Genomic DNA, 62,630 nt, shown 5'->3' on the forward strand with positions numbered 1-62,630 from the left:
ACTTATAATGCTCATCATTGTAGGAATATGAACTGTAGCTCATCTGCAACACTTCGGAAATTCACCCTGCATATCCAGTTCAGAAAATTGATGTATGGAACTGAACTTGTGAAATCTTCAGCTAAGGAACCTGCTGTTCTGTATCTTAGGGTTCCTATGAATTAAAACAGCTGAGGTGAGATGAACCAACTTTTCCCCTTATATAGAATAGCATAGAATAGGATAGGATAGGATAGGATAGAACAGAACAGAACAGAACAGAATAATAGAATTTTATTGGTCAAGTGTGATTGGACACACATGGAATTTGTCTTGCTCTCAATGTACATAAAATAAAAGTTTGTCAAGAATCATAAGGTACAATAGTTAATGATAATCCTGGTACAAATAAGCAATCAATTCATATTAGGAACCAGTCAATATACATTGAAAGGATGCAAGCAACAAATTTAAAGTCATATAGTCATTTGTGGGAGGAGATGGGTGATAGGAATGATGAGAAGATTAAAAGTACAGTGTAGTTCAGACTTAGTAAATAGTTTGATAGTGTTGAGGAATTATTTATTTAGCAGGGTGATGGCGTTCAGGAAAAAACTGTTTTTATGTCTAGTTGTCTTGGTATGCAGTGCTCTTTAGCATCATTTTTAGGACAGGAGTCGAAACAGTTTGTGTCCAGGATCTGAGGTGTCCGTAAATATTTCCACACCCCTCTTTTTGACTCACGCAGCATACAGGTCCTCAATGAAAGGCAGGTTGGCAGCAATTGTTTTTACCTTATTTCAGTATCCCAGACTATGTAATAATATGTGGTAGGAAGCTATGTGACTGTCCAGCGTTTTCTCTTTTGGTTTTGTTTTGCAGATTCTGTAACTGATTCTATTTTTAAAATGTTTATATTTATTTGTAAATTTATATAAAAAATAAATGCAACCTGTATTTTATTTCTTTCAAATACATTTAAAAGAAAGGTGGCTAAAATGGATGAATCAAACTGAATAATGTCATCCCCACCATCAAAAATACAGACTATACCATTCTAGTGTTTCATGAGTGGCAGTCCCAGATTTGATCCTTGGCTCACAAACAAGCAGTTACAAATTGCTCTACTATCCTCAGGATATGACAAAATTACTCCCTTGTGGGTAATTGCATCCAATTTAAGAACCACTGCTATATAATAATTCTTCTATGGTGTGTATAAGGCATTATAATCAGTTTCTACATTCTGTTGCTGATGACTAGTTTCAGGGGGGGGAAACATAGTGTTTGATGGCTGATGTAATGAATGAATTCATCTTTAATGTAATTTGTGATTCTGTCATTTCTATGGTAATAAATTAATCCTGGCCAACAAATTTCCTTATCAATTGAGGAAGACCTGACTAAATACTAATAATTAGACATAAGTCTGTCCTTAATGATGTCTCATTCATTTTGATAGTTGAGTAAGTTTGGAGACTAATAACTATTGGATAAACATGGCATCATAGATGCAGGATATATCTCAATCCACCTCATATGCTCTGGTGCCTAAAATGTCCTTCAACATCTACAGAAGAAGACCTCATTCTGGCAAGAGAAAATGTTCTAGCCAGATATGGAAGAATGTCATTTACTTTTAATCCTATTTATGTTACATTCTTTTTAACATGTTATATTTCTATGACCTATTTTATACCTATTTTATTTGCTCGGCGTCGAATGTTACGTGTTTATAATTTGTAGGTGCTTCTGACACAAATAAGGAAGATTTAGAATGTTAAGTCCTCACAGCTATGACTTTACTGGCTGCTATTCAAGCATGATTGGCTCTGACGCAAGCAGCCGGCGAGCGGGAAATTGGAGCCTTGTTATTGGCTCAGAGTTTGACAGCTCCAGTATAAAAGGACCTGTCAAGCCACCTGTTCACTGTTCTGTTCTGTGGTGCTGAAATACAGATTGCTGTTTGCTGTTCATATCTGGGTCTGCCTTTGTTCCTGTCAGCCCTGACCCACTGATTTAATGCTGGTGACGAGGATGGGATGAAGCCTGAAGGAATGCACAGAATCAAGACCTTTTGAGAGCGAGTCACTAGAACTGAAGTACAAGCTGAACTGGTCACTAGCTGGGCAATGAGAGGTCACTGAATGCTGCCTGCTGAAAGCCCTACTTCTCAGGATGGCCACATTACCAGCCTTTGCTCTTTTTGAGCCTGCCACAGAAAACTGGGATGATTATCTAACTCAGGGGTAGGCAAAGTTGGCTCTTCTATAACATGTGGATTTCAACTCCCAGAATTCCTGAGCTAGCATGGTTGTCTCAGGAATTCTGGGAGTTGAAGTCCACAAGTCATAGAAGAGCCAACTTTGCCTACCCCTTATCTAACCCGATTCGAATGCATTCTGAGGGTGAACGACTTTACAGAGCTGTCTGATTCCCAGAAATTGGGATATTTCCTCAGCTCTTCTGGCTGTGAAATGTTCTTCACAGCTAGATCCCTGACAGCACTGCAGCCCATTTACATGGTCCTGTGGGAGACACTAGAAAAATTAAGGGACTACTACTCTCCAGCTCCTTAACTGCTGCCCCTTTACCCCTCAAGGACCCAGCTCTGGCATCTGTTGTCTTATTGGTAGATGAACTCCAAGGCCCAGTTACTGCTGCCCACATTGCTTCTCAATATGGCACAAACCCCCTAATCTTTCAGGTCTTAGACTGGGTACGCAGGGGCTGGCTCCTGATGCCCCCAATCCCAGTGTTTCAGCCCTATTTTAACCAACAACATGAGTTAATGGTCATGAATATTAAATCATTGGGTCAGAGCTGACAGGAAGGGAGGCAGACTCTGATGTGAACAGCAAACAGCAATCTTTATTTCGGCACCACAGAACAGAATAGAGAACAGGTGTCTTGACAGCTCCTTTAATACTGGAGCTGTCAAACTCTGAGCCAATAACAGTGCACCAATTGCCTCAGAGCCAATCAGGCCCGACTAGCAGCTGGCATGGTCGTAACTGTGAAGACTTAACACAGAATATACCTCCTATAGACTTCCAAGCAGAAAAAATTCATACAAAATTAATGAGTTTTGAGATGAAATCCAGAAGATGAGCTTTCAGTCAGAAAGAGCGATTGTGGATTACATGATGTTTTTATGATATGCTAAATCATACTCCAACCGCTGAGGATATTTTCCTATCTATGGGTGAAATGAGGTTGTTGGTTAATAAGTCAATGTGTATACAAACACATCACTTTTTATGTCATGCGTTAGGGCAAGAAAAACACCCATAACTGCATTGCTGACTTCTCTCTCGAAGGATTCATTGAATCTCCTCATTATGGAATCAGATGGAGTGGGAGATTGACGTAGCTGGTTCTGGCGATAGATATCTAATCACCTGAGCGTTCAGCCCAAAGGACTGTTCTTATCACCACGCTATTTCGGTATTTTTTCAGCCATCTCTCTCTCTCCAGTCACCATGGTAACCATTTATTAAAGAGGTCTGATGGGATGGGCCATAAATCCAATTAAACAGCTTGGTGGGTTCCAGTTGCACTTGTAACAAGGTTACATCACAGGGCTGAAGAAAGTGTGTGTATGTGTGAGTGTGTACGCTAAGCACCCAGGATGCTCATTCTCTCCCTCCCTCTCTTTCTCTCTCTCTTTTTTAGAAGTGCTAAGAAGGTCATGTATCAGGGAGATAATCATAAATGACGTGTCATTATTACATACCGTGGATCTATTATCTCCTGCTACAGCCATGTCAGAGGCGGCTACTGAGGGTTAGATAATTGGGTTCCTTCATGCAGATGGTTTATTATCAGTGTCTTCCAGGAGGACGTTTAAGACAGTTAGTGATGCTGTTTGCCGGTTAAAGATTAGAGACCCCAGAGAATAATTAACAATCCCCGACCCACTCTTTCTGCTAGATTCTTCTGCCTTCCCGCCCGCCCGTTGCCTTTTAATCTATTCATTCTAGCAGGTGTAATAAAGTGATAAGGGGAAGCTCGGGGTGGGTGGGTGTTTGTTTGAGTGCTTCTGGGTGTACAGACCACAAAGGATGGCATTTTTATTTCTTTCATTCGTGTGAACAAAGGCTAGGCAAACTTTTTGTGCTGTCTTGTATTGCCCCCCACACATGTGCTGTTATATGTTGACTTGCACACACTACTGTTGCCGCTGCTCAAATTTTTGCCCACATGAAGAGACTTCCAACAGGGGGGGGAAAAAGAGAGAACATTTTCTTACAGCTATTGCATTGAGATTTCTAGACAAATGGAAATCAAATGTGCATTCAACAGCTGTTTTGCTTTGAAAAAAAAGAATCTGAAGATTTAAAAAAACCGTACACTGATCTGTCCCATGGCTTCAGGCCTCCAAAGATGAGTGTGAATATCCTACTTATTCTAAGAGACCATCTGAATCGCTCTTTCATTCCCTCCAGATATATTCACGGAATTAAATTTCAGGGCTGGTATTTGCCAAACCAACAACATTAAAAATGATCTATTGCTTCCTAACACAGACTTTCTAAGTGAAGGCATGCTGAACCTGGAAGTATTAAAGCTTATCAATACACATTTATGTAAATTTGGAATGAATTTGGATTTAAGTTCACAGTCCTTGAATTTGGGAAATTTCTTAACTCTGTTCCTTAGTATTCTCTAACTGAAATAATATGGGCCAATATTTGAATCTATCATTTTAGCTCATAACTTGAAAACTGAGGAACAAAGCTCATTTAGTACTTCCATCTTTTAGGTAAACAGTGAGAAATAATCTATATTTCAATATACAGTAAAATATGTGTCACTTGTTATATGCTAAAATGGAAAAATAAACCTACAGTGGTTTAATTGCTTCTTGGTTTAAGTCATGTTTCATGCCTCGATTTTCCTAGGAATTAAGTTTTGGGTTTGTATGATTTATCAATACCACCTCCAGAAATAAGTTTATAAATAATTTTAAAGGCATCTTACAATTTGAAGGAAGTGAGTTGGAAAATGAAGATAAACCATGCCACTTACTAAAAAGCAGTCTTTCTGGTAATATAACATCTAAATTCTTTCCTCCTTTTTAACGACATCAAATTAAATAAAAACACACATATCAAGAGGCATTTGCAAAAGCACAACAAAGCAGGATCTTATTTATGTTAACAATGAACACAACTCTTACATCAAGATTTGTACACAAGATTGCCTTTTATGTTTCTTCCTGACTGCATCCTGCATTTTAGAGTGACTGCCTACCAGTGATAGGCTACCAAAATTTTCAGTACCACACTGTGGGCGTGGCTTATGCATTTTGTTTCAACATTTTTCAGTGCAAATTGGGTGCTCTGGGATGGATTTTGCTACCGGTGCTGCGTTCCTGACCGTACCCGTAGGAGCCCATCAATGCTGCCTATATAAAATTGTTATTTATCCCTTAGTTTGCTTTTTACAATGCATTGGCTAGCGGATATATCTATCATCTCATCTATCTATCTATCTATTATCTATCTATCTATCTATCTATCTATCTATCTATCATCTATCTATCTATCATCTATCTATCTATCATCTATCTATCTATCTATCTATCTATCTATTATCTATCTATCTATCTATCTATCATCTATCTATCATCTATCTATCTATTATCTATCTATCTATCTATCTATCTATCATCTATCTATCTATCATCTATCTATCTATCTATCTATCTATCTATTATCTATCTATCTATCTATCATCTATCTATCTATCTATCTATCTATCATCTATCTATCTATCTATCTATCTACAGTGGTACCTCGAGATACGAGTTTAATTCGTTCTGGACCTGGGCTCTTAAGTCGAGCAGCTCTTATCTCGAACGACTTTTCCCCATAGGAATTAATGTAAATAATTTTAATTGGTTCCAGCCCTCAAAAAACTCACAAAGTTAGTCTAAATTATGAAGAAAGACATGTTTTTAATGAAGAAATGTACATGTACATATACATGAATAATGAAGTTTCTTTCACTTAACTTGTAAACTTTCTTAAACTTTTAAATTTACATATGTTCAACTTCTCTGCCACCCAATCCTGTAGGACAGAGGTCCCCAACCCTTTTTGCAGCAGGGACCGGCTTTAAGCGATCAAGAGAGGAATGGGTGAATGAATGGACGGAGGGTGGGAAGGAAGGAAGGAAAGAGGGAAGGGACAGGAACAGAGGAAGGAAGCAAGGAAACTTATGAAAGGGGAGAGTAAGAGAGGAATGAGTGAAGGGAGGGAGGGAGGGAAGAAGGTGGGAAGGAGAAAGAAAAGAAGAAATAGAGGAAGGGAAGGTAAAAGAGAGAAAGAAAAAGAGCAAGCAAGCAAGCAAGAAAGAAAGAAAGAAAGAAAGAGAAAGAAAGAAAGAAAGAAAGAAAGAAAGAAAGAAAGGGGGAAGGGACAGGAACAGAGGAAGGAAGCAAGGAAACTTATGAAAGGGGAGAGTAAGAGAGGAATGAGTGAAGGGAGGGAGGGAGGGAAGAAGGTGGGAAGGAGAAAGAAAAGAAGAAATAGAGGAATGGAAGGTAAAAGAGAGAAAGAAAAAGAGCAAGAAAGAAAGAAAGAAAGAAAGAAAGAAAGAAAGAAAGGGGGAAGGGACAGGAACAGAGGAAGGAAGCAAGGAAACTTATGAAAGGGGAGAGTAAGAGAGGAATGAGTGAAGGGAGGGAGGGAAGAAGGTGGGAAGGAGAAAGAAAAGAAGAAATAGAGGAAGGGAAGGTAAAAGAGAGAAAGAAAAAGAGCAAGAAAGAAAGAAAGAAAGAAAGCGGGAAGGGACAGGAACAGAGGAAGGAAGCAAGGAAACTTATGAAAGGGGAGAGTAAGAGAGGAATGAGTGAAGGGAGGGAGGGAAGAAGGTGGGAAGGAGAAAGAAAAGAAGAAATAGAAGGGAAGGTAAAAGAGAGAAAGAAAAAGAGCAAGAAAGAAAGCTGCAAGCACCCCCCCCGAGCCCCCCAGGCCGGCTGCAACCTTTTAAAACACGCGCGCCGCTTCGCAGCTGTCTCCTGAAGCCGAACGCGGAAGTTAGCGTTTGGCTTCAGGAGACAGCTCCTTGGCGCTTGTATCTCGAATTTGGGCTTGTAAGTAGAACAAAAATATCTCTCCCCTCCCAGCTCTTATCTTGAGTTGCTCTTAAGTAGAGCAGCTCTTATGTCGGGGTTCCACTGTATTATCTATCTATCTATCTATCTATCTATCTATCTATCTATCTATCTATCTATCTATCTATCTATCTATTATCTATCTATCTATCTATCTATCTATTATCTATCTATCTATCTATCATCTATCTATCTATCATCTATCTATCTATCATCTATCTATCTATCTATCTATCTTTATCTTTTTATTTTTATCCTCCCTTTATTACTTTGTAAGAAAACTCAAGTAGCACACATTCCTAATACAGTATTCCTTCCTAACACTGAAAATGTTTGAACAATATTTGGAATGATATCCTTTATTTCACATTTGCTACAGTCATTATACAGATGGATACACTGCTTTTAGATCAAAGGTCCCCAACGTTTTGGACCTCAGGGACCACCAAGATCATTCTTTTAAATCCCACAGACCACCAAATTCACAATTTTAAGTTCCGCAGACCACTAAACTGATTTTTTTTATACATTTGTAAAATAATGATCAGAAAACTTCCATTTTATTAATATGAAATGCACCTATTTAACATAACAAAATCATAAATGCTTATTTAATCATAAAATCTTTAAAGGTTGTTTAAATTATTAAAGGTAGTGTAATTATTACAAAATAATTGAAGCTTATTTCATGGTGGCTTGCTGATGTTGTTGGAAAAGTTAGTCCCATATTCCAGAGCTGAAGCTGTAGTCCCGTCCTTCCCCTTCATTTCTTTTCCTTTCCTCCCTTCTTCCTGGACTGAATTAATTGCTCTTGACCATATCTGGCCCAGGGGCCAAGATTCCACTGCACAAGCACCACTACCACTACTCTGACAAACAGTGCACAGTTTCTTGCAGTGAAGGAAGATATACCCCAACTCCAAATTTTGATTGATCCTGTGGAATTTATTTTTTTCTCTGAGCAATAAACAGGTATAATAGCTAAAATATCTTTTCCAACATAAGAGAAGGGAAAGATATTTATTGACAGAAAGACATGGACAAGAAAATTAAGCTGTGGAAATATGTATTTGATTTTTAAAAACCCACGCACATTTGAAAAACAAACCTAGGCTCTCGCTGACTTCTTTGCATGCAAACGGTAATTGACACGGTCTGTACTTCAAATTAATGCCTTTATAAACTACCGGTATTTCTTCTTTTAAGCTATTGTGATTTCATACTCATTGCTGACCTCTAGGGGGAAGCACACCCAATCTTTTAAACATGCTGAATGCTATACTGTTGCAGTGAGAATAGTCTTATAGGGTAGCACTTAGATTTACAGTATACAGTGTTCCCTCGATTTTCGCGGGTTCGAACTTCGTGAAAAGTCTATACCACGGTTTTTCAAAAATATTAATTAAAAAATACTTTGCGGGTTTTTTCCCTATACCACGGTTTTTCCCATCCGATGACGTCATATGTCATCGCTAAACTTTCGTCTGCTTTTAATAAATATTTTTTAATAAACTTTAATAAATAAACATGGTGAGTAATAATCTAAATGGTTGCTAAGGGAATTGAAAATTGCAATTTAGGGGTTTAAAGTGTTAAGGGAAGGCTTGTAATACTGTTCATAGCCAAAAATAGTGTATTTACCTCCACATCTCTACTTCGCAGAAATTCGACTTTTGCGGGCGGTCTCGGAACGCATTCCCCACAAAAAGCAAGGAAACACTGTACAGTGATCCCTCGCCACTTCACGGTTCACCTTTCATGGCTTCAGTGCATCGCGGGTTGCTGAAAGACCTGAAAGTGAGTGCGGGTGGCGGTGGTTTTCCCAAGTCGGACCTTCTCCCCTAACCCGAGCAGTAACAAATGGAGAGGAGGCTGCTTTAAAGGCTTGCAGCTGAGTTAGCCGGCCCTAATGGTGGCGGGGGGTGGGGCTGGGGCTAACTCAGTGGGGCGCCTGCCTTGTGACGCTTTGCTGCTGGGTGCAGAGTGGAGCCTCCAGGAGCCCCTCGCGAGGATTCCCCAAGAGAGAAGAGAGAGAGATGGAGGCAGAGAGATGAAAGGTAAAGAGAGGGGTAAAGTGAGAGACAATGTGTGTGGGGGGGGAGAGAAAAATATCCTACTTCGCGGATTTTTGTTTATCGCGGATGGTCCTGGAACGTAACCCCCGCGATAAATGAGGGATCACTGTATACCACTTCACAGCATTTTACATCCCTCTCTAAGCTGTTTATAGAGTCAGCATATTATCCCCAACAATCTGGGTCCTCATTTTACTGACCTCATAGAAGGCAGAATCAACGTTGAGGTGGTGAGAATCAAACTGCCAAACTGCATCCAGCAGAAGTAGCCTGCAGTACTCCATTCTGACCACTGTGCCACCACAGCTCATACGTTCCTTGTACAGTCCTTGCTTACTAACTATCTTGTTTAGAGACCATTTGAAATGTACGACAGTGTAAAAGAAAAAAAAAGCTTTGTGGCCAATCCTCACATTTATGATCATCACATCCTAAGAGTCCTCCCCTCTTCTTTTGATTAATTTAGCATTGTTTTTATCATCCTTGTCGTACTGTATTATTTTTAACTTTTATATACAGTTTTTATACACTGCTCAAAAAAATAAAGGGAACACTCAAATAACACATCCTAGATCTTTATGAATGAAATATTCTCATTGAATACTTTGGTCTGTACAAAGTTGAATGTGCACAACAGCATGTGAAATTGATGGTCAATCAGTGTTGCTTCCTAAGTGGACAGTTTGATTTCACAGAAGTTTGATTTACTTGGAGTTATATTCTGTTGTTTAAGTGTTCCCTTTATTTTTTTTGAGCAGTATATTTTAATACTTCGGTGTACACAACCCAGAGTCCCTCTCTTGAGAGGAGGGGAGATGGGCAGTTCAAAGATGTGAAAAATAACTCACACACAATGACTCCCTAATCTTTCAAAATTAAATCCAACCAAATTAGGCTTTATATTAGACTCCATTATAAGATATGACAAAACAACTGAGCACCCAAGTATAAATCATATAGAAATAACCTACATATTCCTCCTTTCTTGGCGAACCACACTATTTATATCATCATCATCATCATCATCATCATCATCATCATCATCATTATTATTATTATTATTTATTAGATTTGTATGCCGCTCCTCTCCATAGACTCAGGGCGGCTCACAACACAATAAAACAGTTCATAATAAATCTAATAATTTACAATTTAAAATATTTTAAAACCCCCATTATTAAGCAGACATACATACAAACATACCATACATAAATTGTATAGGCCCGGGGGAGATATCTCAGTTCCCCCATGCCTGATGACAAAGGTGGGTTTTGAGGAGTTTACGAAAGGCAAGGAGGGTGGGGGCAGTTCTAATCTCTGGGGGGAGCTGGTTCCAGAGAGTCGGGGCCGCCACAGAGAAGGCTCTTCCCCTGGGGCCCGCCAAACGACATTGTTTAGTTGACGGGACATGGAGAAGGCCAACTCTGTGGGACCTAATTGGTCGCTGGGATTCGTGCAGCAGAAGGCGGTCTCGGAGATATTCTGGTCCGATGCCATGAAGGGCTTTATAGGTCATAACCAACACTTTGAATTGTGACCGGAAATTGATCGGCAAACAATGCAGAGTGTTGGTGTAACATGGGCATACTTTGGGAAGCCCATGACTGTTCTTGCAGCTGCATTCTGCATGATCTGAAGTTTCCGAACACTTTTCAAAGGTAGCCCCATGTAGAGAGCGTTACAGTAGTCAAACCTTGAGGTGATAAGGGTATGAGTGACTGTGAGCATTATGAGAAGCATCCATTTACATCCTTTAAAGAAGAGCATAATATTGCTTATTTGCAATGGGATTGTCTTTATCAGGGGTGGATTTCAATTACCACCATTACGGTGCATTGCACGCGCAACTTTGATTCACTTGTTTGCATGCGCACCCCAACATGTTTTTGCTACTGTGTATGTGCAGGAAGCAAAACCTCAAAAGGAGCAAAAAATCATCAAAATCTTGCACATCCTCTCACGAGATTTTGTAGCTATTTTTGCTTCCGCGTATGTGCAAAAGCAAAAAATTGCCACATTCTTGCACATGTGCGCATCCCCAGATGAGATTTTGCTACCTTTGCATGTGCAGAAGCAAAAACACACTGGGACACACATGCACGCTCACACAAGAGAATCAAGCTGCGCACACAGCTAACCATGTGCTATCGGTGCGCCATTCTCTATTGTATCGTTAGCAACCAACTACTGGTCTTTATCTCATAAATTCTAAGCTTACTAAGAGCCTTCAGGGGGACTGTCTTATCAAAGGCATTTGGAAGATCCAATTAGAGCATAATCAGGGATTTATAACCTGATACCGTCCAGGTATTATTGTGCTTCAAATTGTATCGCTAGCATTAGCACTTAGACTTATTTATGGCCCCCTAATGCTTTTCAGTACTTTCTGGCAGTTTATAATGTCAACTTATTGCTCAATATGGATCCTTATTTTACTGAGCTCAGAAGAATGGAAGGCTGAGTCAACTTTGAGCCTACCAGGTTCAAACTCCAGGATATGGGCAGTAAGGCTGCAATATTGCATTCTAACCATTTCAACTCATGATATGACCCATGGCATGGGACTGTGGAATTGGTAAACAAAAACATTGTCTGGTTTCAGTCTACTTGTCGAATATATCACTGATAATTGTACCTACACATTTGTTGACATTCTCCAAGAATTCTGAAAAGTTAATTTTGTAGGAGAAGAACAAGGAGTCTGGTAGCACTTTTTTTATTCACAACTTTTATTAGAAAAGTAACAACCAATTATATATGCTCATAGAGCTTTTCCGTTTGTTTAATGCAGGTAAGAAAAGGAAAACTGAAAATTCATGTGGTGAGAATTTTATATAGAAATCGTTCCAGCCTCATCCAAAAAGATATGTTGTTATGGTGACTCTATAACAAGAATAAAAATAAATAAAATGGGAGCAATTGGTGGAAGATTACCACCATACCTTCAGGTTTATTAACAACACTATCCATGCGCTCCTATAGGGTATTGGGGGGGGGGAATCTTTTACCATGAAGAAAAATAATTTTCAACCAAGAAATTCCCTGATAATGAACAGGCACATAACACTGAGTTGCAGAGATCCTGAAAGAGACCTTATAGACTATCTCTAGCACTAAGCTTACAAAGACGCAACAAGAAAAGTAAAATAGAATAAAATAGGTTAGTGAGTTCCCTGGGGTTTAAAAAAAAGTATTAGGGAATACTATGTGCAATTAATTCTACCTGTCAGACAGGTAAAGAACTTAGACAAATAAATCCACTGCAAAAATGTTAATATGCCTCCTCTACATAGTTGGTCTTTGAATCAATTGATTAAAATCATACATCATAAATGATGTAGGCTTATCTTGTAAGGAATCTATATTAGAGGGAAGCTTTAAAATATAAGAATAAATAACAAAATGATGTTACATAGCTGTGGTAACATCAGCATGATTGTCGGTATGACATTCGGTCATGGTGTCACAATGAAACCCAAAGCTGTCATGATTTGCAGTATGATGTACAGCCATGGTGTCACATTCAAGCACATCTTGGTTTTCATAGACATGAGCGCCTTCTTCACAGCTGAAATATTAGAAAAAGAATATGTATTATTTATAGAAACATAGAAACATAGAAGTCTGACGGCAGAAAAAGACCTCATGGTCCATCTAGTCTGCCCTTATACTATTTCCTGTATTTTATCTTAGGATGGATATATGTTTATCCCAGGCATGTTTAAATTCAGTTACAGTGGATTTATCTACCACGTCTGCTGGAAGTTTGTTCCAAGGATCTACTACTCTTTCAGTAAAATAATATTTTCTCATGTTGCTTTTGATCTTTCCCCCAACTAACTTCAGATTGTGTCCCTTTGTTCTTGTGTTCACTTTCCTATTGAAAACACTTCCCTCCTGGAACTTATTTAACCCTTTAACATATTTAAATGTTTCGATATGTCCCCCCTTTTCCTTCTGTCCTCCAGACTATACAGATTGAGTTCATTAAGTCTTTCCTGATACGTTTTACCATTCTTGTGTATTACAATGGCACCCCTGCTATCTTCAAGCATAGATCTCCCTCCAATTTCTTCTCCCAATTTAAGAAATAGTTGTGATATTTATATTCATGATAGTGCTCTGATCATAGGATCCCGCCCTTTCTTGATTGAGCAGTGATTGGGTGGATGTAAAAGATGGACAAGTGTTGGTATTTGCAATCTTGGGAATGGGTGACAAATACCCTTAATCCATTATCTGGTAAACGTCACACTTTATTTTAGCCACTGATATAACCACTGGTTGCTTCTAAGGTAATGATAGGAGGGAATGACCTTGGGAGACAGGAGAGAGAGACACAGACTAGACTTAGCCCATAGATGGAAATAGGGTATGGGAAGGGATTCACAAGCGACCGTCTCTAGTTTTCCTGAGAATAAACAAACTCTCACAGCCAATCCAGTAAAAGACCTTGGAATACTAATATCAAATGACCTAAGTGCTAAAGCCCACTGCAACAATATCGCCAAAAAGGCCTCTAGAGTTGTTAACCTGATCCTACGTAACTTCTGCTCCGGCAATCTCACACTACTCACAAGAGCCTACAAAACTTTTGCCAGACCCACCCTTGACTACTGCTCATCTGTCTGGAACCCATACCACATCTCAGACATTAACACCCTTGAAAACGTCCAAAGATATTTCACCAGAAGAGCCTTTCATTCCTCCACTCGAAACCGAATATCCTACGAAAATAGACTAACAATCCTGGGTCTAGAAAGCCTAGAACTATGGCGCCTAAAACACGACTTAAATATTGCCTACAAGATCATATGCTGCAACGTCCTACCGGTCAATGACTACTTCAGCTTCAACCACAACAACACAAGAGCACGCAACAGAGTCAAACTGAATACGAACCCCTCCAAACTTGACTGTCAAAAATACGACTTTAACAATCGAGTTGTCGAAGCGTGGAACTCATTACCGGACTCAATAGTGTCAACCCCTAACCCCCAACATTTCTCCCTTAGACTCTCCACGATTGACCTCTCCAGGTTCCTAAGAGGCCAGTAAGGGGCGTACATAAGTGCACTAGTATGCCTTTCGTCCCCTGTCCAATTGTCTTTCCTTTATCTCATATATTATATATATTTTCTTCCTTTCATACATCTTCTCTTCTATTTTCACTTTTATCCTTATATATATTACTTCATGTTATTTTCTTCCTATGTGTTTGTGTATTGGACAAATGAATAAATAAATAAATAAATAAAAATAAATAAAAGACAAGGAGAAACACTTTCCGTCTTTCAAGAGTCTGTTAATGCAGATGTCCCCAAACTTGGCAACTTCAAAACTTGTGGACTTTAACTTCTAGAATTCTCCAGCCAGTTATGCTGGCTGGAGAACTCTAGGAGTTGAAATCCACAAGTCTTAAAGTTGCCAAGTTTGAAGACCTCTGTGTCAATGTAATGTTGCAATGAGGATTAGTATTCTTGGTTGTCCTTCTTATCTGGACTTCCTCACGGAGTTAATAGCTGTACATGGTTAACTGAATAGAATTGTTGCCTTGGAAAATGACCAACCACATAGTTTAGATTAGAAAATAACAGAATTAGAAGGAACTAGAGAAAATTAGAGATCTTCTAGTCCAATTCCTGCTCAAGTAGGAAAGCTCTAGCTATACCATTTTAGACAAAAACATGTCTGAATAATACTTTGTTGTTCCCAAATGGTCCAAGATGGTTAAAATATCCATAAATCGATTTCTTTTTCCTATAGATTTCAGAAGTGAAGCATTTCATGGTTGCTTGTTATATAACCATAGCCAAATTAACAACTAAAAGAAACAATTACCATAAGTAAAAAACGTGTGACTTTTCATTTATTAGTCATTATTGATCACATTGTCAGACCCTGTTATGATTTAACTGGCAGTAAAACTGGCAGGGGTTTTTTAGGTCTTGAAAGCTTAGAACTATGATGCCTAAAACACGAGTAAGTATTGCCCACAAGATCATATGCTGCAACGTTCTACCTGTCAATGACAACTTCAGTCTCAATCGCAACAACACAAGAGCACGCATCAGATTCAAACTTAATATCAACCACTCCAAACTTGACTGTAAAAAATATGACTTCCGCAACTGAGTTGTCGAAGTGTGGAACTCATTACCTGACTCAGTAGTGTCAACCCCTAACCCCCAACATTTTTCCCTTAGACTATCCACGATTGACCTCTCCAGGTTCCTTAGAGGTCAGTAAGGGGCGTGCATAAGTGCACCAGTGTGCCTTCCGTCCCCTGTCCAATTGTCTATCCTTATCTCATTTATCTTTTCTTCTTTTCAAATATGTTCACCTATACTTTTATATCTTTTCTTCTATTCTTTTCTTTATTTATATTACTACATATCTATTCTCTTCAATGTGTATTATGTATTGGACCAAATAAAATAAATAAATAAATAAAATTTAACTGGCAGATAAATCAAGGACATCACAACCAAATCAAAAAGGCACTTTGTTTTCAGAAGTAGGCTGACTATCTGGCGTTCACTTTCTTTAGAATAAATCCCATTGAACACAATTAGATTTACTTCTGCAGTCATTTCTGGAAAGGTGGTGTTAGTTATACTTTTCAATAGTTTAGGAAACAACCTGAAGTCTGCAGCATGTGTGGAATATGCTCCTTCCATTCCATTAGAAGTGATGGACCCTTTGGAATTTCTGAAGGGCGTTTGTTTATCTCCTTTGGAGTCCCTGCAGAAGCAATTAGAAGGCACATAATGAGACAAAAAGGATGGGAAAGGACCTGAGAGAAAGAGAGAAAATTTGGAACTTTGATCTCATACATGTTGACAGCAGCGAGACTACTGTATGCTCAAAAATGGAAGGACATTCAGATTCCCACCCTGGCCTGGACAAAGACTGATGGAGTTGGCAAAATTGACCATTCTGAGTAAAAGAAGAGAATATAAGTTTGTTTGGAGACTCCGTCTGAATTTTGTGCTTGAGGTAGGGGGCGGGGAAAAAGAAACTTTGATTTTGGATTTTATTTTTTATCGATACAGCTGTAATACTTAATAAAACCACACAGCAGTGGTTCTCAACCTTTCTAATGCCGCAATCCCTTAATACAGTTCCTCATGTTGTGGTAACCCCCAACCATAAGTCTAGCACCAATTCTCCCAACAGAAATTTAAGCTGATTGGCAGAAAAGTCAGATGGACCCCCCCCCCCCCAGTGCAAACACCTAATTGGTCAGATTGTAAAAAGGTGCCAGAATAGAAGCTTTAATTTGTCTTTTCCCATGGTCTTAGGTGAACCCTGTGAAACGGTGGTTCAATTTAATCACTGAGAATAGCAGCAACAAGAGAAGTAGTTCATATACTGCTTTGGACAGAAACCCAATTTTGACAATTGTGCCCATTTCTGGGCTTCACACTTTCAGAAGAGTTCACAGGAATCTGAAAACTAAATTAGAGATGTGCAATGAGGACGATAGGGGTACTATGAAGAAAAATAGAAGGAAGAGAGTGCAGGACAGTGATGGCGAATCTTTTTTTCCTCGGGTGCCGAAAAAGTGTGGGCAGGTGCTATTGTGCATGCACGAGGGCCCACACTCATAATTCAATGCGTGGGGAGGGCGAAAACAGTTTTCTCCCGCCCTCCAGAGGCCCTCTGGAGGCCAGAAGTGGCCTGTTTCCCAACTTCTGTTGGGCTCAGTAGGCTCATATTTTGCCTTCCCCAGGCTCCAAAGGCTTCCCTGGAGCCGGGGGAGGATAAAAACGCCCTCCCCATCCCACCGGAGGCTCTCTGAAAGCCAAAAACACCCTGCCTGAGCCTCTGTGCAAGCCAAAAATCAGCTGGCCAGCACACACATGCATGTTGGAGCTGAGCTAGGGCAATGGCTCGTGTGCCAGCAGATATGGCTCTGTGTACCACCTGTGGCACCCGTGCCATAGGTTCGCCATCACTGGTATATGGGAAAAGCTATGATAGCAAATACTTGAAAGAACGCCATAGAAAAGGTCAAGAAATTTTTTTTTGTCATTTTAAAGTACAGGATGTGGAATAATGGATTTTAGATGCAGGAATGCAGATTCAGTCTGAATGATTTAAAAATGGGCAATGGATTAGAACCCATCACCTAAATTATCTCTTTAGTTCCTCAACCTGGATTCAGGGACTTCCTGGCAGGGACAGAAATGTGGACAATTTTTCCTAAAAGCAGACCGAGGAAAGCATTTATTTAATGAAGTGTATAATATGATACACCCATTATTTCATGATTTCGCAAGTTCATTGGTATGCTAAAGAGTTAGTTGTAGGTAGCCCACCATTCTGTCTAAGACATATGGGACACCCTAGGTCCGTGATGGTGAACTTATTTTTCCTCGGGTGCCAAAAGCGTGTGTGCGTGGGCTATCATGCCAACACCTATAATTCAATGCCTGGGGAGGGCAAAAATGGCCTCTCCTGCCCCCCAGAGGCCCTCTGGAGGCCCAAAACAGCCCATTTCTCAACCTCTGGTGGGCCCAGTAGGTCTGTTTATAGCCATCCCCAGGCTCCAGATACTCTCACCATTACCCCCTCCCCCCTAGAGGCTCTTCAGATGCTGAAAATGCCTCCCACAGCCTCCTGGTGAGCCAAAAATCAGCTGGTCGGCATGTACATGCACATTTGAGTTGAGCTAGAGTATTGGCTTGTGTGCCATTAGAGATGGCTCTATGTGCCACCTGTGGCACCTGTGTCATAGATAGATAGATAGATAGATAGATAGATAGATAGATAGATAGATAGATAGATAGATAGATTGGATTTGCATGCCACCCCTCTCCGAGGGCTCACAACATATCAAAAAACATAGTAATACATCTTAAAAAAATCCAATTAATCTCACTAAAAAGATTTTTAAAATCCAATATAGTTTTAAAAACACATTCGTCACCATTCACTTCACAAAACATACTAAAACACTCGTTGGTCAAGGGTCTAGGATCTAATAGCTCCAGGCCTGCCGGCATAAGTATGTCTTTAAACTTTACAGAAGGCAAGGAGGGCGGGGGCAGTGCGAATCTCCAGGGGGAGCTGATTCCAGAGGGCCGGGCCCCCCACAGAGAAGGCTCTTCCCCTAGGCCCTACCAACCGGCATTGTCTGGTTGATGGGACCCGGAGGAGGCCGACTCTATGGAACCTGACCAGGCGCTGGGATTCATGAGGCAGTACTGTAATGGTTTGCCATTACTGCCCTAGGTTAAAAATTTTAAAGCGAATATTTGCTAAGGCTGTGTGCACTTCAGATCTTCTGTGTTAATTAATTTGTTAATCTGTCTAGATTTTTTACATGGAGCCATCCTGTCTCCACATGATTTGGTAACTAATTTGTATTTATCTGATTGCTAGAAGTTACATAACCCAATACTGTGAGGACAACATTCTAACTATACCAGATTTGGACTGCAAATTTCCAAACAACTATTATAAATATATATTAAATCTAAGTCTTTACAAACATGTGATAAGAAATCCATTTGGATTTTTGGTACTCAGATGTTACATTCATAGCTAAATCAAGTGTGGCACTGGGAGATCTCCCTCTCTATTAGGAGGAAAGGATGAGTAAGGAATCCAGCCCAGGCTTACTACCCTTAAATAATTGGGAAATTATTTTTCAGGATAAAATATAGAGAAATCTGCTCCCCCACACTGCATTTCCAGCAAAGTAATATAAATACAAGATTGAAGATGAAACACTTTGAGAAAACTCTAAAGAAGATCTTTAATCTTTTATTCATGTTGTAAGAGATTCTCGGTCATCAAGGCCATGATTGTTCCAAAGGTGATTTTTTTTTCTAAAAATCAACTGGATTTTCTTGATCCCTCTCTTGAGTCCTTCGGGATTGGGTGGTATAGAAGTCGAATCAAATAAATAATTTTTTCCCCTTTGAAATCATTTCATTTCTCATCCTAGAAGAAGATGAAGGAGCTTCTTAGATGAGAAGCAAAATGTTTTCAAAGGGAAAAAAATAAAACAAGAAAGTCCTCTTACCTTTTGGCAAAAGCACCATTGGGACCGTGTTCCATTATTACCTTGGCTTCAGTTTAATGGCCTCTACAGCCAATTTACTTTAGGAAAATGAGGAGTCCAATCACAGATCTCATGATCAAATAGACTTATATAGAATGAAACCAAGTGAAATGCCATGTGTTGTAACAAGGGAAAGAAAAATCAGCACTTACTTTTTGTCCTGGCACCATAATTTGTTGATGATAAAAGCCATCATGGTCAAAACCAAAAACACGGAAACAGCAATGACACCTGTTAGCCATGGCTCAAGAGGCCTCATAACTGTGAAGGAAAGGAATAAATGCAAGATTATGGTGAATACCTATTTTGTGGAGTGCTTGGTACTGTCTGACCTTGGTTATTTGCCTGCAGTTTTTTCATGACCCAACCAGGTAACATCATCAGCGCTAGTGAGTGTGAGGCTTGCTTCCTGTTTATATGCAGTAGCTTTAGAGGTGCTTTGTGGCTGGTTCAGATTGGTTCTTTAGAACCAGTATTTATTATTATTATTATTTATTAGATTTGTATGCCGCCCCTCTCCGAAGACTCGGGGCAGCTCACAACAGTAATAAGAAACAGTGTAACAATGGGACAAATCTAATAATAAAAATATATATAAAAACCCCAACAATTAAAAACCATACAGCACATACATACCAAACATGAAATATAAAAAGCCTGGGAGAGATGTCTTAGTTCCCCCATGCCTGGCGATACAGGTGGGTCTTGAGTAACTTGCGAAAGACAAGGAGGGTGGGGGCCGTTCTGATCTCTGGGGGGAGTTGGTCCCAGAGGGCCGGGGCCGCCACAGAGAAGGCTCTTCCCCCGGGGCCCGCCAAACAACATTGTTTGGTCGACGGGACCTGGAGAAGGCCAACTCTGTGGGACCTTATCGGCCGCTGGGATTCGTGCGGTAGAAAGTGGTTCCGGAAGTATTCTGGTCCAATGCCATGTAGGGCTTTAAAGGTCATGAATTGTGACCGGAAACTGATCGGCAGCCAGTGCAGACCATGGAGTGTTGTAGAAACGTGGGTGAATCTAGGGAGCCCCATGATAGCTCTCGCGGCTGCATTCTGCACAATCTGAAGTTTCCAAACACTTTTCAAAGGTAGCCCCATGGAGAGAGCGTTGCAGTAGTCGAACCTCGAGGTGATGAGGGCATGAACGACTGTGAGCAATGACTCCCTGTCCAAGTAGGGCCGCAACTGGTGCACCAGGTGAACCTGGTTTCCCTCAATTTGCTGAACTGGCAGTGATGGCCGGCTGAACACGCTCCTGAACTGCCTCTCTTGGCAGAGCTTACAATGGCACCACCTTGTTTTTTACTTCTGTGCATGCACAGAAGCTTGGTTTTAAGCCCTCACTGTGCCCATGCAACGCAGATGGAAGAGAACCGCCAGCAAGGTAAGTCAGAACCCACCCTTGAGTAGCTTGCCTTGCCAGTAACTTTGGGCAATGCCCTAGCTAAACCAATGCATTAATGAAAGTCAGGAAAGTAATCCCTTCTCTTGACTTGCCTATTCAACACAATGGGGGTTGGATGGTTTTTGGTTTGGTTTTTTTTGTAGATGGCATGTTGAAACCTATTGAACAAATTTTTGATAAATCTCTCTTGGAAGAAAATGGTTGGATTGTTTTGCAACATTGTGATTAATTGACCCAGCCCAGTTGTTGTTTTTTTGCTGCCAATCTTTCTTGTAAAAATATCCAACCTTTGCCGCACCTTGAAAATGAACTAAAATTGTCTTCTCCAATACTGCAATCTCTCAAAATAATTGCCATTGTTGCTGTTGTTAGTAGGTCTTGGCATATTCGGATCTTTTGCTTATAAATTTGATAGAATCTTGATGACGTTTTGATGAGGTCCCACTCATCATCTTCAGGCTGATGCTTTCAGCTTTGTACACACACACACACACACACACACACACACATGTCAAATCACCCTAGCATACCCAAATATGGGAGGAGTTTTACCTTGCAAAGCAGAGGCTACAGGTTTGAAATAGATCTATACTTCTCTCCCTTCATTTTCAATTCAGCAAAAATATGTTACATGTGTGTGTGTGTGTGTGTGTGTGTGTTTGTTTTCTGTTGAATCAAAGTCTCCCTTCCTTTTCACTTACCAGCAAAACTATGTTACACATACACACCCACACATATATTGATGTCCTGATGTCATCTGTAGCTTTTTCATTATTGCTGAATGTTGGTGCAATAAGGATATAAATTCCTAAGAGGTCAGTAAGGGGCGAGTACAAGTGCACTAGAGTGCCTTCCATCCCTGTCCTATTGCTCTCCTATATCTCCTATACCTTTCTTCTATTCCTATATCTCTTCTTCTATTCTTTCATTGATATGTTCTATTACTATATCTTCTTTTCTATTCTTTCATAGATATATTTTACTATGAGTATCTCCTCTATAACCTTCATCATGTATTTTACTGTGTGTGTGTGTGTGTGTGTGTGTGTGTGTGTGTGTGTATACCGAAATGGGACTAGGATGGTCCCATTTCGGCCTTGTTCTGGCCTCATCAGCTAGCCACACCCTTTCCTTTACTGGGATTCGATCTGGTGAACTCTGCCTTGTAAAGCAGAGAACTAGCAGTGTGAGCTATCAGATCAGAACCCTTCCAGCTTTGTACCAGGGAGGGGCTATATATTTTTCTTCTTTTCTATTCTTTCATAGATATATTTTACTATGAGTATCTCCTCTATAACCTTCATCATGTATTTTACTCTGTGTGTGTGTGTGTGTGTGTGTGTGTGTGTGTGTGTGTGTATACCGAAATGGGACTAGGATGGTCCCATTTCGGCCTTGTTCTGGCCTCATCAGCTAGCCACACCCTTTCCTTTACTGGGATTCGATCTGGTGAACTCTGCCTTGTAAAGCAGAGAACTAGCAGTGTGAACTATCAGATCAGAACCCTTCCAGCTTTGTACCAGGGAGGGGCTATATATTTTTCTTGTTCCTTGTTCTAAGACGAACACTGCGAGACCTAAGCTGCCTTCCTTCTATAAATACTGGTGGCTGGGTGTGGTTGGGTGAGCCATCAAACCACACCCAGCCACCAGTATTTATAGAAGGAAGGCAGCTTAGGTCTCGCAGTGTTCGTCTTAGAACAAGGACAGAAACACCAGCCTGAAGATGATGAGTGGGACCTCATCGAAACGTCGCCAGAAATTTCCAAATCCTACACGGGAAGAAACCCGAATATACCAAGACCGTGTGTGTCTGTGTGTGTGTGTGTGTGTGTGTGTAGGGTTCCGTTCCAAGACCCCTCGCGATAATCGTTTTTTCGCGATGTAGGGTTGCTGAAGTAAAAACACCATCTGCGCATGCACGCCCTTTTTTCTATGGCCGCGCATGCGTAGATAGTGGAGTTTGCGTTCCCCGCCGCCCACGCAAAGGGGAAACCCCGATTCGGCTCCTCGCTGCTGCTGCGCTACCGAGCAGATCAGCTGCTGGGCGGCCGAAGGAACCTTCCCTGGGTCTTCCCCCTCTTGTTGGCGGGCGGGCGAGCGGCGGGCATCAGCGAGGAGTCGGGGTTTCCCCTTTGCGTGGGCGGCCGGGAAGACCCAGGTTGGGGGTTCGGGGGGGTGCTGGGAAGCCCCCCAGGCTGGCTGCGACCTTTTAAAACAGCCGCGCCGCTTCCCAGCTGACTCCCGAAGCCAAACCCGGAAGTGGTTTTTTTTTTTAATTAATATTTTTTTAAAAATCACGATATAGCGTTTTGCGAAGATCGAGATCGCGAAACTCGAGGGATCACTGTATACCCACTAAAACCCTCATTGTGTATTGGACTAACTAACTAACTAAGTAACTAAACAAACAAAGAAATAAATAAATAAATAAATTTAAAAGCCTCGGTGCCTGGGTTTCCATTTTGTATAAAGCCCTAACTAAGATTTTTAAAATCTAAACCAGAGATATCCAATCCCGGCAATTTCAAGACTTGTGAACTTCAACTCCCAGAATTCCTCAGCCAGCCATGGAATTCTGGGAGTTGAAGTCCCTATGGCTTAAAATCCCAAGGTTGGACACCCCTAAACATTCTAGCTATAGATGTTCTTTTTATAGCTTTTGAATATATTTACTTGGTTATGCACTCCAATTTTCTAAACTATGGATACTGAGCAATTTACACAGGCTCTCTTCAGAACTACAAATCTCTGAGAATCTAAAGGAGGACCAGCTACCCCTACGTGCAGTTTAAAGAAAGTGGAGAAAATTTTGTCGGAACATCAAGAAGAAAAGTGCAAACTAGTAATTCTTTTCTATTATCAGAAGCGTCGTTCTGGGTAATCTTCAGTAATCCTGAAACTTTGGAGGAATTCTAAAAACAAATAAAAGCTCTACTTCAGTTAATACAGGAGCAGATTGTTCTGTCGTAGTTAATGCTAGACTTGAATAACCGATGGAAAACAGTCCAAAGTTCCCACTTTATTTTGGATCTTGCCTTTATTTTTAAAAATAGAACTGTATTTTATGGATTTTTTTAATACTGTATATTGTTAAAAATAGGGGATTAGACTTTAATTCAGTTTGGTGAGATCAAGTTCAGAAAAGGTAAGCACTAGATGTGAATGTCCTGGAACAGTCAGGAACTAAAAAGCTCAGAACTTAATGTGCCCTTGGTAATTATGAAGATAAATGGATTTTCAGATGAAATAGATTTGTTTTCCCTTCATGGCTCTAAAAAGGTCATCCCTGTGCACAACTGTGAAAGGAAAAAGAACTCAGTGCCCTTAAATGTAGTCTTCATTTGTGGAATTATAAACTTAAAACAAATTGAAAAGTCATCTATTTTATGTCCATCAAACATTCTACATCCAGTCTCAGACAATTCTAAGAGATTGTTCAGTCTAGGTAATGTAAAACAACTAAAGAACAAATAGAGAAAAGATGTAGCAAATTAGGGTCATTTGGAGAACAAAAATGTTTGTTTTAATCAACTACACCTGAAAGGAAGCAACTTTTGATAACGCCAATCTCAGATCTTCAAGTGTGGCACAAGGATGAAACTTTGCTCGGTATAATGATCCAATAGTAAAGTTTCATTTTACCTGATTGATTGATTGATTGATTGATTGATTGAGGTTAAAACTAGAAAGAGTGCAGAGAAGAGCAACAAAGATGATTAGGGGACTGGAAGCTAAAACATATAAAGAACAGTTACTAGAATTGGGCATGGTTAGTTTAATGAAAAGAAGGACTAGGGTGACATGACAGCAGTGCTGCAATATCTCAGAGGTTGCCACAAAGAAGAGGGAGTCAAGCTATTCTCCAAAGCACCTGAAAGCAGGACAAGAAGCAATAGGTGGAAACTAATCAAGGGGAGAAGCAATTCAAAACTAAGGATAAATTTCCTGCCAGTGAGAACAATTAATCATTGAAACAAGTTGCCTCCAGAAGTTGTGAATGCTCCAACACTGGAAGTTTTAATAAGAAATTGGACAACCATTTGCCTGGAATGGTAGGGTTTCCTGCCTGAACTGGAGGTTGGACTAGAAGATCTCCAAGTGTCTTGTCCTGACCCGTCCGGTTGTTTATAGCCCTGAAATTTTACCTTAATGATAATTGACAACTCTGTAATATATTGTCAGATGTTGCAATGAGTCAATGTCCATTGCTTTAAAAAATGGCATTTGGTGGCCATATCTAACATCATGATGCATATTTTAGATACCATAAAATATATTATTTCTTTTACAAGAAACAACTACTGGTATTGTATTTATATTGCTGTTGTAAGCCACCCTGAGTCCTTCAGGATTGGGCGGCGTAGAAGTCAAATTAAAAAAATAAATAATAAATAAATAAATCATGTCTTCCCACAAGAGTCCTACCAAGACCTCTTTCCTTTAACAACAGTTCATTAGTGCTATCATTTCTAGGATACAAATATATTGGACAATGAAGCAAAATGATACAAAATCTTCTTAAACTATTGTCTGTCCTCCAGAAAGCGTCTGGGAATTTTCACTTTCTGTATCTGTTTGCTGCCATTTCATGGTCATCCAGATTTTTTTAACCAAAATATGGTAGTTTTATGATAATCAATAAGAAAATGTTGCTGCTTCCATATTATCTGGATTAATTAATATTCAGGACAGTGCTTTCAATCTTAGTGAGCTGTCTGAGGAATTCTTTGAGTTGAAGTGCACACATCTTAACATCAGCGATGTTGAGCAACATGGATCTAAGGTAATATGGCTGCCAATTTGCTTCCTGGTGCAATTCAAAGTGCTGGTTGTCACCTTTAAAGCCCTTCATGGCTTGGGATCAGCTCATCTGAAGGACCGTCTCTTGCCAACCACATCTACACAACCCATCAGAGTGGGAAGACAGGGAATGCTGCGGGTCCCATTCCCTAGGAAGATACACCTGGTGGAACCCAGAAGAAGGGTCTTATCTGTGTTGGCTCCCTCTCTCGGGAACATCATTCTCCCAGAGATTAGAACAGCCCCCACTCTAATACTCTTCAGCGGGCCTGGGAAACCTGTGATCTGCTGTCGCCAGGGTGGTGTGGTGGGCTGTGTGTGATTATGTTATGTTATGTTATGTTATGTTATGTTATGTTATGTTATGTTATGTTATGTTATGTTATGTTATGTTATGTTATGTTATAATTATATTATGTTATAATTATATTATATTATATTATATTATATTATATTATATTATATTATATTATATTATATTATATTATATTATATTATATTATATTATATTATATTATATTATATTATATTATATTATATTATATTATATTATATTATATTATATTATATTATATTATATTATATTATATTATATTATATTATATTATATTATATTATATTATATTATATTATATTATATTATATTATATTATTATATTTATTTATTTATTGGATTTGTATGCCGCCCCTTTCCAGAGACTCGGGGCGGCTAACAGCGACAATAAAACAGTGTACAATAGTAATTTGGTATTGATGATTAAAAATCAATTAATATAAAAACCAAACATACATACATACATACCATGCATAGAATTGTAAAGGCCAAGGGGGAAAGAGGATCTCAATTCCCCCATGTCTGGCGGCCGAGGTGGGTTTTAAGTTGTTTACGAAAGGCAAGGAGGGTGGGGGCAGTTCTAATCTCTGGGGGGAGTTGGTTCCAGAGGGCCGGGGCCACCACAGAGAAGGCTCTTCCCCTGGGTCCCGCCAGGCGACATTGCTTAGTTGACGGGACCCGGAGAAGATCCACTCTGTGGGACCTAACTGGTCGCTGGGATTCGTGCAGCAGAAGGCGGTCTCTGAGGTAATCTGGTCCGGTGCCATGAAGGGCTTTATAGGTCATAACCAACACTTTGAATTGTGACCGGAAACTGATCGGCAACCAATGCAGATTGCGGAGTGTTGGTGTAACATGGGCATATTTGGGAAAGCCCATGATTGCTCTCGCAGCTGCATTCTGCACGATCTGAAGTTTCCGAACATTTTTCAAAGGTAGCCCCATGTAGAGAGCGTTACAGTAGTCAAGCCTCGAGGTGATGAGGGCATGAGTGACCGTGAGCAGTGACTCCCGGTCCAAGTAGGGTCGCAACTGGTGCACCAGGCGAACCTGGGCAAACGTCCCCCTCGCCACAGCTGAAAGATGTTTCTCTAATGTGAGCTGTGGATCGAGGAGGACGCCCAAGTTGCGAACCTTCTCTGAGGGGGCCAGTGATTCTCCCCCCAGGGTAATGGACGGACAGATGGAGTTGTCCTTGGGAGGTAAGATCCACAGCCACTCCGTCTTGTCTGGGTTGAGTTTGAGCTTGTTGACACTCATCCAGGCCCTAACATCCTCCAGGCACCGGCCCATCACTTCCACTGCTTCATTGGCTGGACATGGGGTGGAGATGTATAACTGGGTATCATCGGCGTATTGATGATACCTCACCCCATGCCCTTGGATGATCTCACCTAGCGGTTTCATGTAGATATTAAATAGCAGGGGGGAGAGGACCGACCCCTGAGGCACCCCACAAGGGAGAGACCTAGAGGTCGACCTCTGATCCCCTACTAACACCGACTGCGACCGACCAGAGAGGTATGAGGAGAACCACTGAAGAACAGTGCCTCCCACTCCCAACCCCTCTAGTCGGTGCAGAAGGATACCATGGTCGATGGTATCGAAAGCCGCTGAGAGGTCAAGAAGCACCAGGACAGAGGACAAGCCCCTGTCCTGGGCCCGCCAGAGACCATCCATCAACGCGACCAAAGCAGTTTCCGTGCTGTAGCCGGGCCTGAATCCAGACTGTTGAGGACCTAGATAATCGGCTTCTTCCAAGGACCGCTGGAGCTGAAGTGCCACCACCTTCTCAACAACCTTCCCCATAAAGGGAAGGTTGGAGACTGGACGGTAGTTATTGAGTATGGCTGGGTCCAGGGAAGGCTTCTTGAGGAGGGGGCGCACAAGTGCCTCCTTATAAGGAGACGGAAAGGACCCACTCCCCAAGGAGGCATTGACAATCTCCCGGACCCAGCTCCGTGTCACCTCTCGACTGACCGAAACCAACCAAGAGGGACACGGATCCAGTAGACAGGTGGCGGAACACACAGCTCCAATGGCCTTGTCCACTTCCTTAGGTGTCACTAAGTCAAACTTCTCCCAGACAGATGGACAAAGACGTTTAGCCCCAGTCACCTCGACTGACTCGTTGTCAGTTGACTCTGTTTTACAATTGGAGTCGAGATCCGCTCGAATCCGAGCAATTTTATCAGCGAAAAACGTGTTAAAATCCTCGGCACTACTCTGCAAGGGCTCCCTAACTCCCCCCTGGTTAAGAAGGGAGCGGGTTACCCTAAACAGAGCGGCCGGGTGGGATTCCGCTGATGCAATCAAGGTGGCATGATACGCGCATCTTGCTGCCTTGAGTGCCACTTTGTAAGTCATAATATGAGCTCTTACAAGTGTTCGATCGGATTCGGACTTACTCTTCCTCCATCGCTTCTCTAGACGTCTCTTCTGGCATTTCAACTCCCGGAGTTCCTCGTTGAACCATGGAGCTCTACGGGGTCTAGTGCCGTGGAGAGGTCGCAGCGGTGCAATTCGGTCAAGGGCCTCCGCTGCAGCCTTGTTCCAGGCCTCAGCCAGAGACTCTGCCGAATTGTGGACGAGTGCATCTGGAAGATCCCCAAGCGCCTTCTGAAAGCCTTCTGGATCCATCAGGCGCCTGGGGCGGAACAACTTAATCGGTTCCGCCTCCCTGCGAGGGAGGATTGGAGCCAGGAAGTCAAGCCGCAGTAGAAAATGGTCTGACCATGACAGAGGCAATACTTCTAAGCCCCTTAATCTCAGACCATTACTCAGTTGCTCAGAGAGGAATACCATGTCAGGTGCGTGCCCTCCCTTATGAGTTGGACCCTGCACTACTTGAGTCAGGTCCATGGCTGACATGGTGGCCATGAACTCCTGTGCCAGCCCAGAGGATTATATATTATATTATATTATATTATATTATATTATATTATATTATATTATATTATATTATATTATATTATATTATATTATATTATATTATATTATATTATATTATATTATATTATATTATATTATATTATATTATATTATATTATATTATATTATATTATATTATATTATATTATATTATATTATATTATATTATATTATATTATATTATATTATATTATATTATATTATATTATATTATATTATATTATATTATATTATATTATATTATATTATATTATATTATATTATATTATATTATATTATATTATATTATATTATATTATATTATATTATATTATATTATATTATATTATATTATATTATATTATATTATATTATATTATATTATATTATATTATATTATATTATTACGATACCATACCATACTATACTATATTATATTATACTGCTTCTTTTTTATAAGTTTTATTGTTTTAAATGAGGTTTTATATTATGTAATCTGCCTTGAGCCACCATGGGCAAATAGGCAGCAATATAAATTCAAATAATAATAATAATAATAATAACAACAATAATAACAACAACAACAACAACAACAATACTAATATGAACAATCTCATTAAAATTTACCTATTACTGTACATTCCTTTGAGTTAATATGGTAATACATAAAACATACCATACATAAAATATCAAAACACAGATAGTAAAAAAGAAATCTCATACATACTAATGAACATCAATTTTCATAAGACTCCGAACATAGGACTATCTCATTATTAAGAGTGCTGTCCTATGTTAACTACTTCAGAAATTTCCCTGAACCTACTGGGATTCACTTCCCTGTAAACATGAATAGGATTGCAAAACCATTTTGAAACATTCCCTTGGGCTTACAAAGCCAGTCTACTGAGTTTTTTCCACAATATCAAGTTACTTTTTTACATGTGCAACTCTTCTGTTTTAAATGTGTAACATTTTAACTCCTGGTTAAGAGTTACACATTACCATATAGGTTCAAAAAGGAACCCACCAATAACGAGGGTTAAGACAATATTCTAGGCAATCTGTTGATGATAAACTTAAGAAATGGAATTGTGAACATTCGACCCCTAGAATGTGATGCAAATAATATTTATGTGAAATTGTACATTTTGCATCAACGTATGGTATCAATTGATGTAAGCTTACTTCTAAATAAAAGGACAAATGCAAGATAGATGATACAAGAGAAATGAAGCATTCCAATAAGGTAAAATTAAATAAGCTGCAGAAAAAATATTTTTGGATTTGCAAAAGTAGGAGTCATATACCCATATCAATTTATCATACTATACTTTTGGGGACTATGATATGCATAAAGCTAAACTATGATCAATAAACAAAATTAGAAGTTTGATCACAGTTGACATCACTTTGCAGCTGCCATCTCATTTTCCAGTAAGTCTCACTGAATTTATTGTTTCTTATGAATTAATATGCATAGAACAGACTACAACATGATAAATTTGGCTATAATGTACTTAGTTTCCTGAGATGAAACCTTAATAAATCTAAATGAACCTATTTAGAGTTCATTTGAATATCAGATTAGAACCCTAACAACACTCATTAGAAAATAAGTCCCATTAATCTTATTTTGAGTAAATATGCATAAAATTATTTTTTTATGAATCACATTGCTCTTTTTCTCTCTCCAATAAGTTTAAAATTGTATTTTTCACCTTCAGGAACTAGTGCAAGCTTCATTAATTATCAGCTATTTTGTGTGTGTGCTAATGAAGGTATTTTGTGTTTAAATCAATGAGAACCCAGCAGTATAAATATTTTAAAAAATCATTGAAATATGAATATATATGACCTTGTTTAGTCACTGAGCTAGGATGTAATGTGATATTGATATATAGTTTGTAATTCTGTTTTTTGACTTAGTATGCAATGAAAATTCAGATATAGTCTTACATTCACTTTCTGGAATGAGAATAATTAATGTTAACTTTAGAAACTTTTCAAAAAGAAAAGTATCAAAATGTCTAATGCTGACAATTTTAGGCCCCATAAGCTGCTTATTATAGTATTTTGATGAATAAGAGGTTGATGGAATACACCCATTCATGTACAATATGCAGGATTTTATAGAAGATATATCAAACTTTACATTAGCGGTTAAATGCCAAAGGAGATAGGACTTCAGTCCATCAAGTGGAACTTTTACTCCACCATTAAAGATACAGGAATCCTTCTTGTTTTGCATCCGGCCATTATACATTTAAACTACAGTGGTACCTCTACCTAAGAACTTACGAACTTTTTTATATAAGTACCAGGTGTTCAAGATTTTTTTTGCCTCTTCTCAAGAACCATTTTCCACTTACAAACCTGAGCCTCCGAAACTGTAACCGGAAAAGGCAGGGAGAAGCCTCTGTGAGGCCTCTCTAGGAATCTCCTGGGAGGAAACAGGGCCAGAAAAGGCAGGGAGAAGCCTCTGTGAGGCCTCTCTATGAATCTCCTGGGAGGAAACAGGGCCAGAAAAGGCAGGGAGAAGCCTCTGTCGGGCCTCTCTAGGAATCTCCTGGGAGGAAACAGGGCTGTAAAAGGCAGGGAGAATAATGATAATGATAATGATAATGATAATGATAACGATAACGATAATAATTTATTAGACTTGTATGCCGCCCCTTTCCGAAAACTCAGAGAAGCCTCCGTGGGGCCTCTCTAGGAATCTCCTGGGAGGAAACAGGGCCTCCACCCTCCCTGTGGTTTCCCCAATCACATGCATTATTTGCTTTTACATTGATTCCTATGGGAAAAATTGATTCTTCTTACAAACTTTTCTACTTAAGAACCTGGTCACGGGACGAATTAAGTTCATAAGTAGAGGTACCACTGTATAAACAAAATAAAGACAATCTTTGAATCAAGAAGCACTGCAGGTGACTATTGAACATGGATAAAAACATACAGGTTTCTTGGCAACCGAACAAAAATGCTTTAGATATTGCTTTCATCTATTAGAGTTCACAGCCTACTCTACAGAACAAGGACCATAAAAATGTCATTAGAATTTCTGGTTTTTCAAGTATCATTAAAAATATTTGGATAGGAAATAGACACATTGAGGTTTGTCTGAGAAATTACTATTTAGAATACTTTCTAGATAATTTTTTCAAAAGACTTGTTTGATTAAGCAATCTTGAAATCTCATTCATTTGTGTGAACTTTGACCTAGCTTAATAAGCATCTTGCCCTCCAGAGAACTTTGGAGTAGCATCCAAAAAACTTTGGATTCCTAGACCACAGTCTATAATACCTACGCGAAGGGCTTCTGGCAGGGGATTGGCTACCGTTTACAAGAATAGGGAAGAATGTTTTTGAAAATCAAGTGGCTCAGAATGCTTTAAACTAAAACTGGAGGGAGATGGAAACCACATTTTAAGATCTAATCCAAAAGTCCTCTGAGAAGGGCGGCATACAATAATTTAATAATAATAATGTATTAGATTTGTGTGCCTCCCCCCTCCGCAGACTCATGGCAATCAACCAAGTGGTAAAAAAGAAGGGGAACTGAAACACTGTACAAAATAAGAGATGTAGGAAGCAAACATGCTTTTACATTAACATTCCAAGTACTGTATGAGGAACAAAAGGGCAGAACTTGAAGTCCTATTACATGAGGGCAGATACGACATTGTTGCCATTACCGAAACTTCATGAGATGAAATTTATGACTGAAACCTACTGCAAGAGTGATTTCAATTGTTCAAAAGAAACTGGATCTAATAAAAGAGAAGGCAATGCTGCATTACATGTAAGAAATAATTATACTTCCACAGAAAACAAGGAAGAAAATCTTCTTGAAAATTTTGGATTACCAATAATATTAAAAGAAAAAGGATTGACATTGCTGTAAGTGTTTACTATAGACTAGAAGTGGGTTCCTCCCGGTTCACCCAAATCAGTAGTGACCCGTTGGTAATGTCATGATGATGTCATGGAACCTGTTCAGTTAGTGCCAGTCCGTGAGTGCCATCATCTTTTTAAAAAAATCGGATTTTTTAATTTGGGGGGGCTTTCTAGGCTTTTTTTTCTTCTGCACATGCACAAAAGTCGAATTTCCATCATTGTGCATGCAATCACTATCTTATTTCCATCATTGTGCATGCAATCACTATCTTATTTTTGGCTTTTTGGGGAATTTTTTTAAAAAAATTGCTGCTACGCATGTGTGTGTCGATGAGGCACAGCCACATGGCATGGGATGAAGTGAACCAGCAGCGAGGTAAGTTAGAACCCTCTCCTGCTAAAGACCACCCAACCACACAGAGGCAGTAGGTGAACTGATTTGCTAATCAGTTAGTTTTCAAAGATGCTGAACTCCCAGGGAACTACAGAGGACTGAAAAAGTTGTGGCTCCAAATCCTTTTTAAAAAGATGTTATAGACCAGTGTTTTTCAACCAGTGTGCCGTGGCACACTAGTGTGCCGTGAGATATGGTCAGGTGTGCCGCGAAGAAGGAAGCTCAGGTTCTGGTCTTGCAACTTTTTGCAGAGAGAGAGTGTGTGTGTGAGAGAGAGAGAGAGAGAAAGAAAAAGAAAGAAAGAAAGAGAGAAAGAGATAGAGAGAGAGTGTGAGAGAGAAAGCAAGAGAGAGAAAGAAAAGAGAGAGAGAGAAAGCAAGTGTCAGAGAGAAAGAAAGCAAGAGAGAGAGAGAGAAAAGGAGAGGAAGGGAGAGAGCGAGAGAAATGAGCAAAAAGGGGAGGGAAAAAAGAGAAATGAGAAAATGATTGAGGCAGAGAATGAGAGGAAAGAGAGAGATAAGTCACTCTTGATTTAAAGCATATGATAAAAAGCACCCAAAGAATAAGAGAGAAAACCCCCCCAGCCCTCACCTGTTTTGGGAAATGGTTCAAAAGTGTGTATAAAAATACACACACAAGGGTGGGGAGGAGACAGGGATGGAAAAAGAGAGGAGAGTGTGCCCCAGGATTTTAAAATGTAAAAAATGTGCCGCGGCTCAAAAAAGGTTGAAAATCACTGTTATAGACCAATCAGCCTGACACTGATCCCTGGGAAGATCCTCGAAAAGATAACCAAGCAACAGATTTATGAATACACAGAAACAAGCAAAGTTATTAGTAGAAGCCAATATGGCTTTGTCAAAAACAGATTGTGAAACTTATTGCATTATTTGATAAAGTAACTAAATTAGCAGGCCAGCAAATTGCTAGTATCCTTGGTCTTCACTAAAGCATTTAACAAAATAGTCCACAGCCTACTTCTTTGTAAGACACGAGGGTCACCCAGAAAGTAATGCACCACATTTCTTTTTCTCAGCGTACAGGAACGGTACGAATGCAAAACTTTAGATGTACATTATTTGAATTGTCAGGAGTGCATGTGCAAATTTTGCATTTCTTCAGACAGATAGCGTAGCTGCAGCAGTGTTTCGAAATGGCGTCTGTAAGTGATGTACGTTACAAGCAGTGTGTCGGCACTGAATTTCTCACTGCAGAGAAAGAAATAGGGAGCGTAGGAGAAACATCATTCTTTCTTCTGGGTAGGTTTCATTGTGTTCAGTAAATAATTGTTGAAGAAAAAAATGTGGTGCATTTCTTTCTGGGCGACCCTCATAGAAAAAAGTGCGATAGGCAACATCAGCCCCAGATGGATTCATAATTGACTGATCAACAGCACTCAGCATGTAATTATTCAGTGGAACAACTTCATTAGTGGGTTGCTACCCTGAATGTGCAGGTGCATCCCAGCATATCTTTGCTTCTGTGCAAGTGCAGGAAGCAAAATCTTGTGAGGGATGCGCACAAGAGATTTTGGCAATATTTTTTTGGCTCCCATGCATGTGCAGAAGCTAAAAATAGTTGAAATCTCTCTCGTACGCACCTCCCCTTGCAAGATTTTGCTTCCTGTGCATGCACAGAAGCAAAAACATGCTGGGACACATGTGCACTCAACAGACCTGAAGGCGCGCACCTAGCGCAGCAATTGCTACCTGTGCGCCTTCCTTTACCTTACTGGTAGCAAGCCATGACTGATGCAGCATGAGAGAGATTTTGGCGATTCTTTTTCGGCAAAAAGACACTGGGATGCATGCGCATTCATGCATGCAGGAAGCCTGAATCTGCACATGCAGCGCAAAATTAGTGGCGGTACTGGGAATCCACCCCGAACTACATCTCCATGGAGGGAAGCATGGAGCGTTGGTTATGACCTATAAAGTGTTGGTTATGACCTATAAAGCCCTTTATGGCACCAGACCAGATTATCTCAGGGACCGCCTTCTGCTGCACGAATCCCAGCGACCAGTTAGGCCCCATAGAGTGGGCCTTCTCCGGGTCCCATCAACTAAACAATGTCGTTTGACGGGACCCAGGGGAAGAGCCTTCTCTGTGGCGGCCCCGGCCCTTTGGAACCAACTCCCTCCAGAGATTAGAATTGCCCCCACCCTCCTCGCCTTTCGTAAGCTTCTTAAAACCCACCTCTGCCATCAGGCATGGGGGAACTGAGATATTCTTTCCCCCTAGGCCTTTACAATTTATGCCTGGTATGTTTGTATGTATGTTTGGTTTTATAATAAAGGGTTTTTTAGTTATTTTAGTATTGGATTGGATTGTTACATGCTGTTTTTTTTTAATCATTGTTGTTAGCCGCCCCGAGTCTATGGAGAGGGGTGGCATACAAATCCAATAAATAAATAGATGGATGGATGAAGGGTACCCAGTGAAGGGCTACCAAAATTTTTACTACCTCACTGTGGGCATGGCTTATGCATTTTCTTTCAACATCTTTCAGTGCAAATTGGGTGCTACCAATTTGCTACCCCACTGCTTTCTCCCCAGTGAAGGTCTACCAAAATGTTTACTACCACACTGTGTTTATGCATTTTCTTTCAACATCTTTCAGTGCCAAATGGATGCTCTGGGCTGGAGCTCCATTTTTGCTACCCCACTGCATCCCCCCCTTCCGGGCAGAAGCCACCCCTGAGGGTACCCCAAGGTTCTGATTTAGATCCTGACCTTTTCCACACCTTAATTTACTATTTAGAGGAGGGAATAAAAGGGAAACATATCAAATTTGCAGACAACGCCAAGCAGGAGAGAATAGCCAAGACATTACAAATACAAAACTGCCTTTACAGACTTGAACACTGGACCCTATTCAACGAGGTCCAATTTAGTGGTGAGAAAAGTAAGGTTTTACACTTAAAGAAAAACCAAACGCACAAGTGTGGGATAAGTGGTAGGTAGCTCAACAGCAGTAACTGTGAGACAATTCTAGGAGTCCTAATGGACATCCACTTGAGTATGAGCCAGCAATGTGCTGCAGCTGCCAAAAAAGCCAAAGCAGTCCCAGGCTATATCAACAGAAGAATAGTATCAAGATCAAGTGAAGTATTAGTACTGGTATATATTGCCTTGGTAATACTACACTTGTGTCCAGTTCTGGTCACCATGAGACAAAAAAGAGTTTAAGAGCAAAAGATGTTCTTTCTTTCTTTCTTTCTTTCTTTCTTTCTTTCTTTCTTTCATTATTATTATTATTATTATTATTATTATTATTATTATTATTATTATTATTATTTAGATTTGTATGCCGCCCCTCTCCGTAGACTCGGGGCGGCTCACAACAATAATAAAACAATGTATAACAAATCTAATAATTAAAAGTCACTAAAAACCCCTTATTAAAAAGCAAAACATACACACAAACATACCATGCATAAACTGTATAGGCCCGTGGGAGATGTCTCAATTCCCCCATGCCTGATGGCAGAGGTGGGTTTTAAGGAGTTTGTGAAAGGCAAGGAGGGTGGGGACAATTCTAATCTCCAGGGAGAGTTGGTTCCAGAGGGCCGCCACAGAGAAGGCTCTTCCCCTGGGTCCTGCCAAATGGCATTGTTTAGTCGATGGGACCCGGAGAAGGCCAATTCTCCTTTCCTTCCTTCCTTCCTTCCTTCCTTCCTTCCTTCCTTCCTTCCTTCCCTCCTTCCTTCCTTCCTTCCTTCTTTCTTCCTTCCTTCCCTCCTTCCTTCCTCTCTCCTTCCCTTCCTTTTCCTTCCTTCCTTCCTTCTTTCCTTCCCTCCTTCCTTCCTTTCTTCTCCCTCTCTTTCCCTTTCCCTTTTTTTTATTTTTCTGCTACATGTCATAGTCAAAAAAATAAATTCCCTTTGCTGTTTTTCAATAAGCAGAACTAACAGGACAACACTTAGTGAGAAGAAGAGTAATGTTCACTTTCCACCTGGTATATTCTCAGAGTTTTCTACTACTAAGCCCTACCTACCTTGTTCTATCCAAATAGAGATTGTTAAAGAGTTATGAAACTACAATCCGGGAAATCTTGTCATTTTCCATGCATGTAATTTCCATGTAAATTTTACTGCTAAATTACATCACCTAACAGGATGAGAAACCTTCTTCCAGCAATTCCTTTTTGTTGCAGGATTTCCGTGTGGATCCCATCATTATCACATGCAAATCATTCATGTTTCAGATACTCTCACACAGGATTGCTCTGGACTTTCCCAGCTTGTGACATTTTTAGCTTATGCCCACTCTTCATTTACACATGCGAGTTTACTGTGCCAGCCTTATTTGGCTCTCACATGACTCATGGCCAGGAAATAGGTCTCTTAAGCTTCAGCACATAATCTCACATGTCCTCAACAGATTCCCTGAAACATATATGCATTGTCTATTGTAGGTTTATTTCCTTTTATACACTGCTCAAAAAAATAAAGGGAACACTTAAACAACACAACATAACTAGTGATGGGCGAACCGAATTCGCACACTTTGGGTCTGTACCGAATTTTGTGGTGTTTGGTATGCCGAACGCAAACCTGAAATTTTTTGAAACTTTGGGCAAAGTTCGGGGTCACATTCGGCGTTCAGAGCTTTGACGTCACCAGCAGGTTGCTAAGGACGCCAAGGTGATCACTTCCTGGATTCCATGGAAAATAAACATGTTTATTTTTACGTGAAAGGACCGCCCTTTGCTTGCAGCGCCACTGCGGTGTCCTTTCACATAAAAATAACAATGTTTATTTTTATGTGAAGACCTCCCTTTGAAGGAGTTGGGGAATCCCTCCCACGAAGAGATTCTAAGGGCGGAGCCTTGACATTACCGGCAGGTTGCTAAGGACATCAAGGTGATCACTTCCTGGATTCCATGGAATCCAGGAAGTGATCACCTTGGCATCCTTAGCAACCTGCCGGTATACGTGACATCAAAGCTCCGCCCCCGGAATCTCTTGGTGGGATTCCCCGTTCGGGTTCGGGTTCAGGTTCGGTTCGGGTTTGGCTGAATTTTGCATAAAGTTCGTCCAAACTTGCCGAACCCCAACACCATTGGGTTCGCCCATCACTAAACATAACTCCAAGTAAATCAAATTTCTGTGAAATCAAACTGTCCACTTAGGAAGCAACACTGATGGACAATCAATTTCGCATGCTGTTGTGCATATTCAACTTTGTACAGAACAAAGTATTCAATGAGAATATTTCATTCATTCAGATCTAGGATGTGTTATTTGAATGTTCCCTTTATTTTTTGGAGCAGTATATTATGGAAACCTTTTTGCAGGACAGATGCACCTGAGCTCTACCTACACAGAAGTTATATATTGAATGTCTACAGAAATTATTTTGTATCTCTACGTACAAGTTAGCATATTTCAATATTATGCAACCACATATTTTTTAGAGTCTTTTGTTTCTTCTTTTTTTTCAAAATATTAAAAAGCAATTCTAGTAATCTTGGATTTAAAAGCCAGATAAAACGTATTGACAATAGAGAAAAAAAATAAAGCAGGCATTATAATGTGCTGTAATTTGTTTACTCAATCTCAAATAACCTTTTCAAGCAGTATAGGAATTCCTGGTAATATTAACTCCACTAATTGTTTACAGCTAAAAACCGGAGGGCAACAGCCAAACCAAGAGAGAGAACTGAGGTGAAGAGAAGAAACTGTGTGAAGAAAACAATCACTTAAAAGTAATCCATAGAAGGAAACATCAGCGGCCATATGCAACTTACCCAACTCAAAGCAAAAGTTTTAAATGGAATAAATTACCTTCTTGGCAGTTCACGGGATTCCAAGCAGCAAAAAGGCAAAGTGTAACAAACAGAAAAGTTTTCATGCTGGTGGCATACAGACGCCACTTGCCAGATCAATAACTTGTATTCGTTGGCAATGACAGACGTAAAGTTACTGCTTCCCTGAAAAAGGCAAGAAAGCAACCTTTCTTCAAGGTGTTTCTATGCAGGCCACGCCCAGATTAGCCTGTTAAATTAGCAAACCATTATTTGGAGGTTGTCTCTCACAAACATTCCAGAACACTTTAGCTACCTAAGGAGAGAACAGAATGAGTTTTTAACACTCCTCCTTTCTTTCTGCACAAACGAGAGATCTGTGGGTTGAGTTTTTGGCAGCTCATTCATGGCTTGGATGGAGTCCAGGGGGTGAAAAAGGCGGAAGTATGTTTAAGTATTTGGCAAAGAAGAAACCAAAATTGCATGCTGTTGCAATGGCTTTGATATATTGGACAGCTCAAAGAAGCATGAAAATAAATCTTTAAAGAGGAATTATTCCCCACAAACAAGAACTTCAACAATTGCCCAAGATGTTTTTTGATTTATCACTATAGCTGGAGAGCAGAATACACATATGGGCATTCAATTTTTTTCATCTGTTTCGAGAAAGGAAAATGGACAAGATTTTTTTTTCAATTTTGGGAAATCGATGCAGGTGCCATTCTGTTCAGAGAACAGGAAAGGGATCTGCCTAAGAGAAAGTTTGTTCAATGGGTCTTAATAATGTTGGAATTGATGGATGCGGCATGAAATACCAATTATATAAATTGGGAAAGTTCTGCAAAAAAATTCAGAAGATTGGACATAAACATGCAATGAAACAGACAATGCTGCCTCATACACAAACCTCTAACACAGTGGTTCTCAACCTTTCTAATGCCGCGACCCCTTAATACAGTTCCTCATGTTGTGGTGACCCCCAACCATAAGTCTAGCACCAATTCTCCCAATGAAGCTTTAAGATGATTGGCAGAAAGGTCAGAGGGACACCCCCACCGTCAATGCCTGATTGGTCAGATTGTAAAAATATGTTCCAAGGCTCCAGAATAGAAGCTTGAGTTCCTAACACCATGGAAAATTTGTCTTTTCCCATGGCCTTAGGCAACCCCTGTGAAATGATTGTTCGACCCCCAAAGGGGTCCTGACCCCAGGTTGTGCACCACTGGTCTAACACCACCCAAACATCGATTGTTAAGTTTTTTTTAAATATCAGCAAAGGCAAACAAATGCACACTATTATATCTTTCCAAAACTTTTGTTCATTCAAATAATTGGCATACATGTCATTTTACCTCTTTAAGTCTATATGGAAAAATTAGACTGAACTCCATGGTTGAATAGAAGTTTCTTGTCTAACACTCAGATCACTGAAAGATATCCTCTAATGATACAAGTCAGTTTTTGGCCACTGAATCTTGGTAGTAGCCCTCTAGAATCAAAATTAAATTTCCTAAATATATAAATGTGACTTAAACCCAATGAAGGAAATCAGTGTGCTTAAAGGTGGCATTATTTATGGCTGAAATTCAAAGCACGCGTAACTGAAATACAATTGACTTTTAATTTGATATTTAGAATTCCATTTTGTATCCAACACCATAAATTAATCATGACACATTTCAGCAACATTACTTTTAGTGGGGCTTAATCGTCTTTAATTTACCTGGACTAATCAGCCAATTCATGTACTTATGCTCAGATTTAAATTTAAAACTATTGTATACTAGAAAGACCATCACACTTTTAAAGCAGTTAAATTGTAACTGAGATTTGGGAAATATTTGTTTAAAGGCTGCTGTTTTATGTTGATAGCAAAACCACACACATTTTGTAGATCCATGATTATATCTCTCTTTCCTATCCTCAAACACTCAGATACACACAACTTTAAAGCAGTTACAATAAAGTTCAGTTTTGAGTGGATAATAAAACATTAATCTTTTACTCTTCCTTGTCTGCATTTAAATTCCCACTTACCATATTTTTCGGAGTATAAGACGCACTTTCCTCCCACTAAAAGAGGGTGGAAACAATGGTGCGTCTTGTACACCAAATACAGCCATTTTTTGACCTCCTGAAGCCCTGCCCCTGCACCCCATTTTTGTTTTTCACAAAAATGGGGTGCAGGGAGGGTTTGAGGGACCTGCAGAGTGCTCCTGGGGACAGGGCAGAGGGAAGGCAAAAACATTTCAATTTTTGCAAAAAAAATGAGGGCATTTTTTCCACCCCCAAGCCCCCAAGAGCACTCTGCAGGCTTCCTAAACCCTCTGCATGACTCTTTTGGTCACCCAGAGTGGGTCTTCTCAGGGTCCCATCAACCAAATGATGCCAGCTGGCGGGGGGGAAGAGCCTTCTCTGTGGGGGGCCCAGCCCTCTGGAACCAGCTCTCCCCAGAGATTCGCACTGCCCCCACCCTCCTTGCTTTGCAAAAAACTTTGAAAACTCATCTTTGCCGCCAGGCCTGGGGCCACTAGATCTCCCCCCCCCCCGACCAACAAATGTGTTTAGAGTGACCTATTGAGTGAATGATAAGCTGAGTGTTTTTAAGTTTTTAGGATCTTTTAAAGTCTTTTAATTGTAATTAATTAGATCAATTCTATGTTTGTTGTGAGCCGTCCCGATTCCACGGAGAGGGGCAGCATTCAAATAAGTAAGTAAGTAAGTAAGTAAGTAAGTAAGTAAGTAAGTAAATAAATAAATAAATAAATAAATAAATAAATAAATAAATAACAGGTGAAAAATGGTCCTTTTTTGCAAAAAAAAGAGACTTTATAAAGTGTTTTGTTTAATTTACTTTATTGCCATTGCACCTTGTACAATGAAATTAAATGCCATATTAAGTGTACATTGTATGTAAGAAAACTATAAAAATAAATAAAAAACACACATCCTTCACATTCTATACAATTGAATTGAAAACCCCTGATAATCCATTAATATTACAGTATTAATGTTATATGCTATAACATGATACAGGTAGTCCTACACTTACAACCACAACTGAACCCAAAATTTCTGTTGTTATTTATTTATTTGTTTGTTTGTTTGTTTGTTTATTTATTTATATGCCGCCCCTCTCCAAGTTTTGTCCCATTTCACAACTTTCTTTGCCTCAGTTGTTAAGTGAACCGCTGCAGTTGATAAGATAGTAACAAGGGTTGTTAAGTGAATCTGGCTTCCCTATTGACTTTATTTGTCAGAAGGTAGCAAAAGATGGATTACATGACCCTGGGACGCAGCAAAGGTCATAAGTATGAACCAATCGCCAAGCATCTGAATTTTGATCACGTGATTGTGCAAAATTTGCAAGTGTGAAAACATAGTCATAAGTCACTCTTTTCGTTGCCGTTGTAACTTTGAACAGTCACTACATAAACTGTTGTAAGTTACGACCCACCTGTACTTATTTCAGTTTTAGAAAAGTGATTCCCTAAAAATAAACATTTGCATAATAAGATCCGCACTACTACATTGTTAGCCAGAGTATGACGTCAATGGATAATCCTACACTCTGAAGCAACTTGAGAACTCAGAAATCCATACATTTGGTTTCAAAATCTTTCAGGCTCAGACAGCTCAATATGAATCAAATGATAGTTGCCCCTAAAGGTAACTTGTGGTTAAACTGTTTTCTCTATGAGATACGCTTTAATCATTTCTTGACAAATCTACAAACAGAATGGGTGAGCATAAATGCCACCAAGGCTGGAAAAGGCCTTCCAAGCATACAGTTGCAATTAGAAGGAGATCGCCCATTCCATCTGAGGTTACCCTAGATAGTGGAACAAGGGCAGAAAATGCTCCCGTGGCTAGCTCCTGTGACAGATTATCACTTTCATGTGACTTCCCAGGCTATCAGACTTGCAACTTATCAGCAAATGCAGCTTGCACTCAGAAATATGCCCCCATCTTCCCGTCAATTTGCAGCGGGGTGAAGATTAGGGACAATGAAATACTCCATTATTCATTCTGTTTGATGTCCGTTGGGTACCAGAGGTGGCCACCTGCAATTATCCTTTTCCACACTCCAAATTCCAAATTTGGGGTGTCTTTCAGATAAATCGTCTGGGTGCACATGCTTACTCAAATGAATGAATATGATTTGTTATGCAGTGATTCTAGCATCTCTGTGACTGGTTGATTATGTGCCATCTAGTGAGTGTCAACTCTTAGCAAGCAGGTAGATTCCACCACCACTCCTAGAAAATATCTCTATAGTATGAGGAATATATTTGTCATAACTTCTAGTAAATGCAAAAGTTAACATATCTATAGAGAACAGCAGACTGGTGCTTGCTCCAAGCACCTTACTCCTATGACAAGAGTCAAGTGAGTAATTTATTTATTCTTATAAAATTTGACTTTATGATGTGCCTTGAATAAGTGTCATGCTGTTACTACTGTACTGTTTATTTTGTTTATTTATTTATTTCATTGTTTGACGCATATGTGCTGCAATTCATTCTTGTAGGCTATATTCTTATCCATGGAATTACCTGTTATAGTCTAGGATCATTTTCTTATGCTGCATATCACAGTTCTCTGTTGATTGCAACCTATTGCAAAGAGCACCATGGTGGCACAGTGGTTAGAATGCAGTATTGCAGGTTAATTCTGCTGACTGCCAGCAATTCAATTCTGTCCAACTCAGCGTTCCATCTTTCCGAGGTTGGTAAAACAAAGACCACATCATTGTTGGCAATATGTTGACTATGTAAAGCTAGCATAGGCTGTAAAGCACTATGTACAGCATAGGCTGTAAAGCACTATGAAGCAGTATATAAGTCTAACAACTATTGCTATTGACTGCATTGGTTTTACTTTGTACAGGATGGATTATAGCTCAGTGTTTATATTTTATATACAGCAGTTAATGATTGGTTGGTTTCCTAGGCCACAAAACCTAAAACAGGCAGCATATTTCTATGCTGAGCATTTGCAGGTAGGATTGGGAAATCTTAACTCCAGAATTCTGCAGAATTATTGCCACTCTAATATAACCAACCGAATGAACGTATGGCCTTGTTTAAGATATCAGGATCCATATTCCACTGTACATAATTGATACTTCAAGCAAATCATAGGAAGAACAACTGTTTCTGCTTGTTGCTAGAGTCAAACAAGCTGTTCTGTTAATATAACTGGGCTATAAAATTGCAACTATGTACCCCCACTGAATTGGAAAAGGGAATGCATATTTATGTACCTATGAAATAATGTATTATTTTAAAAAGCATCTTTATAAATATTTAATTTATACTCACCAAAACATCATCTTACTCATGTCTCCTCCTTGTAACACTTAGTTGATACAAATCCTCCTTCTGACTCTGGCATTTACTCTCTCTCTTACAACACACACACATACACAGACATACAGAGAGAGAGAGAGAGAGAGAGAGAGAGAGAGAGAGAGAGAGAGAGAGAGAGAGATTTTCAAACATGCACAGACACAATGTTGTGAACAGAATGGAATCTAGTGATCAGGCATGGGGAAATTAAACATCTCCCCCTGGGCACATTTAATTTATACATGGTATGCTTGTGTGTGTGTCTGTTAGTATATGGGGTTTTTTAAATCTTTAAATATTTTAATTAATTGGATTATTATTATTTGTTTCACTTGTTGTGAGCCGCCCCGAGTCTCCGGAGAGGGGCGGCATACAAACCCAAATAATAAATAAGTAAGTAAGTAAGTAAGTAAGTAAGTAAGTAAGTAAGTAAGTAAGTAAAGAAATAAATAAATGTCTCTAATTCAATTCCTTGCTTAATTTTCTGGAGTTAGAGAAGGAAGAGAAATCACATTTTGTGGGGAAGGAAGAGAAATCACATTTTGTGGGGAAAAATTATCTAGGAAACCAAGGGAAAATTAAATGTTTAAACTGTAATCAAATATTACGTAGCTATTTTTATTTTTATTTTGCTAACTGAAATTACTTTCTGCCAACCCAGCTAGGTTCATATATGAATTCTATTCCTTTCAAATGCTAATCCCTAAAAGACACAGACTTACAATTACAAATTCATAGGCATCTTTCCCAGGAGCTGGGATTGTTTTGTCCCATAATAACCTCCATAATGAGATCTTAATAGAAATTCACGAACAGCCAGTGGTGAAGCTTCATTAGCCAAAGAGAAAAGACCAGGATAGACAGCGATGGTTCCCTAACCACTCTAGGGAAAAATTAATTCAAATTACTTCATGAAGTAACAAGGCCAGATAATGTGTTCCTTTGCAGGATTACTGTTTTTGCACATTCTAATGTGTTTGTAGATTACATTGCTGCATTTAATCCCACAGTGGACCACAGCAACAAGACTGGGAAGAAATAAGATCACTACCTTCTCAAAAAAAAACCCTTACTGTAACATGACTGGGCTGAAAAAGAGGTTGGAGCCTGATTCAGTGCTTATTTGTTTTTCTGCCAATGTGTTCAAGAGCCTTGGCTTCCGGGAAAGGGAGATAAGAACATAAGAACATAAAAAGAGCCATGCTGAATCAGGCCAAAGCCCATCGAGTCCAGCATTCTGTGTCACACAGTGGCCCACCAATGGTCCATGGGGATCTTGAGCAGAAAGAGATCTGCAGTCAAAGCTGAAAGAAGCTTCATGAATTTATTTGTTATGATTGAGTAGGATTCACAAGAAAGATCTTTTGGTCTTCAAATAACTTTTAATTGAGATCTTGAATCAGAATCGAAACAGAGCTGGAAGGGACCTTAGAGGTCTTCTTGTCAAGCCTCCTGCTCAAGCAGGAGTTCCTATACCATTTCAGACAAGTGACTGTCCTGTCTCTTCTTAAAACCTCCAGTGATGAAGCACCCACAATGTCTGAAGGAAAGCTGTTCCATTGGTTAATTGTCCTCACTGCTAGGAAGTTTCTCCTCAAATCCAAGTTGCTTCCCTCCTTGAACGGTGTTGTGGCCCAGTTCCTGCCCCAGGGAATGGGGAGGTGGATGCAGGGGAAACTTCAACATGTCACAGGCCTGTGTTATTGCCGACAGAATCAGTTCAGAGTTTAGTTTCCTCGGACGAAGAAGAAGGTGGGAGTGACTTGGCACACAGCCCAGGCAGTCAATCTCTCTTATCTTCCTTCAGATGATGATGTTTTGGACCCACGCAAGCACAGAATTATGCGTAGAAGAGGCCAAGTAAGAACATATTACAGGAAATAAGGGAGGCCACCTGTGTTTGGGTCGGGCTCCGGTAATTAGGGCTGCTGCTATAAATAGCAGCATGTGGGTTTGGCCGTTGTGGAAGAATATCTGATTGGAGTTCGTCATGAATCTTGTGTTGCTGGACTTTGTTGCTTTTTCATGCCTTTGAAACCAAAGCAAAGCAATGTGTGTGTGTGTGTGTCTCTCTCTCACTTCGTTGGAAGAAGAAGGGGTGTGAAGTTTCTTCACAGCTGCTGGCTAAGTACTTAATGACTGCTTAAGGGAAATTGTACAGACTACCTGGTTGTTTTGGGAAGAGTGCTCTTTGCAATACAAAAAGAGTGCTTTGTTTATTTTGAATTTTGTGATAAAGAACATTGCTTTGAATTTTCAAACGTGTGTGTGTCTGAAATTTGTACCCTTGAATTTTCGGGAGGCTCCTATCAGAGAGCCCGGCAGAAAAAATAGTTTCCATCCATTGTTTCTTCTCTGGTGCTTTGAACAATAAATTGACCCCCTCCTCTTTATGGCAGCCTCTCAAATACTGGAATTCTGCTATCATGTCCCCCTTACTCCTTTTCTCTAGATTAGCCAAACCCAAATCTTGCAACTGTTCTTTTGTTTTGTTTTGTTTCATATGTTTTACCCTCCAGGTTTTTAATCATCTTACTTGTTCTTCTTTGCACTTTTTATATAATTTCAACATCCTTTTTTTTAAAATGTGGTGACCAAAACTGGATACAGTATTCCGGGTGTGGTCTTACCAAGGCTTTATAAAGTGGTACTAATAATCCTCAGGAAGAACTGTCCTTTGTTCCTCAGATTTAAAACCTTCCAGAACTTCATATCCAGGGAATGAAGAAAGAAACACGTGAATGTCAATAAGGTCAAGTATAACAGTATTCACCCACATGTTTTATTTGTATTCTGCCTTTGTTATTTTTACAAAAATCTCCCGGTGGTGAACATATCTAACACAGCTTCCTCTGTCTATTTTTCCCACAACAACAATCCTTTGAGGTGGGGTGGGGTGGGCTGAGAGTGAATGACTGGCCCAAAGTCACCTTTCATCACTAAGGCAGCACTTAAATTCATGGTCTGCCACTTGAGATCTTGAGATGCTGTCTTTCCTCTCCACCCGCACCAAGGAAAATGAAGATCTTTTAGCACTTGCCATTTAATTTTCAATGTCCTTCATCTTGGAATGACTGTTTTTTGCATAGACTCACAGGCCTGGATGAAAGCAAAGCCATCAAGTAGTCTGGATGAAAACCTGTACAGCGGGTCATCAGGTAGTCTACCTGGATATTTTTGTTTGTTTCTTTTGCCAAGCATGTATATGATTACAGACAAAGTATAAACAAAGTATAAACATGATTGGGAATATATAAGAAATACAAGCATGATTATGAGTACAAGAAAATTTACAAATACTGTACTGTACATGGGTACACTAGGACAAGGACTGTAGGCACAATAGTGTGCTTATGCATGCCATTTACAGACTTCTTAGGAATGGGATGAGGTCAACAGTACACAGTCTAAGGTTAAAGTTTTGGGAGTTGGGGAAGAAACTACAGAGTTAGGTAATGTATTCCAGGCATTGGTTAGGTAATGTATTCCAGACATTCTGTTGCTGAAGTCAGTCTTTTGTGCAATCAAGTTTGGAGCAATTTACATTGAGTTTGCATCTATTGTGTACTCATGCCTAGTTGTGGTTGAAGTTGAAGTAGTCATTGACAGGTAGGACATTATAAGAAATAATTTTGTGTGCAACACTTAGGTAGGCGTAGTTCTAAATTTATTATTTTATTTATTATGTATTGGTGGTATACAATGATATAATATTTATATACATGATACTAGTAAAAGAGAAACATTAGGACAGGGGACGGAAGGCACTCTGGTCTGTTGCGAGCAGATGAGTGATGTACTCTTCTCATGAAATATCTTTGGATATTCTCAATATGTAGTGTGGGTTCTAGACAGATCAAGAATTGGTCTAGCAAATGTTTTGTATGCTCTGGTTAAAAGTACAATATTACCAGAGAAGAAGCTACACAAAATTAGGTTAACCGCTCTTAATGCCTTCTTAACAATTCTGTTGCAGTAAGCTCTGGCACTTAGATGATTAGAGATGAGTACTCCAAGGTCTTTTACTGAATGATCAATGTGATTAATGCAGAAAAAACACACATTGATCAGATAGATCAGAGGTCTTCAAACCAGGCAACTTTAAGATTCCCAGAATATAACATTATAATGTGGTGAGGTCAAAGATAGACAGTGTAGTAGATGGTATAGTAATATTTTATAATATATATTAATATGTTATATTATATTTATATATAATTGATAGTATATATAAATATAATTTTATATTTATATATTAATATATAAAATCAGAGCAAACCCCATTCTCTATACCAGCGCTGATGGTAATTAAACATCTTCAAGAAAACAATCAAGCTCATGGCGGCAACTATGGGAAAGGAATTATAAAATGATGATAGCAACACAGTTAAATAAAATATGTCATAAGATGTAGAATTTGAGACCAACCTATAAGGAATACATTGGAATCACTTTATAATTTGTCAATAGATATATTGCTCTGTAGTTAAAATGGTATACAATGTTTCCTTGATTTTCGCGGGTTCGAACTTCGCGAATAGCCTATACCACGGTTTTTAAAAAAATATTAATTAAAAAGTACTTCATGGGTTTTTTCCTATACCATGGTTTTTCCCATCTGATGACATCATACTTAATCACCAAACTAATAATTTTTGCAAATAAATACCAAAAAAAATAATTATTATTAATAAATAATTATGTTTATAAATATCAGGATCACTAAGTGCCTTATTCAATGGTGAATACCAGTAATAATGGTGAGTAAATGGTTGTTAAGGAAATGGGAAATGGTAATTTAGGGTTTTAAAGTGTTAAGGGATGGCTTGTGATACTGTCCATAGTCAAAAATGGTGTATTTACTTCCGCATCTTTACTTCACGGAAATTCGACTTTCGCGGGCGGTCTCAGAATGCATCCCCCGCGGAAATCGAGGGAACACTGTATACAAAATTTGCCCACATTTTGGTGGAGGGGTGCGGATGTTGTCTGGTGGCAGACACTAGTCACTGAATACTTGTTATATTTTGTGTGTGTGTTTTATATTATAAAATCAATAAAAATATTTTTTAAAAAAATATGTATAAGATGTTTTATAGATGGCATATGTCTCCAGAGAGACTAGGAAAAATATTTAAGAATAAATCGATGAAGTGTTGGAAATGTAATCACCCACCTGGCTCCTTTTAGCAAATGTGGTGGACTTGCATGCAAACCAAAAAACATTGGTCAGAGGTCCAAATATGGATCAAGAAGATATTGAAAAAAAGTATTGACTTAAAACCTGAAATATTTTTATTAGGCACATTGCCAGAAAAATGTAATGAAGAAGAAATATATTTAATTGTTCACATAGTGACTGCCACCAGAGTTGTATATGCACAAAATTGGAAAGGAATACCAACAAAAAGGGAAGTAGTAAGGAAGATCACGGACTGTATGGAAATGAATAGACTTACAATGAAAATTAAAGTTAAAGAAGACTCTGAGTTTTATAAAATTTGGGGGAAATTTTATGAATGAATTGAAAATAAAAATGGATAAAATAGTTAATGTAAATTTAATGTAAAAGATATAATGAAATGAGAAATATGATTGAGAGAACCCAGTTGACAAAAAGAGAATCAGATAAATATGTGATGTATACTTAAAATTAAACTAGAATAGGTTGGAATTTAAGATTTAAGAATATGATTATTAGAACTGAAAAGTGAAGATAAATTGCTTAGTCTGTTGTTTATTAAACTAAAATTAGCTACTGAAATTATATTTTTGTTTATTTGTTTGTTTTCTTAGACTGCATAATTTGTGATTAGAAATGCAATTTAGGATACTTTTCTATTCTTTATACTGTATAAGAGATTTTACAAACATATTGTTATTCATTGAAGGTATATGTGTTGTTATGGATATGTATGCTTTTAAAGTGGAGAAAAATAAAAAAAAATACTGAAAAGAAAACAATCAAGCTGAGAGAGCATAAAGGACCCTACAAATATATATAAAAAACATTTTCCCCGTCCTTGTTTCACTCATTTTAAAATTGGGTGTGGATTTCCCCCCCATTCCCCATGATTTTCTAAGAGCAATGCACATACAGTATATACATCTGCAATGCCCTTGAAAGATCTCTAATGTAAAATTAAACTAGAGTACAGTATTTCAATTGCTCAATGGTGCCACCTGGTGATAGAAAAGAAACATAAAGGAAGAAGCAGATGTTTAAGAAATGCATAAGAGGGTTTATTTCTTATCAGTCTACAAAGAAAATAGCTGGTAGAATACTGAATTAATGCTCCCTTCCCTTGTCATTACCCTGTATCACCACTTTAGCCTCAAGATTGTAGATTTTTAAAAATTTGTGCTACTCATCATAGAATTAAAATAAAGAATAATGTAGATTGGGGAAATGGGACTTAAAGTACAGAATAACAGAGTTGAAAGGGACCATGGAGGTCTTCTAGTCCAACCTTGCTCAGGCAGGAAACCTTATACCATTTCAGATAAATGGTTGTCCAATATTTTCTTAAAATCATCCAGTATTGGGGCATCCACAAATTCTGGAGGTAATTTGTTCCACTGATTATTGTATAATAACCTGATCCTACGCAGCTTCTGCTCAGGCAATCTCACACTACTCACAAGAGCCTACAAAACTTTTGCCAGACCCATCCCAGACTACTGCTCATCTGTCTGGAACCCATACCACATCTCAGACATCAACACCCTTGAAAATGTCCAAAGATATTTCACCAGAACAGCCCTTCAATCCTCCACTCAAAACAGAATATCCTACGAAAATAGACTAACAATCCTGGGCCTAGAAAGCCTAGAACTACGGCGCCTAAAACATGATTTGAGTATTGCCCACAAGATCATATGCTGCAACGTCCTACCGGTCAATGACTACTTCAGCTTCAACTGCAACAACACAAGAGCACGCAACAGATTCAAACTTAATACGAACCGCTCCAAACTTGACTGTAAAAAATATGATTTCAACAATCGAGTTATCGAAGTGTGGAACTCATTGCCGGACTCAATTGTGTCAACCCCTAATCCTCAACATTTCTCCCTTAGACTCTCCACGATTGACCTCTCCAGGTTCCTAAGAGGCCATTAAGGGGCGTACATAATTGCACTGGTGTGCCTTTCATCCCCTGTCCAATTGTCTTTCCTTTCTCTCACTTATCATATATATTCTCTTTCTTTCATATATCCTCTCCTCTAAGTTCACTTTTACCCTTATATATATTACTATATGTCTATTTTTCTTCCTATGTATTTGTGTATTGGACAAATGAATAAATAAAAAATTAAATTAAATAAATAATATTTGACTTCTTAAAAATCTTGTGTTTGAATGTAAATTGGCGGTCGGAGGGGAGGGGACTATAGTTCCCGGATGAAGAAATGCAGCAAGATCTGTGCTTCTCTTGAGTCTCAATAACCTACGCCCAGAAAGTAATGCATCACTTTTTTTTCTTCAATAATTATTTATGGAACACAATGAAACTTACGCACAAGAAAGAATGATGTTTCTTCTACGCTCCCTATTTTTCCACATAATCTATGGCCTTTCTCCACCAAGACACAAGGGTGTGTATACCTGGCTTGGTCAACAGGCCTGGGCACTGTGAACTCTAACATCAGACATTCCCGAATTATGTTTGGTTGGTATGTATGTTTGTTAGATTGATTTTTTGGGTTTTTATAATGGGTTCATTAGGGTTATAATGAGGTTTTAATCTACTCTTCTTTTTATTATTGTACTATTGTATTATTTTTTATTGTTGTAAGCCACCCTGAGTCCTACAAGGTGGCATAGACGTTGAATAGATTAAGTTAAACTAAATTAAATTTCTCCACAGTGAGAAATTCAATGCCATTTCAAAACACTGCTGCAGCTACGCTATCTGTCTGAAGAAACACAAAATTTACACACAGACTCCTGACAATTCAAATAATGTATATCTAAAGTTTTGCATCCATACCATTAATGTAGGCTGAGAAAAAAAATGTGGTGCATTACTTTCTGGGTGACCATCGTAGATTGATTGAGCAGGGTTAACTTGTAAAACCCAAGTAATTTTTGAAATTATTTGGGTTTTTGAAATTACCCACCTTTCTCGCCTTTTACAAGAGCCTTAAGACCCATCTGTGTCACCAAGCATGGGGCAGCTAGTCCATGCCCCCCCTTCTGACCACTAAATGTTATGTGTGGATATGATTGTGTAATATTGATTGTTTTTAAGATAATGGGATTTTAGTCATAGTTTTAATTATTAGATTTGTACATATATTATTTTGTATTGTATCTTGAGAGCTGCCCTGGGTCTCCGGAGAGGGGTGGCATACAAGTCTAAATAATAATAATAATAATAATAATAATAATAATAATAATAATAATAATTAGTGAAATACGAAGATCTAAAAATCGAGCTACAACGACTCTGGCATAAGCCAGTGAAAGTGGTCCCAGTGGTACTTGGCACGCTGGGCGCAGTGTCAAAGGATCTCAGCGGACATTTGAAAACCATTAGAATTGACAAAATCTCCATCTGTCAATTGCAAAAGGCCACTTTACTGGGATCGGCAAACATAATTCGCCGCTACATTACTCAGTATTAGGTGCTTGGGAAGCGCCCAACTGGTGATGAAATACGAAATCCAGCATAGTGATCTCGTTTGCTGTGTTGTATTGAAATAATAATAATAATAATAATAATAATAATAATAATAATAATAATAATAATAATAATAATAAAGAGTGGACATGGGTGTTCTTTGGCATACTAGGATTACCACAATATTTTTTGCCTCTTTAGTCTGCATGCATAGCCAGGCACTCAACCATGCTGTGAGTGACCTCAAGTTGGCCACCCCCACTCAATCACATGATCCCACCAAGCTATGCCCACCGAGCCACGCCCACAGAACCGGTAGTAAAAAAAAGATTGAATCCCACCACTGGTGTTGCTAGATGAAAATGCAAACTATTTAGTCCTGGGACATGGTATCATATTTTTGGTCACTGCAGCTGAGAATGGATATTGTGTTGAATCCGTGTATTGCAGCCATCAGGTCTCAAGGCCTTCTCCTCATATGACCCTTAGTGAGAAGAACCTGGTGAGTTCTGTTCCCAACAGCCACCCAAGCCAAGGACCACTTGAAAAGCATCTTCTCTAAGGCTAAGGGGTTGATTTTCGGAGCTTAATTCCAAGTCATTTCCATAATTAAGCTGAAAGGGGAGGAGGAGGAAATGAAATGCATCTAATCGCTTCTACTTGCAGTCAATGAACTCCAGTTACACACTGTTGTGTCCTTACAAGTGCACTCAAAACCCCAGCAAGTGCCTTAACAAAAGCTTCCGTCTCCTCTTTGCTGTCTGTTAAACAAGCTCTTTATTTACCAGATTGCATCTGCTTAGCAATGGCAATAGACCTCTTGCATTATCATAACACTGAGAGGAGAAATTTTGCCTGGCTACCCAGGCACAAGAACCACAACAACCGATGGCTGATTCGGTCAGATTGTGGGATTTTAGGTTATTTTAAATCAGATTAACAAGGAAGAGGGGAAGGGAATAAATCAGATAAAGAAAGAAGAGAAATGCTTTAGTCTTTTTGTTCTGGGTGGCAATCAAGTGAGCAGCTGCAGGTATGGACTGAAGATAAGCCTCCAATGGTCATAATGCTTACAAGAAGTCAGACTTCCAGGGTGTTATTTGCAGTGATACCAATGAATTGGTTCTTTAAGGCCACAATCCTCTGGAATAAAAGAAGGGTGTTTATTGTAGGATGGTAGATGGGCACATTCATGAAATGCTCCAAAATAACATTGCACACTTTTTATTTCTTTTGGGTCAGGCTCTAGAACTTTGTGCTGATCTCCAAGAATTTTAAATTGAACATTAAACATTGAAAGATTCTATAATAAACTCAAGGAAAATCTTAAACTCAGCTATGATTGCTGCATGAGTCCCAGAGACTAGTTAGGTTCCACAGAGTCAGCCTTCTCCAGGTCCCATCAACTAGACAATGTCGCTTGGTGGGGCCTAGGGGAAGAGCCTTCTCTGTGGGGGCCCTGGCCCTTTGGAATCAGCTCCCCCCCAGAGATCCACACTGCCCCCACCCTCGCCGCCTTCCGCAAGAGTCTCAAGACTCATTTATGCCGCCAGGCTTTGGGGCCATTAGACCCTAGCTCCCTGGCCAAACGAATGTAGCGTATGTTTGTTGTGTGAATGGCAATGGCTGATTTTAATACTATGGAGGATTTTAAATTAATTGGATTATGACTTTGCATTGTTTTTTATATGTTGTGAGCCGGCCTGATATAAATCCAATTAAATAAATAAAACAAATAAATGTCTTAAACCCTCTCCCTTATACAAGTCTTAAACCTATTTCCTTATACAAGTACCTCGTAACAGAATAGCGGTAAAAATATATAGATGGCCATTAAGATTGGATTAATGTCCACAGTGCTTTCTTCCAGTCCTTGAGCCACATGAAAAATATGCCAGCACACCAACATAAACTGCTCTGCCCTTGTTGTGGTCCCTTGTTCTAGCTGTCAGCCCATTGAGATAGATCAGATCAGAAAGCAGACATACGAAATGCTATATGGATGTGGTATGTGATAACAGAATAGTAAAAGCTTAGCAGCATTTGCCCTTCTTTCCATTTTATACCAAAGAGAGTCAAAATGTGAATTTCCTCTTCATCCTACATATCTCATTCAAGGGCATCTCTCTTCACTACAGAGAGGAAGCTGGACACTGAGCTGTCCTTATTGATTTCATATGAGATAAGATTGAAAAATAGAGCCAGTTGGTGTAGTGCTCCCAGAATTCCTGGGCTAGCTTGTTTGGCTCAGGAATTCTGGAAGCTAAAGTCCACAAGTCATAAAAGAGCCAACTTTGCCCACACCTGGTATGGTGGATCTGGTGCTGGGACTAGAAATCAGATGACCATGACTTTTAAGGACAACTTTGGCACAAAATTAACTGTGTCACCATGGATCAGTCATTCTATCTGAGCCCTAGGAAGCAGGCAATGACAAACCACTTCTGAAATCTTGCCAAGAAATCTAGAGAACTTATCCAGGTAATCATCAGGGGTCAAAAACTTACTTAAAAGCCCCCCCTCCCTAGTTTATAAAAGGCCTTGAGGGATTTCAGATTTATCTCTCCTTCTTTGCCATCAACCAGCAGAACAAAACCACGAATCCATTTTCCTAACACAGGATGGAGCGGGTTGGTACAGTGTGGTGGCTATGTAAGATGTGGCAAGTATAATAATAATAATAATAATAATAATAATAATAATAATAATAATAACAACAACAACAACAACAATTATTATTATTATTATAACAGCAGCAGCAACAGCAACAACAGAGTTGGAAGGGACCTTGGAGGTCTTCTAGTCCAACCGCCTGCTTAGGCAGGAAACCCTGCACTACATCAGACAAATGGTTATCCAACATTTTCTTAAAAACTTCCAGTGTTTAAGCATTCACAACTTCTGCAGGCAACTTGCTCCACTGATTAATTGTTCTGTCAGGATTTTTTTCTTTAGTTCTAAGTTGTTTCTCTCCTTGATTAGTTTCTACCCATTGCTTCTTGTCCTTCCTTCGGGTGCATTGCAGAATAGTTTGACTCCCTCTTCTTTGTGGCAACCCTGGAAATATATGAACACTTCTAGAATGTCTCCCCTAGTCCTCCTTTTCATTAAACTAGACATACCCAGTTCCTGCAACCATTCTTCATACATTTTAGCCTCCAGTCTCCTGATCCTCTTTGTTGCTCTTGTCTGCACTCTTTGTAGAGCCTAAACATCATGGTTATGGAAGAGGACAGTGGGGCATTAAATGAGCAGATGATTTTGCAAAAGCCAGTGGACTAGTGTATCCAGTAGAGCAAGTCATAATGGCTGGGAAGTGGTAGTTTCTAGCAACTAGAATGGAGGATATGGAAGATTCTAACTCATGACTCCATCAGACCAGATTATGACAAATTATGAACAGGCAAAAAAATATGCCAGTACATCAGATAAAATAGTATTTTAAATATTTTAATAACTCAAGGCAGTTTAAAGCTGCCTCATCAAAAAGCTGGGAGTGAGATTAAAGCAACTTGATGAGGGCAGAGCAAAGTGCTCATACAATAATTGGGGGGGGCTTGAAGAGAAGCCCACAGAGAAACAGAAATCTCCATAGAGTCTGTCTGTTTTCCCCTCCCGCATAATTTACCTGTGTCTCTGGTGTATTTTCAACTGTTTATTTTGGTGTGTATTGGAAAAAGAACAGATTCTACTCAGCAGTGAAGCCTGGGAAATAGTGAGGATGGGAGTGAAGAGAACACCAGTATTTCAAACCTCCTAATTGGAAAATCATAATCTGCTCATATTCCCACTGAGAACGAGTGGGCTGGCTGCTGTGCAGCGATTCTCAGGCTGCCTTGAACAGGCAGATAGTCGAAACCCTTTTTGACAAATGGCAAGCTGGTCCCTGGGGGTCTGTGGAAATGTCAGGCTTTCCAAGATCCCAGCATCCATTTATAATACCCTGCCCTGCAAAAACAAAACAAGGTAGTACAGGCCGCTTTTCAAAGTCATCATGACTTTTTTTTTTAGCATAAATGATGTGCAGTCATGTCCTATTGTTTGTCTTGGGGATGGATGAGTAAAAATTTAAGAACTGATTCAACTGGAAAGCTCATGAATGAAACAAGAGGGTCGGAATACAATGTGTATGCCCTGGGGGTGGGGGTGGGGGCAAATTAAGGTGACATTATTTTAGTTAGGAGTGGGAGAATTGCATGATCTCCTTGGGGTGAGATTTATATTCAGGTCTTCTAGGAAGACATAAGCAGTTGCCTCAAATTAAATAAGGTTTTTATCCAGCTAGCACAGAATGACATATTCTAACTGATAATGGTATGCCAAGGCCTCTTTCTCATGGGTTGAGACCCATTGCATGCAAAATATAGAAATGAATTGCTGCCATACCAGTTTTACTACAATAACCATTTCAGGGATCAGCTGGGTTTTACTATGAAGCGCAGATCAAAATAATCAGAACACATTTGAGTTCTAATAATTGCTTTACACAGTTATTGTTGTTGTTGTTGTTCTTTTTAAGAGCAGAGAATTCTTCCCTGGAAATCCAGGTTTTTGGATGTGTTCTGCAAGTTAAATCATTAGAGGTACCGTGCTTCAAAAACGATTGCCCTATGATTCACCATTTTGCCCAATTAAAGGTCATTCCATATTAGAATTTTAGTAGTATATAGATACTGTATTCAACTTCATGGAATATTATTTCAGTATATAATTAGATTATTAGATGCACAGAGATTGAACGATTCAGCATTACTCATTATGGAAAAATGGTTGGGTAAATTGATAGAACTTGCTGAAAAGGTCAGCTGATTTATTTGATAAGGGAAAGGTCATTATTTATATTCATCGATGACTGGATTAGAATTTTTGTATAATTATATATAACTATTAAAAGGAAGATAAGAACCCCATTTTTCCATATATACAAAGTACTTTCTGTTTTCTTTTTTCTATCTCCTTTTTTTCTTGTCTTTCTTTTTTCTTTTTCACATTTATTATATATTATTAATTTATTTTCCATTATATTTGAAAAATGTTTTAATAAAACTGTTTTTAAGGCAATTTTTTAGTTTACGATACCAATTATTCTTGAATTATGTTCTAAAGGAGCAAATAACATTTTGTAATATATACCATTTTGTAACATATACCTATACCATTTCAGACAAATGGTTGTCCAATCTCTTCTTTAAAACTTGTAGTTTTGGAGCATTCACAATTTCTAGACAAAATTTGGTGCACTGATTAATTGTTCTAACTATCAAGAAATTTCACACGGTTCTTTTTATTTATACCAGACAAAATGCCTTTACTTGATGTAACTTGTAAATTGACTGAAACCCTTTCTAATCTAATATGCTCAGGTAACCTCTAGATTAGATTCCCATAAGATGTTGCTTATGAAATTATCACTGACAACTTCAAAATGAATTAATGTCCTATTCAGTTGAAATTGTCCTTGCTCCCAGAGTCAACATGATGGGACTATATCAGGAAGGAAGGAAGGAAGGAAGGAAGGAAGGAAGGAAGGAAGGAAGGAAGGAAGGAATTCCAATGACAGGTGTTGGCCATCTTCTGCTTGTTTGTTAATGCACATGTCTTAACTGTTCTGAGGCTGGGATTGGCCAGCTTCAGGAAGTGGCAGCCTTAGAAATAGTCTCCAGAAAAATTGCACTGTAAACTGATTATTGAGCATAACTTAAAAGGGCTTGTGGTATTCCACTTGTGTGTACAAAGCTATCCTATTCTGATATTATTTTCACACCTTTCCCCAAAGCCTGGTGAAGCATTGCTTCCAGCTGTAGGGATTCAGCTCCAGTGATCTCAGAGGCCGATGTCTTAGAAGAACTTGAATGATTAAAGATAAATAAGGCAATGGGTCCAAATGGCATCCACCCTAGAGTTCTTAAAGAACTCATATCTGTGATTGCTACCCCCCTGACTGATTTGTTTAACCAATCCCTTTTAACAGGCGATGTTCCTGATGATTGGAGAATGGCCAGTGTTGTGCCTATTCTTCATTTTTTTCTCCACTACAGCAGATGTATACTAGAACTGATCATGCTGAGTTTACTTGGTATTAGGTACCATACCTGAAATTCTTTGATTTTGATTGAAATCAATTTCAATGGTTTTCTCTGCCTGCCAGAAGAATTCAAAGGAAGCCCTTTTATCTGATTCCCATGTTGTTTTTGCTGTTGTTGATTCAAGTGAGGCTAGAAAAAGTGCTTAATAATAAGTCCATAATTGCTCCTTACTTATTTATTTATTATTTATTTGATTTATGTACTAAATATATACTGTTAGTACTGGAATAAATGTTGCTTTTTCTTAGCAGACCAAAGATTGAACCATCAAACTAACCCAAATAGTGTGGGACGTAGTGTAATCTTAGACCAAAGAAGTGATACAGACCATGTTGATTTGCAAACATTTATTTAGAAATACAGTATCCTCAATATGTAACCCTTTCCTGGTGCAGAGCTGAAAGGATTGGATACTGTAGCCTAGAGGTTAATTTTCTGCCTTACAAGGCAAAGATTGCAGGTTCAAGTCCCAGTGAGAGTATGGCTAGCTGATGAGGCCAAAATAAGACCAAAATAGATCTATCCTAGTCTCCCTTAATTTTCAAATTCAGCAAAAAAACCATGTGATATACACACACACACACACACACACACACATTACAATCAATGTGTTTTTAATATCTCATCATCTTCTGGCCTGTATAAAGTTAATAAGAATAAAAGGTACTAATTCTGGTTATTTAATTTCTACTGCGACATCCAGAAAACCAAATGGGTCTAAAAGGAATCCATTGCATGGTACATCACTGACCGAAAGTGCTGTTTCATTAGAATTCGAATCTAAAATGTTAAAGAATATTATATACACAAGACACACAAGGTAGGGCAGAAAAGGGGGGAGAGTCATGAAGAAGTAGAGCTGTACCATTAAAGCACAATTTAAAACACGCCAACAGATCCCCAGCATTCCTGTGAAGGGGGTTACAAAGAGACAGATGTAATATTCCATGGAAAAATACCTAAATATACATTATGCAGTCATTTTTAAAGCTAATTCTTCTTGCCTCCCGCCTAGAAACAAAATATTAAAAACCTTCACTAATCTGGTGACCTCCAGATAGGATGGAATGACAGCTCATAGATCTACCAGACAATACTCCTAATATATCTAGAACACACAAAGATTTGGGAAGCTTAAATTGATCCATAGAAATCCTTCATTCTGAACTAGGATGCATACATCTCCTGAAATGTAAAAAGGGTAAATGAGGAAGAAAAGAGGATAAGAGTTGTGTTGCATAATTCCAGGTTGGAATTCTGGAACATTTTGAACATCTCAATCTACAAATGAGATATAATTGTGGTCCTTCTATTTACTCTGCACCCATATTCATTAGGTATATAAGTTGCACTTATATCTTGTTCTTGGTTTTACTGTTATTTCTCTCCCTTCAACTTTAAATTTCTTGGAGATTATTTTGACATTTTCTTCAAATTTCATTAATGTTAGGCAACTCAAGAAAGTTAATGCTTAAATTAAACATAGGATTTTATTCTAGTCAACATTGGCTATCTTTATTTTCCACTGAAATCAACAGGATGTATGATATGTCCCATAGACATGGTGTGAATTATTGAAAAACTTCCTCTACAATAAGCCTCTTGAACAAATTTCAGTTGTTATAACATTTCAGTTGCAGTTCTATAACATGTTTCAGAGAGAGGTTTGTTGAATCAATTAAGATGTATTAGAATAATACAGAAGCAATCAATATAAGTATAGATTTCCACTCTACATCTCTTACAGAAGACTATTTAAATAGTTCTGGAAAATAGTTTCACATTTTTCTAGAAAATTGCTTTGTATCCTCTCTGCCATGCTATTGTGCTTTTTAATTTTTTTGTCTTGCTCAGAACAGATAAATAAATAGCCTGGAGCAGAGCACTGTTAGATAGAAATACAGGTTGATTTGAAAATGTTTTGAAGTGGCTTGAGACTCTGAGAGAATTCCTGAAACATCCAAAGTAGCTCACCTTAGACCCCAAAAACCATTAACCTAGTTTTCAAAGTCACAATATTGCCACTGGATTTGGTCAATACAGTGTTTCCTACCTTGGAGTCCATCAGAATTTTTGTTAATGAATTTGGGAGGTTAGCGTTTCAGAACATCTGGAAGGTATTTGAAAGACTGGAAAATGATCACTTGGTGCATTTTAAACAGGAGATTTATTATTTAGATTTCTAGGCCGCTCTTCTCCAGCAGACTCAGGGCGGGGCTTGCACACTTCATATGGACAAGTCTTGTGCACTTCATAAAATCTAGATTATTTTTTCCCAAGGTACAAGAACATGCATAAGGAGAAATCATTTCTAAATGGGAAACCAAACTAAGTCATTTGAAAGTCAATATTTTGTAGCAAAAATATTTGTTTATACACGATCCTGCTCCACAAGGATATGAAGATATTAATAGGGTAAGTACTTTCTATAGTAAGAAGGAGGAGGCCTTGGTTTTCACTTCTACGTATTTCAGTTCTGGTTTGTTTTTTTCCTGTTCAGAAACTCTGGTGAGATGGAGTCATGCCTACTAAAGTTGCAAGCTTAGAAGTAGTTCAGACGAAACTCTTCTGGGCTTCTTACAATTTTCTTCTGGGAAAACAAGCATAGGATTGCCCTGTTAAAAGGCAAAGACTTAAGATTATATTAAAAACAATTTAGCAAATGCATTCATTTCATCCAAAGTGATTTGGAACTGTTCAAAGCACTTTGGATGAGATGCATGCATTTACTAAATAGTATTATTTATATATTATAATATAACTCTTATATTTATACCAAACTAAATCTACCAAACTGAGAAATGTTGGTATTAACTGTCATGAGTATGAGAATAAAAATAGAATATGGGATTTATTGCAGGCTGATCCATCTGGGATAGTACATTAATACATAAGTAAACAAAACCAGAAATAAGTATATTTTATTGTCAGTTGGATGATAATTAATTGGGAGAAATATAACATTATCAATCAAGTTAATCAGCTTTGCATAATTTATACAAATATGAACCAACTCAGTCTTTACTCTCATCCAAATATGCAGATAATTTTCCTAACAGGATGCATCTGCCATTTCAGTTACTGTACTGTATTCGTTTTAAAAAGTGTATTCGGAAAAAATGAATGGGTCTAAGATATTATGTTGTTTTTTTCTTATAAGAATAATTAATTATATTGGGCTAATTTGGGGTGAGGTGGGGAGCATGAAGGATCGGGATCTTCAGAAAATTCCTGTCCCTGCTTCTTAAAAATGAGTTTCTGGATTCAAGTCCTGCCACTTCATAATTGCATTGACAAAAGATATAACAGAAAGAAAGCTGACATCATAGCAAATGAACAGAGAATTGTGCTACAAATGACATGATGTGTTGTTTCAACATTGCAATTTCTCAAGAATGAATGTGTGAAATAGCCCTTTATTTACCATTAAAGTGACAGTTGGCCATCTAAGTTAATAATCTAGTTTTTACGCACAGGCAGACGTCAGAATTAGGAGATATATTTTGTTTGTCCTAAGAGTGGTAAAAGCAAAACGATAGTCCAGGACAAGTCAGCACTGCACAGACATCACAAGAATTCAGTGAGGGACCTTCATATGAAATATGGATTTTAAAACTAAAGGTTTCAGCAGCTGAACTGGGCATGGGGGAGAGAGGCATTCAGGATTGAGATTTGCATCTACTGAACCCTAGAACAATGTTTCCCAACCTTGGCAACTTGAAGATATCTGGACTTCAACTCCCAGAATTCCCCAGCCAGCATTCGCTGGCTGGGGAATTCTGGGAGTTGAAGTCCAAATATCTTCAAGTTGCCAAGGTTGG

At 38.9% G+C, this 62,630-nt stretch overlaps 1 protein-coding gene across 2 annotated transcripts; it reads right to left on the reverse strand.

Annotated features, from left to right (window-relative positions):
• Positions 1-11,888: 11,888 nt before the first annotated feature.
• On the reverse strand, positions 11,889-39,109 carry PDZK1IP1 (PDZK1 interacting protein 1). 2 transcript variants are annotated; one of them, XM_070748951.1, is made up of 4 exons: positions 38,786-39,109; positions 19,405-19,513; positions 15,820-15,921; positions 11,889-12,745 (listed from the first exon to the last, which is right to left on the reverse strand). In XM_070748951.1, the coding sequence occupies exons 1-4, from the start codon at positions 38,850-38,852 to the stop codon at positions 12,586-12,588; spliced, it is 438 nt and encodes a 145-aa protein (XP_070605052.1). In that variant the 5' UTR covers positions 38,853-39,109; the 3' UTR covers positions 11,889-12,585. The 2 variants fall into 2 exon arrangements, with proteins under 2 accessions (XP_070605052.1, XP_070605053.1); XM_070748952.1 differs by lacking the exon at positions 38,786-39,109 and adding an exon at positions 29,430-29,538.
• Between the last annotated feature and the right edge of the window lie 23,521 nt (positions 39,110-62,630).

This window comes from Erythrolamprus reginae, chromosome 3 (assembly GCF_031021105.1).
Source record: "Erythrolamprus reginae isolate rEryReg1 chromosome 3, rEryReg1.hap1, whole genome shotgun sequence".
Classification (NCBI taxonomy): Eukaryota; Metazoa; Chordata; class Lepidosauria; order Squamata; family Dipsadidae; genus Erythrolamprus; species Erythrolamprus reginae.

Bases quoted from the DNA above. Each gene is read 5' to 3' on its own strand.
- PDZK1IP1 (XM_070748951.1), bottom strand. From the start codon at position 38,852: ATGAAAACTTTTCTGTTTGTTACACTTTGCCTTTTTGCTGCTTGGAAT. The intron at 19,514-38,785 runs GTAATTTATTCC...TTTCCTTCACAG, and splicing joins TCCCGTGAACTGCCAAGAAG to TTATGAGGCCTCTTGAGCCA. The intron at 15,922-19,404 runs GTAAGTGCTGAT...TTGCTTCTGCAG, and splicing joins TTATGGTGCCAGGACAAAAA to GGACTCCAAAGGAGATAAAC.